This window comes from Camellia sinensis, chromosome 12 (genome assembly GCF_055761805.1).
Source record: "Camellia sinensis isolate YWXY chromosome 12, ASM5576180v1, whole genome shotgun sequence".
In the NCBI taxonomy this organism is placed as follows: domain Eukaryota; kingdom Viridiplantae; phylum Streptophyta; class Magnoliopsida; order Ericales; family Theaceae; genus Camellia; species Camellia sinensis.
Genome location: NC_138972.1, coordinates 155,418,887 through 155,490,975, shown reverse-complemented (window position 1 = coordinate 155,490,975; position 72,089 = coordinate 155,418,887). Strand labels below are relative to the sequence as shown.

The window sequence follows — 72,089 nt, the reverse complement described above, 5'->3', positions numbered from 1 at the left end:
GTGATCTTTGCCTTGAAAATCAGGAGGCACTACCTTTATGGTGAGAAGTTCGAGGTGTTCTCGGACCACAAGAGTTTGAAGTATCTGTTTACACAGAGAGACTTGAATTTGAGGCAGAGGAGATGGATGGAGTTCATCGAGGATTATGATTTTGAGTTGCACTATCATCCGGGAAAGGCCAACGTTGTGGCCGATGCCCTTAGTAGAAAATCCATTAGTGATGTAGCTTGTATAGCCATCCGGGAATGGGAGATGTTGGGAGCACTTGGCGAGTTTGATTTGCTACTGGGCGAATCTGTTGAGGCTGCGACCTTGTTTTCTGTTGTTGCGCAGCCTACACTTGTGACTAGAGTGTTAGAGGCACAGGGAGGTGACCTTGAGGTAGAGTCCCTCCGAGAGAAGATCTCCAGTGGGAAAGTTGAGAAGGGTTTGACGGTGTATCCCGACCAGGGTGTGAGATACCGAGACCGTTTGTTTGTACCGGAGTCTTGCCGAGAGGAAGTACTCCGAGAGTTTCATCATTCGCGCCTTGCGGTGCATCCGGGAGGTACTAAGATGTATCAGGATTTGGGTCGCCAGTTTTGGTGGCGGGGTATGAAGAGAGATGTGGCTGTTTTCGTATCGAAGTGCCTTACTTGCCAGCAAGTGAAGGCCGAGCATCAGAGGCCAACGGGTTTGTTGCAACCCTTGCCTATTGTCGAGTGGAAGTGGGAGCACGTCACTATGGACTTCGTTGTAGGTCTTCCGAGGACTCAGCGGGGTAGTGATGCTATTTGGATGGTTGTAGACCGATTGACTAAGTCGGCGCACTTTATTCCTATGCGCGTGAGAGATTCGGTAGATCATCTTGCCGACTTGTATATTCGGGACGTAGTGAGATTGCACGGGGTCCCAGTGACGATCGTCTCAGATAGAGACCCTCGTTTTACTGCTAGGTTGTGGCAGAGTTTGCAGAGTGCCTTGGGCACTAAGTTGACCTTTAGTACGGCCTATCATCCTCAGACTGACGGGCAGTCCGAGCGTACTATTCAGATCCTTGAGGATATGCTTCGGGGTTGTGTCCTGGACTTCAGTGGGACGTGGGAGAGGCACTTGCCATTGGTAGCGTTTGCCTACAACAACAGTTTTCAGTCTAGCATCGGTATGGCACCGTTTGAGGCCTTGTATGGCCGACCGTGTAGGTCTCCAGTTTGTTGGGCCAAGGTGGGTGATGCACCTTTGTTGGGTCCGGAGTTGGTTAGGGAGACGACGGAGAAAGTTGAGCTTATCCGTAGGAGGCTTGTTACAGCCTAGAGTCGGCAGAAATCTTATGCTGACCGCAGGAGGAGACCTTTGGTGTTTGAGGTAGGTAATCATGTCTTTCTGAAGATATCACCTAGGCGAGGCTTGATGAGACTTGGGAAGAGTGGGAAGTTATCCCCTCGGTTTATTGGTCCTTTTGAGATCCTTGAGAGGATTGGCGAGGTTGCTTATCGGTTAGCCTTACCGCCGCAGTTGTCCGGAGTGCATGATGTGTTTCATGTGAGTATGCTTCGGAAGTATGAGCCAGATCCATCACATGTGTTGGATTGGACCGATTTAGAGGTAGATGAGGATGCCTCGTATGAGGAGAGACCGGTTCGGGTCTTGGATAGGCGGGATCAGGTCCTGCGTGGCAAGACCATTCCTTTGGTGAAAGTCTTGTGGAAACATCACGGAGTGGAGGAGGCCACTTGGGAACGTGAGTTGGAAGTCCGCGAGAAATATCCGGACTTGTTTGTTGATTTGTAATCTTGTATTTACATTTTGAACTGTTGTTAAACTTAAGAGCTTTTATATTTGTCTTAAGTTGTGAAACATTGAAAATGTTTTGGTTTATTGGAAGTATGTTTTGGAACTTGCCTCATATGGAAGTTGAATGTGACACTATATGTGTTGAATGTATTGTTGAAATTGGAAAGATAATGCGTAATGTTAATGCATGTTGAAGGTACATATGTTGTTTGCATATTGTGAGATGCCTCTTGTTAAATGGAGGGGATGACCGGTAATGGGTCGAATTGTTGAATGTTATAGTATAACATTGTTTAAAATGGAGGAAAACTTGTTTTGAAAACTTGTGTTTAATTTCGGGGACGAAATTCTTTAAGGGGGGGAGGTTATAGCGATCCCAGGTTTACCCTTGTTGTACAGTGATCCGGACATGTGTCCGTGGATGTTGGTAGTTGTTTATTATCTTGTTTGCATCCTCCTTACTTTGTATATTGAGTTATAGGATGTGCTGGGCAAGTTTGTTTCAGGTTGGTTGTGTTTGGGAGCCTAGTGTTGCTGCCCAGATTTTTGCACCTTCGCTCGAGCCAGGAGTTGGTCGCTCGAGCGAGAGTTGAGTTCGTGTCTGGTGGGTCGAGCCAGAGTGGCTTCGCTCGAGCGAGCGCTTGCACCTGGTTCTGGACCTGAGAGTTGTATTTCTTGGCTCGAGCGAGCTTTTCTTGGCTCGAGCGGTCTGGTTTGTTCTTCGCTCGAGCGAGGAGTTGGTCGCTCGAGCGTGCTTCTGGTTGCAGACCTGTAGGGTTGAGTTGTTGGCTCGAGCGAGCATTCTTTCGCTCGAGCGCACTTTTGAGTTTTTTGGCTCGAGCGAGGGATTCTTGGCTCGAGCGAGAGTTTTCTGTGTCTGGTCGCTCGAGCGACCAAGGCTTCGCTCGAGCGAGCGTGTTTTATATCAGCGGACAGTAGCGTTTTAAACATCACTTTTTCACTTCTTTTTTTTTATCAAACCCTAGATCCGAGACCCTCTCCCTCTACACTTATATTCTCTCTAAGAATTGATCTCCCTAGAGTGTGAATCTAGCCTAGGGCCTTTGTTAAAAAGATAGAGGGCGTTGAGGGCTTTGTTTTAATCTAAAAAAGTTGGGATTTGGAGCACGTTGGTCTTCGAGTCTTCATCTCCTTTTTGGCTCAAACTTCGAGGTAGGGATATCCTACTCCTCTCTGTGGATTTTGTCTTTAAATTTTGGCATTTTGAGATGTTGGGGTTGGTTTGGTAATTTTGTGAAAGTTTGGGGGCTTTTGTGTAATTTTATAAAAGTTGGGGTTTTATTCATAATAAACCTGAATGCATGTTTGGCATAGAGAAATGGAATAAATGTTAAGTCATTGATGAAAATGGGACCTAAGGGTTGAAATGTTAATTATGGGAATTGACCTAATTACATTGTTTAATTAATTGGGATAATTAATTGTGAGGAATGAGGAAAATGAAATGTTGATTGAATATCCATTGTGCAATTATTTTCTGTTTAGAAATAACTGCTTTGGGCTATCGGTGGAGGATAGTCGTGATTGTTGTAGACAATGCATGATGATTAGGCAAACTGAAACTAATCAATGGAACGTGTCATGGAATTTGACGGTTGATAGAATACATTAACTATATGTATTGTGTGAATGTATATAGAACCAATGTGTTTGTATACGTTATGTGTAGAGGAGGAGATGGGGGATGTACTCCGCGGTTTAGGGGAAGATAGGGGATGTACCTCTAAACCGGATAGTGTTGGGAGAAAATAGGGGATGAACTCCGTAGATACAGCTCATATGCTTGTCTAGAGAAGTGAAGATAGAGCTCATATGCTTATCTTTGTGAAGTGTGAATATAGCTTATATGCTTATCTGTGGATATTGTGGTTATACATATCTGTTGTAGAATGTGGATATAGCTTTTATGCTTATCTGTGGATATTGTTGTTATACATATCTGTTGAGAATGTGGGTAGTGCTTATATGCCTATCCGTTGAAAAAGGGAAAATGAAAAGTAATTTGGACTCATAAGTCGTATGACATAAATATGTGATTTATGTGATTATATCAGTGTTGGCCGTCTATCAATTGCTAATCTTTTAGTCATTGTTCATGGTTGGTTTAGTATATTTCTACTGGGCTGTGGCTCACCCTATATGGGAATATCAATTTCAGGTACAGGTAGCATGCGACCTCCAAGGACGTAGCTTGGGAGGCTAGAGGCAGGCGGACTTTTGTTATTTTGTTCTTTTGATGTATTACATGTAAATTCAAGCCAAGGGCTTAAGGTGTATGAGTTAGTACTCTTTTTGTTGTAACCAAGTGTTAACTTAGAAAGCTGTAAGCCCGTAGGGCATTTCGCTTTTGTTGTTAACATGTAATACTTATGTAATGGAACTCTCATGAATGAAAGAATGTGGAACTTTTGTATATCAAGGCATGTCTTAATTGTTGGTTTAATGTTATTATTTTAAGGGCGTTACATAAAAAAAGGGACTTCTGTAGCTTGTATTAGATGACAAAAGGGGATTAACCAATTGGTACACCACATTTTGGGTAGAGCTTGAATGACAGAAGGAACCAACCGATACCATTCTATCAAGATTAAACACAGTGATAATCACACATAGAGGTGGAAAATGAAGACAACCTTACATGGTTATTTGCTGCTCACACATCAGTGGATAACCTTGTGTTAATCAAAATTAACAAAAACTCTATAAAACCAAGTTTGCTAAAAAGAATACCTACTTGGTAACTTGGTAAGATGCTAGGGATTCTACTAATTATTAATAAACTGAATTTCCTTAGAATTGGTCAGAAATTGAAACCTAAGACTTAAAAAAGAAAAAGCAAAGGAAAATGATATGTGATTTTTCCCCCTATTAATTGGTCAAAATCGAGGAAAGAATACACCTTATTGAAAATTTCAAATGAAACTGGTATTTAAAGTATACGTAGCTTGGTAAACGAAATTTTAGGAATGTAATTTTTTATAGTAATTTTCTATTTATATATAGAAAACTAACTTAATTAATATTCTGTAAAGTGATGGATATTATTATAACGCCCTCAAAATAATAACATTAAACCCATCAAATAAGACATGCATTTACATATAAACTAACCACATTCCTTTATTCCTTAGAGTTCCATTACATAAGTATTACATGTTAACATCATAACAAAATGCCCTACGGGCTTACAGCTTTCCAAGTTAACACTTGGTTACAACAAAAGAGTACTAACTCGTTTACACATTAAGCCCTTGGCTTGAAGTTACATGTAATACATCAAAAGTAAAACGACAAGACATGTCCGTCTCTAGCCTCCCAAGCTATGTCCTTGGAGGTGGCATGCTTCCTGCACCTGAAAATGATATTCCCATATAGGGTGAGCCACAGCCCAGTAGAAATACACTAAACCAACCATGGACAATGACTAAAACATTGGCAATTGATAGATGGCTAACACTGATACAATCACATAAATCACATATTTATGTCATACGACTTATGAGTCCAAGTTTCCTTTCATTTTCCCCTTTTCTACGGATAGGCATATAAGTACTAACCACATGCTCAACAGATATGTATAACAACAATATCCACATTCTCAGATAAGCAAATAAGCTATATCCACATTCTACAACAGATATGTATAACCACAATATCCACCGATAAGCATATGAGCTATATCCACACATCACAAAGATAAGCATATAAGCTCTATCTTCACTTCTAGACAAGCATATGAGCTGTATCTACGGAGTTCATCCCCTATCTTCTCCCAACACTAACCGGTTTAGAGGTACATTCCCTATCTTCCCCTAAACCGCGGAGAACATCCCCTATCTCCTCCTCTACACATAACGTATATAAACACATTGGTTCTATATACAATCACCCAATACATACAATTAATGTATTCTATCAACCGTCAAGTTCCACGACACATTTCATTGATTAGTTTCAGTTTGCCTAATCATCATGCATTGTCTACAACAATCACGACTATCCTCCACCGATAGCCCAAAGCAATTATTTCTAAACAGGAAATAAATGCACAATGGATATTCAATCAACATTTCATTTCTTCATTCTTCTCAATTAATTATCCCAATTAATTAAACAATGTAATTAGGCCATTTTCCATAATTACCATTTCAACCCTTAGGTCCCATTTTCATCAATGATTCAACATTAATTCCATTTTTCTATGCCAAACATGCATCTAGGTTTATTATGAATAAAACCCCAACTTTTGTAAAATTACACAAAAGCCCCAAACTTTCACAAAATTACCAAACCAAGCCCAACATCTCAAAATACCAAAATTTAAAGACAAAACCCATAGAGAGGAGTAGGATATCCCTACCTTGAAGTTTTAGCCAAAAAGGAGATAAAGACTCGAAGATCAACGTGCTCCAAATCCAAACTTTTTCAGATTAAATCGAAGCTCTCAACACCCTCTATCTTTTTAACAAAGGCCCTAGGCTAGATTCACACCCTAGGGAGATCAAATCATAGAGAGAGTGCAAGTTTAGAGAGAGAGAGTGTCGGATTAAGGGTTTTGGATCAAAAAGAAAGTGAAAAAGTGATGTTTTAGACGCTGCTGCACGCTGATATAAAACACGCTCGCTCGAGCGAAGACTTGGTCGCTCGAGCGACCAGACACAGAAAACTCTCGCTCGAGCCAAAGAGTTCTCGATCGAGCGAAGAAAAATCCAGACCGCTCGAGCGAAGGAAGCTCGCTCAAGCCAAGAAAGACAGCTCTCAGGTCCAGAACCAGGTACAACCGCTCGCTCGAGCGAGCCACTCTGGCTCGACCCACCAAACACGAACCCCACTCTCGCTCGAGCGACCAACTCCTCGCTCGAGCGAAGGTCCAAAATTCTGGGCAGCAACACTAGGCTCCCAAACACAACCAACCTGCAACAAATCTGCCCAACACATCCTATAACTCAATAAGAAGCAAAATGATGCAAACAAGATAATAAACAACTACCAACATCCACGGACACATGTCCGGATCACTGTACAACAAGGGTAAACCCGGGATCGCTATAACCTCCCCTCCTTAAAGAATTTCGCCCCCGAAATTAAACACAAGTTTGCAAAAACAAGTTTTTCTCCATTTAAACAATGTTATACTAACATTCAACAATTCGACCCATTACCGGTCATCCCATCCCTTTAACCAGAGACATTTCACAATATGTAAACAAAATATGTACTTTCAACATGCATCAACATTATGCACTATCTTTCCAATTTCAACAATATATTCAACATATATAGTGTTACATTCAACTTCCATATGAGGCAAGTTCCAAAACATACTTCCAATAATCAAAACATTTTCAATGTTTCACAACTTAAGACATATATAAAAGCTCTTAAGTTCAACAAAATGTAAAATTTAAATACAAGATCACACATCAACAAACAAGTCCGGATATTTCTCACGGACTCCCAACTCACGTTCCCAAGTGGCTTCCTCCACTCCGTGATGTTTCCACAAGACTTTCACCAAAGGAATGGTCTTGCCACGCAGGACCTGATCCCGCCTATCCAAGACCCGAACCGGTCTCTCCTCATACGAGGCATCCTCATCTACCTCTAAATCGGTCCAATCCAGCACATGTGATGGATCTGGCTCATACTTCCGAAGCATACTCACATGAAACACGTCATGCACTCCGGACAACTGCGGCGGTAAGGCTAACCGATAAGCAACCTCACCTATCCTCTCAAGGATCTCAAAAGGACCAATAAACCGAGGGGATAACTTCCCACTCTTCCCAAATCTCATCAAACCTCGCCTAGGTGATATCTTCAGAAAGACATGGTCACCTACCTCAAACGCCAAAGGCCTCCTCCTACGGTCGGCATAACTCTTTTGACGACTCTAGGCTGTAACAAGCCTCCTACGGATAAGCTCAACTTTCTCCGTCGTCTCCCTAACCAACTCCGGACCCAACAAAGGTGCGTCACCCACCTCGGCCCAACACACTGGAGACCTACACGGTCGGCCATACAAGGCCTCAAACGGTGCCATACCGATGCTAGACTGAAAACTGTTGTTGTAGGCAAACTCTACCAATGGCAAGTGCCTCTCCCACGTCCCACTGAAATCCAGGACACAACCCCGAAGCATATCGTCAAGGGTCTGAATAGTACGCTCGGACTGCCCGTCAGTCTGAGGATGATAAGCCGTACTAAAGGTCAACTTAGTGCCCGAGGCACTCTGCAAACTCTGCCACAACCTAGCAGTAAAACGAGGATCTCTATCTGAGACGATCGTCACTGGGACCCCGTGCAATCTCACTACGTCCCGAATATACAAATCGGCAAGATGATCTACCGAATCTATCACGCGCATAGGAATAAAGTGCGCCGACTTAGTCAACCGGTCTACAACCACCCAAATAGCATCACTACCCCGCTGAGTCCTCGGAAGACCTACAACGAAGTCCATAGTGACATGCTCCCACTTCCACTCGGCAATAGGCAAGGGTTGCAACAAACCCGCTGGCCTCTGATGCTCGGCCTTCACTTGCTGGCAAGTAAGGCATTTCGATACGAAAACAGCCACATCTTTTTTCAAACCCCGCCACCAAAACTGGCGACCCAAATCCTGATACATCTTAGTACCTCCCGGATGCACCGCAAGGCGCGAATGGTGAAACTCCTGGAGTACTTCCTCTCGGCAAGACTCCGGTACAAACAAACGGTCTCGGTATCTCACACTCAGGTCGGGATACACCGTCAAACCCTTCTCAACTTTCCCACTGGAGATCTTCTCTCGGAGGGATTCTACCTCAAGGTCACCTCTCTGTGCCTCTAACACTCTAATCACAAGAGTAGGCTGCGCAACAACAGAAAACAAGGTCGCAGCCTCAACAGATTCGCCCAGTAGCAAATCAAACTCGCCAAGTGCTCCCAACATCTCCCATTCCCGGATGGCTATACAAGCTACATCACTAATGGATTTCCTACTAAGGGCATCGGCCACAACATTGGCCTTTCCCGGATGATAATGCAACTCAAAATCATAATCCTCGATGAACTCCATCCACCTCCTCTGCCTCAAATTCAAGTCTCTCTGTGTAAACAGATACTTCAAACTCTTATGATCCGAGAATACCTCGAACCTCTCACCATAAAGGTAGTGCCTCCAGATTTTCAAGGCAAAGATCACTGCTGCCAACTCTAGGTCGTGTGTGGGGTAATTCTTCTCGTGTATTTTCAACTGACGTGAGCCATAAGCTACCACTTTCCCCTCTTGCATCAACACACAACCCAAACCCTCTCGTGAGGCATCACAATAAACTGCATAATCCAACCCTCTCTCCGGAATAGTCAACACCGGAGCGGTTGTCAATCTAACTTTCATCTCATGGAACGACTTTTCACAAGTCTCACTCCACACAAACTTGACTCCCTTCCGAGTCAGTCTAGTCAACGGTGACGCTAACCTGGAGAAATCTTTCACAAACCGACGGTAATACCCAGCTAATCCCAGAAAACTGCGGATCTCAAACACACTCTTAGGCTGTGCCCAATCTTGCACTGCCTCAACCTTGGATGTATCAACAGACACCCCTTCCCCGGATACCACGTGGCCTAAGAATTTGACTTCCCTCAGCCAGAACTCACACTTCCCAAACTTGGCATACAGCCTATGGGCTCTAAGCAACTCAAGCACCACTCTCAAGTGTGCCTCGTGCTCCTCCTCAGAAGACGAATAGATAAGGATATCGTCCACGAAAACAACCACAGATCGGTCTAAGAACTCCCGAAAAATCCGGTTCATCAAGTCCATAAAGACTGCCGGTGCATTGGTAAGCCCGAATGGCATCACCAGAAACTCATAATGGCCATACCGCGTACAGAATGCCGTCTTAGGAATATCTTCCTCCCTGACCCTCAACTGATGGTAACCCGATCTCAAGTCTATCTTAGAGAAACAACGGGAACCCTTCAACTGGTCAAACAAATCATCTATACGGGGCATAGGGTACTTATTCTTAACCGTAGCCCGATTCAACTTCCGGTAGTCTATACACAATCTCAAGGCACCATCTTTCTTTTTAACAAAGAGGGCCGGCGCTCCCCACGGTGAAACACTAGGGCGAACAAAGCCCTTATCGAGCAATTCCTGGAGCTGAACTTTCAACTCAACCAACTCTGCTGGAGCAAAATGGTAAGGTGCCATAGAAATCGGCGCCGTACCAGGCACTAAATCGATAGAGAACTCTATCTCTCTGTGAGGTGGTAAACTAACAAGGTCTTCGGGAAAGACATCCGAATACTCACAAACCACCCTCGGCAATACATGCTGGGTCTCACCACTCTCACCACTCTCAAAGCTAGCAAGTAGACTACTAAGCTCACTTCGCCCTCGCGAATCAAACCCCGGTGGCAAAACACTACCAACCCGGTCTCCCAAGAAATGGAACCACTCCCCGCTCAAGGTACATAACGTGACCCTCTGGCGGTAACAATCAATAACAGCCCGGTATGACGATAGCCAGTCCATACCCAAAATAACATCAAAACCCTTCATGGGCATGACAACAAATGGAAAAGGAAGTCTATAGTCGACGACCTCTATATCACATCCTCTAACACCCTGTTTCAGAATCAACTCACCACCCAAAGGCGATACCACACAAATAGGAGATGCTAACTGTGCTAACTCCAATTCCAAAACAGATGCAAATGCAGCAGATACAAAAGAATGAGATGCACCCGTGTCTATCAACACACTAGGAACCGAGTTGCAAAACAGAAAAGTACCTCTCACTACTGATGGAGTCGGTACTAAATCCTGCGCGGTAACAGCATACACGCGCCCCGTAGGCCCCTGGTCTACCTGCTCACCTCTCGGAGCAAAAGACTGCTGCACAGACTGGGATGACGAAGCTCCTGGATTGGCCCTCGAGGCCTGCACAAACTGAGCTGGCTGAAAACCCTGCGTCTGCCTAGAACCAGACGCTCCCGATGTGGCACTCAACTGTGGGCAAAACCTCTTCAGGTGCCCAGGCTGTCCACACTGATAACAAGTCAAGGGCTGCCCCCTGTCCAAACTCTGACTCTGCGGTCTAGCTGAAGAAGAAGCAGCTTTCTGACCCCCACCCTTCTGCGGGCAAACTGAAACCTTGTGACCCAGCTGGCCACACTTGTAACAAGTGAATTCCCCCTGACTGCCTCTCCCCGAGCCTACACTCGGTACTAGAAAGGTCGATCTAGAGACTGCACCCTGAGACTGCTGAGGGTTATAACCCTTCTGTCTCCTGCCATCACTCTGACTATCCTGGCTCCTCTTGGAGCCCCTCTGTTCTTCCTCCTCCTCCTGCATCATAATCTCCATATGAGCAGCAGCATCAACTAGGTGTCTATACTCTCGGATGTAAGACCCACCAACTCTCAACTTGAGGCCCCGCCTCAACTTCCGCTCAAACTCATAACAACGGCGTTCCTCAGACGCCACCAGTTCCGGTGCAAACCTGGACAGACTGGTAAAAGTAGCCTCAAACTCGACCACTGATAAGCCCTGCTGTTTCAGCCGGCTAAACTGATCCCTCAGCTTCTCCCTAGCTGCTGCAGACAAAAACCTCTCCAGAAAAGCATTTATAAACGCCTCCCAAGTACCACCAACACGAGCCTTCTCGTACTTCCACCATTGACCCGCATCTCCCTTCAGTTGGAAGGATGCCAAGGTCACTTTCAGTGCTCCGTCCTCAATGCCAAGCATCTCGAACGTCTTACTCATCTGTTCTAGCCACTCATCAGCCTTCAGTCGCTCCTTCGGATCCCCGACAAACTCACCCGGATTAGACCGGAAGAACTCCCTCTTCAAGAAGGAAGGCCCTGTCTCAGCTGCCTGAGTCCCAGCTCTAAGAATACCCAAAGCTCCTGCTATCTCTCTGGCCAAGGCACCCATAGCCTGCTGACCTACTGGCTCGGCCACATTGGCCTGCCCTACTCCCTCCTGCACTGCCGGAATCTCACCCGGTAACGGTACTTCCTGCCTCGCAGGTCTACCACGCCTAGCTCCTCTTCCTCGTCCTGACATCCTAATAAAGACAACATAGAACGTTAGCACATTCATAAATGTGCCGAAACTAAACACTTACGTGCTAATACATGGACAACTGTAATTCACTCCACATAAGCACATAAACACATAAGCACTTACGAATTTCATTTCCGGATAATGATAGTCCCGAGGCGTTACTAGAGTTCCGGTTAGAAACAGCATTGATCAAGTGCTTTTCCAACAAGACTCCCAGAAACTCAAGGATCCAATCGACATCCTAGAAATTAAATCCCATACCCACATAGTCACATAAGCATGTTAGCATTTAAGCACATAGCATATGATACTACATCTAAGTCTCTATCAAGCGAGACAAACCCATTGTGATCCTAATCACTTCCCACGTACCCAAAGTATTCGAACCCGGTACGCTCTGATACCAAGTTATAACGCCCTCAAAATAATAACATTAAACCCATCAAATAAGACATGCATTTACATATAAACTAACCACATTCCTTTATTCCTTAGAGTTCCATTACATAAGTATTACATGTTAACATCATAACAAAATGCCCTACGGGCTTACAGCTTTCCAAGTTAACACTTGGTTACAACAAAAGAGTACTAACTCGTTTACACATTAAGCCCTTGGCTTGAAGTTACATGTAATACATCAAAAGTAAAATGACAAGACATGTCCGTCTCTAGCCTCCCAAGCTATGTCCTTGGAGGTGGCATGCTTCCTGCACCTGAAAATGATATTCCCATATAGGGTGAGCCACAGCCCAGTAGAAATACACTAAACCAACCATGGACAATGACTAAAACATTGGCAATTGATAGATGGCTAACACTGATACAATCACATAAATCACATATTTATGTCATACGACTTATGAGTCCAAGTTTCCTTTCATTTTCCCCTTTTCTACGGATAGGCATATAAGCACTAACCACATGCTCAACAGATATGTATAACAACAATATCCACATTCTCAGATAAGCAAATAAGCTATATCCACATTCTACAACAGATATGTATAACCACAATATCCACCGATAAGCATATGAGCTATATCCACACATCACAAAGATAAGCATATAAGCTCTATCTTCACTTCTAGACAAGCATATGAGCTGTATCTACGGAGTTCATCCCCTATCTTCTCCCAACACTAACCGGTTTAGAGGTACATCCCCTATCTTCCCCTAAACCGCGGAGTACATCCCCTATCTCCTCCTCTACACATAACGTATATAAACACATTGGTTCTATATACAATCACCTAATACATACAATTAATGTATTCTATCAACCGTCAAGTTCCACGACACATTTCATTGATTAGTTTCAGTTTGCCTAATCATCATGCATTGTCTACAACAATCACGACTATCCTCCACCGATAGCCCAAAGCAGTTATTTCTAAACAGGAAATAAATGCACAATGGATATTCAATCAACATTTCATTTCTTCATTCTTCTCAATTAATTATCCCAATTAATTAAACAATGTAATTAGGCCATTTTCCATAATTACCATTTCAACCCTTAGGTCCCATTTTCATCAATGATTCAACATTAATTCCATTTTTCTATGCCAAACATGCATCTAGGTTTATTATGAATAAAACCCCAACTTTTGTAAAATTACACAAAAGCCCCAAACTTTCACAAAATTACCAAACCAAGCCCAACATCTCAAAATACCAAAATTTAAAGACAAAACCCATAGAGAGGAGTAGGATATCCCTACCTTGAAGTTTTAGCCAAAAAGGAGATGAAGACTCGAAGATCAACGTGCTCCAAATCCAAACTTTTTCAGATTAAATCGAAGCTCTCAACACCCTCTATCTTTTTAACAAAGGCCCTAGGCTTGATTCACACCCTAGGGAGATCAAATCATAGAGAGAGTGCAAGTTTAGAGAGAGAGTGTGTCGGATTAAGGGTTTTGGATCAAAAAGAAAGTGAAAAAGTGATGTTTTAGACACTGCTGCACGCTGATATAAAACACGCTCGCTCGAGCGAAGACTTGGTCGCTTGAGCGACCAGACACAGAAAACTCTCGCTCGAGCCAATAAGTTCTCGATCGAGCGAAGAAAAATCCAGACCGCTCGAGCGAAGGAAGCTCGCTCGAGCCAAGAAAGACAGCTCTCAAGTCCAGAACCAGGTGCAACCGTTCGCTCGAGCGAGCCACTCTGGCTCGACCCACCAAACACGAACCCCACTCTCGCTCGAGCGACCAGCTCCTCGCTCGAGCGAAGGTCCAAAATTCTGGGCAGCAACACTAGGCTCCCAAACACAACCAACCTGCAACAAACCTGCCCAACACATCCTATAACTCAATAAGAAGCAAAAGGATGCAAACAAGATAATAAACAACTACCAACATCCACGGACACATGTCCGGATCACTGTACAACAAGGGTAAACCCGGGATCGCTATAATTATAATCCTTCCAAATGTCATTTATTGAAATGTAAATCAATCGATTTTGTAATGAACTAGTTACTTTTTGAATAACTAACTATTAACTAGTTAATTAGTTTATCTACTAACAAAATGCAATAAATAAAAAATAATATCCAATAATCTCTATTTTTCTTTGCCTTTTTTTTTAAAAAAAAAAATTCAATCTTTTCAGCAAGAAGAATGCTTAGGTTGTCTCTGTGATATGAGAGTACCTTGATTGAAGGCTGTACTTTAGTAAAGTGTGGTGCAGATATCAAATTTGAACCAAGGGTATTGCGTAGACAAAGTGACATCTCTCTCTTTCTCTGTCATGATCTTATCCTACCCTCTCGTGCAATTTCAAGTTGCTTGAGATGACCAAGAAGTGGCTGAAATGACCCGAATTTGTGAATTTTTTTTCCTAGGATACCTCTTATTGTTTTACCTTTTGATGTTGGATTCTACATAGCTGCTCATAAAGGTCCATACATTCAGGTTCAAGGTTTTTGGGATAGAAGTGATGTTTTATACAATTTTGATGGTCAACAAATATATTTAGCTTATGCTTTCTAGAACACAATCATTCTCATGTTAAGTATTGTTTTTGGCTCCATGAAAGAAACATCTTGATATATATGTATGAGTTTTTATCTGCATACTTGCATGTCTATTACTTTTGTAGACCTTGGACTCTATATACTTTACATTCTCATCAGTTTCTGGTCATCACATCTTCATATACTTGGTAGTTCTATGAAGTATAACTTCATTTTTTTGCAACTGGAATGTTTTGATATCAATGCCTGTTGGGAAAGTTGTGGATCCACCCCATGCTCTGAAACCTGTGGAAGACATTTCCCTTGATCAGGTAGTGATTTTAGCTATTTTCAACACGTCTTGTTTCTCAGTCGTCTGCTTTTGCAAGACAACCTTTCTATTTTTTATTTTTTAACTATCCTTGTGCTGCATGAAGTTCTCTCTTAGTACATCTTAGTTTAGTTGGACTGCAGCTCATCTTTTCATGTTGCTGTGACGGCCATGAATGCCTATTATGTGTGCATTATTCTTTTGTTCCTACTTCTGCTTTACATTAGTTACACCGATATGTTAATATCATCCTAGGCTAGCAAATTACTTTTCTCTGATTTGTCTTCCTAAAAATAATCTTTAATGCTCTAGATGAGATTTTCAGAGAATATTGTCTTAAGAAAGTAAATCATCAATACTAAGAAAGTAAATAGGCCAAACAGATGTGTCTCCTCTTTTAATACAAATTTGAGAAGGTACAAAGCCCCCTTCATAGGAACAGTTAAGTAACATATAATGAAACTCAACCCTCAGACTCCACCCTGGGTATAACCTGATAGCTGGTAAAGAGGCTTGTGGGTCTGTGACTCTGAAGTCCATAATGGAGATGAATCGTTCCATTACTTGGATTAAGCAATAATGTAGCATTCATGTTTCGGTTTACAATGCCACTAAAATGATATAGACATTCATAATGTCCTCCTTCACACTTGCTGGACAAACAACCATAGTGAAACCATCCTTCCTAGGATCTTGGGAATAGACTAACCGACTACCCTTATTTCCTGCCTTCTATACACAGAGTTTTAAAAGGCTTTCCTAAGGCTCGCCTTGCCTTGAGGCTAAGGTAAAACGCATCAACATTTTGATTTTTAGGCATTACTCCACAAAGGCTTGTGCATCGTAGTTTGAGAAATGGGCCTTAGGTGCGCTTTGTATGCTTTTTTGCGCATAAGCATGTGAGGAATATGCACATGCAGAGTTTGTCTTGAGCTTTTGTTAAACTTAGTCTATTAGATTGTTTAAACATAAAAAAATAAAAAGAATCCCTTTTTGCAACTATATTCTATTGGAAAAATTAAGTAAATGATCAATCAAGAAAAAACACAGTTAATGGTCAAGTGAGAAGGTCAATCACTGAAGTTAAGAATATCAATTTCACTTTCAGTGAAGGAAAACTTCTTTCTATGCAGTAAAATGTTCAACAGATTAAAGCGAAAAGCATTTACACCTTTATATTTAATTTTGTTTTCATTTTTTTACTATTTAAAAATATTTAATTTATTCACTAAAGATTAAAATTTGAAATTTGAAATGCTTATGCCTCAACGTCCTAAGACTTACGCCTCGCCTCATGAGGGGTAAAATGACTCAAGGTACGCATTCACCTTTAAAAACTTTGTCTATACATAGTCCTTGTTTATAGCCTAAATTAGTTTGCATCACTTGGTAATTCTTCCTTCACAATTACAAAATGTTTGTAGATGCTAGATTCTTTAAGCTAGTAGTTAAGAATCACCGATACCTCTAAGAAGGTAACGTGTTGTGTCTGACACCGTGTGACACTCGTCGAACACTTTCCTATTTGATAGTTTGATATACATTGTTGGGCTTATTTCCCAACACTTAAGCTATTGGGATAATTGGTGAATTAACATGGTATCAGAACTCGGGTTGACAGAGGTCTTGAGTTGAAGTCTCTCCGTTGGCATTTGGTATTCTGCCCTTGTTTGGTTTTTTCTTCTTTATTTGGTTGTTTGCTTTTCTTTTTGTTTGGTTTCTCTATTTGTCTCTCCAAATATATAACATATAATAATTATTTATCCTTGCATATGCCATATAATAAATATATAAAATTATATATTTTGCACATGTCCCTTGAGTGTCATGTCCTACACTTTTTAAAAATTTACATGTTGGCGTGTTCGTATCATATTACGTGTAAGTGTCCGTGATTCTTACGCTACCAGCAGTGTAGCTTTAACAATTAAAACTTTGCCACATTGTCAAGTCTTTTTGAACAACAAATAAATTTGGAAGATATATGGAGATATATGCACATTAACTTGCTTATTTATCCTGATAATAATGGCAATAATTGTTATCATTACACTTAATAATTATAGAAAAGAATGCATGGAAATCAAATGGCAAAATAAGGTTCAGTCATCTTACTTTTTGTTGAATTGACTTCTTAGTATTGTTATAATCCATTTGAAAGGAAAGATGTTGTGCACTCTAAAAGTGTGCTTTTTGAAAATGGAAATCATATAAAGTACACTTTTCAAAACTTAAAGGTTTGTTTGATAAGGGAAAATGCCTCATCTTTTGGTTGGAAGAAGAAACAGGAAATCCATGTTGAACTTCTAGGTTCTCTGTTTCATCTTGATCCCAAACTTTCTAGTATGATTCATTTCTTTGTGTAGGGCTTTCTTTTTTATTTTCTTCCAGTCTCTATCATTCTTTTTGATGCAGCAGCAGTACAAGGAGGAAGAGTCTGATCCTCTTGCTCTTTTCTTTGCATCATTGTTTCCCCTAAGCTTTTTCTTTTGATTCAGTTTTTGTTTTTAAATTATTCCATGAACAGTTTAGGTCTTTGAAGTTATTATGGTAATTTACTCGCGGCAGGGAATTTTTTGCCTAATACATTGAACTTTGATTATCCATTATAATTCACCCAATAGAATAACCAGAAAATCATGATTCCCTCAATAGTGTTTCCTTCCAATATGTTGTGTGTTCAATTTCATTTCCTGTGCATGCGGCATAGTGTTTGCGTACCCCATCTGCTAGTATGATGACAGCATCAATAGGCAGTCTGGAAAAAGTTGAAATAAAGAATACATGTGGGGGACAGAAATATTGGATTGGATATTTAAATGCCTTTTCGTCTTTAGTTGAAATCATTCTTAATCTAAATATTATGTGATTCAGCAAATTTATCTACTTTTTATTTTTATTTTTTTTCTTTTATTGGTTTTGAATCTTGATGGATTCAACAGGAATTGAAAATAGAAGGGGAATTGCCTGAGAAAGTGTCTTGCTATGAAGGCATGTTTTATAATTATTTCAGCATAGGTATGACATTTTGGCCTTAAGAAACAATAAATGATTCATATTTCAGCTGTTTTTATTTTTTTTATTTTTTGACCCATTATAGATTTGTTACATCAAACTCGCAGCCTTTGAGCTTTTCATTTTAATTTGTCATGAAAGTTTGAACTTTCCTTCCAAAATGTAGCTTTGACTCAATTTTTATGGGGTTAAGCAAAGTCAGAGTTGTCCTTGCCAAATCAATATGTATTGCAAGGAGTTTGGATTTTATGTTTTTTTACTTATCATCTTCTTGAACTCATACCTAACATTTTCGTAGAAAAGCTGTCTATGAAATTAAATTGCTCATCTGATGAAATTATTATTGTTATTTTTTTTTTGGTGTGAAATGATCCCAAATTAAGTAGTAACAGAAGATCCTTACATTTACCCAGAAAACGTTACCCAACTGGCAAGGGTTTGCTAGCTTAACCTTCTTCCACCATTCAGCTAGAAGGAGCTTTTGTTATCCCCCCGCGAAAAAAATAAAAATAAAAATAAAAATAAATATGAAACACCCCGATAAAAAGAGTTGGACAACTTAAGTTGATGAATAATAGAAAGTATGCCATTGTAAGATTTGTTTGAAATTTTGATGCAACCTCTTATTCAGTTGCTTTTGATGAATTTGTTATCCTTGATGTTTTTTTCAGTTGCTTACCTTATATATATGGATGCAGGAATGGATGCACGAATTGCTTATGGCTTTCATCATTTACGCAATGAAAAGCCTTACCTTGCACAAGGTCCTTTTGCAAATAAGGTCTGACTGTATTTCTGTTTCTCCTGTTTTTGGTTACGAGGTGCTAATGCACCTGAATCTGTGAAGCTTGAACATACCAAGAGTTCCTTAATTTTAATCTCCATTTCCTTCATAGAAACCATATTGATTGAATAAAGTGAAAAAGATAGAGATTATGCATCAGCAAAAGATGGTTGGAAGGCAATATTAAGAAAAAAGAATCCAATTATGTCGAGGATTGTAATATTTAGGGAGCTGACAGGCAGAGAAAGAGAAGGAAAATATTTGGTGGGGGGTGTAACAAATAGAAGACAAACTCTAAAACTTCTTGTGCTTGCTCCATGCAATTTAGGCCTACGTCCACGGGTGAGAGAGGATAATCCACTATAAATAATAGAGTACAATGGTGAGATAAAAATAAACAAAACCCGACATCAATCCCAAGACCCCTGCTCGAGGGTAATTGAATCCCTGAGTCCTCATAGGTTTCATGCTCATTGATATTTTTGTAACTCACCCCTCACCTCTTTATCACGCAGCCCCTTTTACAGCACTTCGGGCTATCCTTGTAGCACCTTTGATTATCTTCCCTCTCACACTCACACTTCTCATATATCCATATATACACATGAGAAGGTTGAAGAGATACAAATCCACACCTTTTCCTCTTTCTTAGAGTTGCCAGCCCGTAAAAACTGTATACCAGACAATGATGACCTGCAATGCTTTTTCATTGCTCTTGATATTTGGCTTCCCAATTCAAAGACTTCCCTTTTACTTACACTATGTTTGGGAACCTAGGAGAGAAAAGAAAAGAAATGATTACTTAAGTAATAATAGAAAAGAAAAGAAAAGAAATGATTGTGATTTCTCTCATTTTTGTTTGGATAAGGAAGAAATAAAAGAAAAGAAATGATTGTGATTTCTCTCATTCTTGTTTGGTTAGGTTTCATTAAGAGAAAAGAAAATAAATTATTTTATGTTATATTACCAAAATAACCTTTTTATATTTTCAATCATTTTATTTCTTTTATTTTTATAGGGACAAAATAGGTATTATGAAAATAATGGTTTCTTTTCTCTCCCAATCTCTCCACTTTTGGGAAGATTGAAAATGAGGCTCATAAGAGAAATGAGTTTCTCTCTATTTCTTTCCATTTCTTCCCATTTCTCTCTACTTAGGTTATCTAAACAAATAAGAGAAATACATATCACTCCATTTCTTTTCTTTTCTCCCAAAATCACTCAATCCAAACATAGTGTTAATGGTCCTTACATACAACAGACAAAAACCTTAAATGTGGCTTGTCAACTTTCCAACACATTTTCTCAATGCAGTATTCCTTTTACAGCTTTTTGTTATCTTCTTTCAGTTGCTTTGTTGAAATGTTGGAGCATTAATTGCATGCATCAAACCTTTTGATATTCATAGATCCACATGAAAACTCTAAGGCCCCGTTTGTTTTGGGGTTAAATAGATGGGAGGGGATTAAGATGGAGGTGGGGTTATTTAGTGTTGTGTCTGTTTGTAGAGTTGGGAAGGGGATTAGGATGGAGGAGGTGATATAGATGGAGGTTGGAATGGGGATTGAGATGGAGGAGGTAGAGATGGTATTAGAAAAATAGTGAAGGGATTAGAAATTTTTTTATTTTTTTATTTTTTATATATTGGAAATTTTTTTTTAAATATTAATGTTTAATTTTTTATATTTTTTATTTGTTTTATTATTTTATCTAAAAATAATTTAACAATTCCCACACTAACAACTATCATCAAAACAAACACAATTTTATTTAATCCCCTCATTATGAATCCCTTCCATTCTACCCCTGAAAACAAACGGGGCCAGTTAGTAGCAATATACATCACAACTTGACCAATATCATCTCATGCGGTTTATGAATCAAAGCTCTTTACTCGGCCTGTGCTTTTGACCTAGCCATATGTTTCACTTTTTAAGCTTCTTGTGACTAGGAGGGTTAGGTGAGCCATAGGGGAGAGCTTTGAACTTCCCATCATCTGTTTGTACCGTGTTGAGCCCCATGCTCAATGGTGGTTCCAGAGGGGGCCAGAGCCCCAAATTCAATTCCACCTTGGTAAACTATTTTTCTGTGAGAAAGCTAGACCGTTATATATCCATGAGGCAATCACACGACAAAGACATTATTACCAAGGTGGAATTGGATGCTCCAAAATGCCCTGATTTATAGATTGTTAGGGAACATCTCAGAGGATTAATGGAAATGACTTTAATCAATGAAGCACAAAGGGTACCAATTATACTTATGTCCTTGGGTTAGTTCACACTGTTATTCTTGGTTAGGATTTCAATAACCAAAAACTATTGCAAATTTTCTTTTGATTCATGTATATTTGTACTGATGCAATTGCTTTGCTTTGTACTGTTTATGATATTTGCAAATTTGGATTCTCTGCATTTTTTCTAGATTGATTGAAATTCAACTGCTCTATGTTGTTTAGATGTGCGAATTACAACATAGATATTGATTGTTGAATTTTTTTAGTAATTAAATTTTGTTGATATGCTTAATGTATAACACATACTGGGCATAAACATGCAAGTTTTAAAGTGATTCTTCCATTTTTCACAGTTGATCTACTCTGGCTACGGTTGCAAACAGGGATGGTTCTTCACACCATGCATAAGTGCTCCAAGTTTAAGGTCAGAACACTCCCACCGAATGGCATTGTCAATGTTGATTATCTCAATGGTACAACATTCCATGTTATTGGCTTCATAGTAGTCAACTTTAGTATGCTTGCGATAAGTTGCATGTTTATCAAAGTGTTCATCAGACAAGTGCATGAACTGCAAGCTATGATTATGCTAATGCTCAAATACAAAGTCAAGCATCCATGATTTGTTAATTGTGGGAACCACTGGATACTGGTAATAAAGCGACTGAATTATGGCAACCATTTGCTTTACCTTGCCTAATAATTTACTTAGTGAACTCTTTAGATTTTGCTCATTGAAGGTTCCACTAGTGCATTACCAACAGTACTTTTCACTTTGTTTCATGTCCCAACTTTCACTTTGAAGAAATCATATGGTAACTATTGTAGCGATCCGGAATTTTTCCCTCCGCTCGAGCGGGGGAGTTGACGCCCGAACGGACTTGAGACGTTCTCAGTATTTTTGCAGATGGTCCGAAATTCTGAGAGTTGTGAATTTCCGCTCGAGCGTAGGGGTGGTCGCACGAGCGGACAGCTTTGTTGGTCCACGCGCTCGAGCGTGGAAAGCAACGCTCGAGCATGGAAAGTGAGATTGCCCTTGATATTTTTATTAGTGTATTTGAAACCTCCTTATTTTATTTTGGGGTATTGATCGAAGTGGTAGCATGATGGTAAAGTAAGAGTGAACCAATAATTTAATTCGGATAACTTTTCCTACGAACAGCCATCAGTCTTTTTTCCTTTTCTTTTTCCACACTTTGAATTTGGATGTGAGGCTAGAACCATTGGAAAGCTTATTTCCAGGGCTTCGATTTGGACACAAGAACGACCTAGAACGAAGTCTGGATGAGAGAGTTATGCTCGTTTGAAGTTTTGGAATCTGTGCTGGAAGCAGGTCCGCTCGATCGGGAAAAGCGGCGCTCAAGCGGATTGCGCAAATTCAGCAACTTAAAATGCGATTTTTTTAGCTCATTCTTTGCATTTTCCTTTTCCTTCTTCATTCCTCTCACCCTAGGTCCGAAAACTTTAGGTTTTTTACCCCAAATACCTTCCATTCCTCTAAGATTTGGCCAAGATCCCTTGCCAAAAAGTGAAGAAGGCTTGAAGCTCAACATTTTCTACCGATTGGAATTCGGATTTGTAAAGGAATCTCATCAAACCTTTGCTTTTTGCTTGATTCTTGAGGTAGGGGTCCTAGTTCTTCTTCAATACTTGCATTAATAGATAGATTTGTGGTATTTTGATTATATAAATACAAACTCTCAATTTTTGAGCATATAGTGTTATATCATGGAATTTGGGGCTTTAGGGTTTGAAATGTTGGGGGTTCAATTGTTGGGTTAATATGGCAGATTATGAACCTTAGGTGTGCAATCAAGGGAAAAATTAGAATTAAAAGTAATGGTGAGAGAAGTTTTAATTTTTCTTGAAAGTCTTTGATTTTTCTTGAAAACCCTAGGTTGATTTATGATGATAATTAATGATTTTGCCCAAATTGAAAGTAGAATCATGAAATTAAAAAGTTGAATTGTATATATACAAGTTTAATTGGATTTTGGATGTGTTTGAAAATTATGTTAAAAATTAGCGATTGAACATTTGTTATGGATATTGTAAATTATGCTATAATGTGAAATGAAGATTGGGGAAATGATTTATTAATGATATGGATGACATGAGCCTTTGGGTGAAATGATGAAATAAAGGTTTAAGAGTTCATATTGAATTATGTTAAATAGCGTTGATTATGTTGAATTGTGTTGATTATGTTGAACCGAATTGTGTTGGACTATGATGAATTATGTTTGAATTATGTTGAATTGTGTTGGGTGTGTTGAGTTTGAGTTGTGTTGTGTTGTGTTGGGTTATGTTGAGTTTGAGATGAGTTGTGTTGGGTGGTGTTGTGTTGGTACCCTCGGGGGGAGTTGAAAGATGATACGAAATTTGTGATAAGATGATGAAGTGAAAATTTAAGAATTTTATTGTGTAATTAGAAAGTGATTTTATACCTCAAAACTAAAAGTCCAACTTTATACTTAACTCTAGTTATGAAGCTTTATTTTGGAAAATGAGGATACGTCAATCAACATTAAATTTATGAAATTAAGTCTATGTTGAGTTTAAGATGAGTGTGAATAATGATAAATGGGACATTGTGAAATGACGATGTTGTATGAAGGAATTGTATCAAAGAAATTAAATGTTAGAGATAATTGATAACCGTAGGTAGTAATTGATAACCAATGTGTTTTAAAAATTAAATTTGAAGACTTGATAATAATCTGGAAAAGTAAAGAAATAGTTTGAATCCAAGAATTGTGAACACTTTAAAGATGAATCTTTGCCCCTATGGATGTGTTGTTATATTTGTGTGTGACAAAACAATGAATGATTTAATGGATAATGATGAAGGTCATGGAACATATTTGTACTTGTTATGTGAATGAAATTTTAATATATTGTGGATGCATATTGAATGAATGTGTTACGGAAATAATGGAAAATGTGTTAGCATTGTCCACTAATTGTAATGATGGATTGTGATGTTATCTTGGGGTCCGTTTCCCGCCGTATTTTGAGCCGGCAAAGCGTGGCGCTTGAGATAGGTTCCGCCTTCCTTCTGGAGTAGCGCCCGGTAAAGTGTGTGGTATGTTGAGGTTCCGCCTTCCTTCCGACTTGTGACCGGTAAAGCGTGAAGTTCCGCATTCCTCCCGGCTTGTGACCGGTAAAGCGTGTTTCTCATGGAGATAACTTGTTATTGGATCCGGTGTTTGATATGAAATTAATTGAAAGAATAGAAAATGAAATGGTAATTGAATTAGGGATTGGTGTTGATACACTCAATGGATTGCTTGTGATTATAATGGAGATTATGAATTTTGTTTTGTAAATAATAGAGAAATTGAATTAAAGAGAGATTGTTATTCTTGTGTTATGCTTGTATTTTATTTGGTAATGCAACCGTTAATGTGAGGTAATTGTTGGGTAAGTTGGAGTTGAGTGTCTGAGGATTGTCTCCTTTTTTAACATAAAGGGAATTGGATCTTGACATTATTGAGTTATAGTTATTGGAAATAGTATAAGGGGAAAATGGAAATGAAATAGGGAATATTTTGAGAATTGGTTAATAATCTTTTTAAATGAGGTTGTTTCTTAAACATATTTGTTTCACAAGGATCTATGGTGTTTTGAAATTATAAAATGTCATCCTACTATATCGTATCACTTTACATGCATGATCATTCTATCTGTATGTTAGTTATTGATTTAGAATTATGAGATTCTTACTGGACATTAATGCTCACCCCTTGTTGTTTTACCTTTTTACAGGAAGAAAGTTTGGATTCCTTGATTGAAGAGTTAAGAAGTCCGTGTCTTTTATATGTAATTTCATTGTAGATGTGATGGATCATGTATTTGTATTTTATTCATTTGTAGCTTCACAGTAGGAGATTGGCATGTATTGTTATCATTGTAATGTTCATTGAGAGAGAGAAAACATATATCATTTATTTCTATTACTCAAGGGTAATGGATGTTTAAAAAAAAAAAAAAATTGGACCTAATTTTAAGGTTTTGGTAATATTTCCGAGTAATTAAAATTGGGGCGTGACAATTATATTGTTTAATTTAGTAAATTCATGTAGGCATTTATGGCCATGACTCTATGCCAACCTAGTTGGGGTGAGTAAGATCCACTATGATGCTATTAGCACTGCTTTTGTCAATCTTTATTGATGTAAGATGTATAGATTTATCCTTGGTTCTAATTCAATAAAATTTATTTTTGCTGATTAAAAAATATAGCGATCCCGGGTTTACCCTTGTTGTACAGTGATCCGGACATGTGTCCGTGGATGTTGGTAGTTGTTTATTATCTTGTTTGCATCCTCTTTACTTTGTATATTGAGCTATAGGATGTGTTGGGCAGGTTTGTTTCAGGTTGGTTGTGTTTGGGAGCCTAGTGTTGCTGCCCAGATTTTTAGACCTTCGCTCGAGCGAGGTGTTGGTAGCTCGAGCGAGAGTTGAGTTCGTGTCTGGTGGGTCGAGCCAGAGTGGCTTCGCTCGAGCGAGGGCTTGCATCTGGTTCTGGACCTGAGAGTTGTGTTTCTTGGCTCGAGCGAGCTTTTCTTGGCTCGAGCGGTCTGGTTTGTTCTTCGCTCGAGCGAGGAGTTGGTCGCTCGAGCGTGCTTCTGGTTGCAGACCTGTAGGGTTGAGTTGTTGGCTCGAGCGAGCATTCTTTCGCTCGAGCGCACTTTTGAGTTTTTGGCTCGAGCGAGGGCTTCTTGGCTCGAGCGAGAGTTTTCTGTGTCTGGTCGCTCGAGCGACCAAGGCTTCGCTCGAGCGAGCGTGTTTTATATCAGCGGACAGTAGCGATTTTGAACATCACTTTTTCACCTTTTCTTTTTATCAAACCCTAGATCCGAGACCCTCTCTCTCTACACTTATATTCTCTCTAAGAATTGATCTCCCTAGAGTGTGAATCTAGCCTAGGGCCTTTGTTAAAAAGATAGAGGGCGTTGAGGGCTTTGATTTAATCTGAAAAAGTTGAGATTTGGAGTACGTTGATCTTCGAGTCTTCATCTCCTTTTTGGCTCAAACTTCGAGGTAGGGATATCCTACTCCTCTCTATGGATTTTGTCTTTAAATTTTGGTATTTTGAGATGTTGGGGTTGGTTTGGTAATTTTGTGAAAGTTTGGGACTTTTGTGCAATTTTACAAAAGTTGGGGTTTTATTCATAATAAACCTAGATGCATGTTTGGAATAGAGGAATGGCATAAATGTCAAATCATTGATGAAAATGGGACCTAAGGGTTGAAATGTTAATTATGGGAATTGACCTAATTACATTGTTTAATTAATTGGGATAATTAATTGTGAGAAATGAGGAAATGAAATGTTGATTGAATATCCATTTGTGCATTTATTTTCTGTTTAGAAATAACTGCTTTGGGCTATCGGTGGAGGATAGTCGTGATTGTTGTAGACATTGCATGATGATTAGGCAAACTGAAACTAATCAATGAAGTGTGTCATGGAATTTGACGGTTGTTAGAATACATTAACTATATGTATTGTGTGAATGTATATAGAACCAATGTGTTTGTATACGATATGTGTAGAGGAGGAGATGGGGGATGTACTCCGCGGTTTAGGGGAAGATAGGGGATGTACCTCTAAACCGGATAGTGTTGGGAGAAGATAGGGGATGAACTCCGTAGATACAGCTCATATTGTAACGCCCTCAAAATAATAACAATAAACCCATCAGATAAGACATGCATTTACATTTAAACTAACTGCATTCCTTTCATTCATTAGAATTCCAAGACATAAGTATTACATGTTAACCTCATAACAAAATGCCCTACGGGCTTACAGCTTTCCAAGTTAACACTTGGTTACAACAAAGAGTTCTAACTCGTTTACACATTAAGCCCTTGGCTTGAAATTACATGTAATACATCAACAGTAAAACGACAAAACTATGCCCGCCACTAGCCTCCCAGCTATGTCCTTGGAGGTGGCATGCTTCCTGCACCTGAAAATGATATTCCCATATAGGGTGAGCCACAGCCCAGTAGAAATACACTAAACCAACCATGGACAATGACTAAAACATTAGCAATTGATAGTTGGTCAACACTGATTCAATCACATAAATTACATATTTATGTCAACGACTTACAAGTCCCAATTACTTTTCATTTTCCCTTTTTCAACAGATAAGCATGCTAGCTCTATCATCATTTCCACAGATATGTATAAAAACTATATCTCACATTCAGATAAGCATAAAAGCTATATCCACATTCTCAACAGATATGTATATCAACAATATCCACAGATAAGCATACAAGTTGTATCCACACTTCACAAAGATAAGCATATGAGCTCTATCTTCACTTCTCTAGACAAGCATATGAGCTCTGTCTACGGAGTACATCCCCTATCTCCTCCAAATACCTATCCGGTTTAGTGGTCCATCCCCTATCTTCCCCTAAACCGCGGAGTACATCCCCTATCTCCTCCTCTACACATAACGTATATAAACACATTGGTTCTATATACAATCACACAATACAAACAATTAATGTATTCTAGCAACTGTCAAGTTCCATAACACATTCCATTGATTAGTTTCAGTTTGCCTAATCAACATACATTGTCTACAACAATCACGACTATCCTCCACCGATAGCCCAAAGCAGTTATTTCTAAAACAGAAAATAAATGCACAAATGGATATTCAATCAACATTTCATTTCCTCATTTCTCATCAATTAATTATCCCAATTAATTAAACAATGCAATTAGACCATTTTCCATAATTACCATTTCAACCCTTAGGTCCCATTTTCTTCAATGATTCAGCAATCATTCCATTTTTTTCATGCTAAACATGCATCTAGGTTTATTATGAATAAAACCCCAACTTTTGTATAATTGCACAAAAGCCCCAAACTTTCACAAAATTACCAAACCAAGCCCAACATCTCAAAATACCAAAATTTAAAGACAAAACCCATAGAGAGGAGTAGGTTATCCCTACCTTGAAGTTTTAGCCCAAAAGGAGATGAAGACTCCAAGATCAACTTGCTCCAAATCCAAACTTTTTCAGATTAAATCGAAGCTCTCAACGCCCTCTATCTTTTTAACAAAGGCCCTAGGCTAGATTCACACCCTAGGGAGATCAAATCTTAGAGAGAGTGCAAGTTTAGAGAGAGAGGGTGTCGGATTTAGGGTTTAATCAAAGAAAAGGACTGAAAAAGTGATGTTTTAGACGCTGCTGTCCGCTGATATAAAACACCCTCGCTCGAGCGAAGGATTGGTCGCTCGAGCGACCAGACACAGAAAACTCTCGCTCGAGCCAAGAAGTTCTCGATCGAGCGAAGAAAAACCCAGACCGCTCGAGCCACGAAAAGCTCGCTCGAGCCAGAAACTACAACTCTCAGGTCCAGAACCGGGGCAACACTACTCTCGCTCGAGCGACAAACTCCTCGCTCGAGCGAAGGACCAAAAATCTGGGCAGCAACACTAGGCTCCCAAACGCAACCAGCCTGTAACAAACCTGCCCAACACATCCCATAACTCAAAATACAAAGTAAAGAGGATGCAAACTAGGAAATAAACAACTACCAACATTCACGGACACATGTCCGGATCATTGTACAACAAGGGTAAACCCGGGATCGCTATAACCTCCCCCCCTTAAAGAATTTCGCCCCCGAAATTAAGCACAAGTTTTCAAAAACAGGTTTTCCTCCATTTTAAACAATGTTACAATTTAACATTCAACAATTCGACCCATTACTGGTCATCCCATCCCTTTAACAAGAGACATAACACAAACATATGTATTATTAACATGCATTAACATTATGCACTAACTTTCCAATGTCAACAATATACTTAACACCTATAATGTTACATTCAACTTCCATATGAGGCAAGTTCCAAAACATACTTCCAATAACCAAAACATTTTCAATGTTTCACAACTTAAGACATATATAAAAGCTCTTAAGTTCAACAAAATGTAAAATTTAAATACAAGATTACATATCAACAAACAAGTCCGGATATTTCTCTCGGACTTCCAACTCACGTTCCCAAGTGGCTTCCTCCACTCCGTGATGTTTCCACAAGACTTTCACCAAAGGAATGGTCTTGCCACGCAGGACCTGATCCCGCCTATCCAAGACCCGAACCGGTCTCTCCTCATACGAGGCATCCTCATCTACCTCTAAATCAGTCCAATCCAACACATGTGATGGATCTGGCTCATACTTCCGAAGCATACTCACATGAAACACATCATGCACTCCGGACAACTGCGGCGGTAAGGCTAACCGATAAGCAACCTCACCTATCCTCTCAAGGATCTCAAAAGGACCAATAAACCGAGGGGACAACTTCCCACTCTTCCCAAACCTCATCAGGCCTCGCCTAGGTGATATCTTCAGAAAGACATGATCACCTACCTCAAACGCCAAAGGCCTCCTCCTACGGTCGGCATAACTCTTTTGTCGACTCTGGGCTGTAACAAGCCTCCTACGGATAAGCTCAACTTTCTCCGTCGTCTCCCTAACCAACTCCGGACCCAACAAAGGTGCATCACCCACCTCGGCCCAACAAACTGGAGACCTACACGGTTGGCCATACAAGGCCTCAAACGGTGCCATACCGATGCTAGACTGAAAATTGTTGTTGTAGGCAAACTCTACCAATGGCAAGTGCCTCTCCCACGTCCCACTGAAGTCCAGGACACAACCCCGAAGCATATCCTCGAGGATCTGAATAGTACGCTCAGACTGCCCGTCAGTCTGAGGATGATAGGCCGTACTAAAGGTCAACTTAGTGCCCAAGGCACTCTGCAAACTCTGCCACAACCTAGCCGTAAAACGAGGATCTCTATCTGAGACGATCGTCACTGGGACCCCGTGCAATCTCACTACGTCCCGAATATACAAGTCGGCAAGATGATCTACCGAATCTCTCACGCGCATAGGAATAAAGTGCGCCGACTTAGTCAACCGGTCTACAACCACCCAAATAGCATCACTACCCCGTTGAGTCCTCGGAAGACCTACAACGAAGTCCATAGTGACATGCTCCCACTTCCACTCGGCAATAGGCAAGGGTTGCAACAAACCCGCTGGCCTCTGATGCTCGGCCTTCACTTGCTGGCAAGTAAGGCATTTCGATACGAAAACAGCCACATCTCTTTTCATACCCCGCCACCAAAATTGGCGACCCAAATCCTGATACATCTTAGTACCTCCCGGATGCACCGCAAGGCGCGAATGGTGAAACTCTCGGAGTACTTCCTCACGGCAAGCCTCCGGTACAAACAAACGGTCTCGGTATCTCACACTCAGGTCGGGATACACCGTCAAACCCTTCTCAACTTTCCCACTGGAGATCTTCTCTCGGAGGGATTCTACCTCAAGGTCACCTCTCTGTGCCTCTAACACTCTAATCATAAGTGTAGGCTGCGCAACAACAGAAAACAAGGCCGCAGCCTCAACGGATTCGCCTAGTAGCAAATCAAACTCGCCAAGTGCTCCCAACATTTCCCATTCCCGGATGGCTATACAAGCTACATCACTAATGGTCTTCCTACTAAGGGCATCGGCCACAACATTGGCCTTTCCCGGATGATAATGCAACTCAAAATCATAATCCTCGATGAACTCCATCCACCTTCTCTGCCTCAAATTCAAGTCTCTCTGTGTAAACAGATACTTCAAACTCTTATGATCCGAGAATACCTCGAACCTCTCACCATAAAGGTAGTGCCTCCAGATTTTCAAGGCAAAGATCACAGCTGCTAACTCTAGGTCATGTGTGGGGTAATTCTTCTCGTGTATTTTCAACTGACGTGAGCCATAAGCTACCACTTTCCCCTCTTGCATCAACACACAACCCAAACCCTCTCGTGAGGCATCACAATAAACCGCATAACCCAACCCTCTCTCCGGAATAATCAACACCGGAGCGGTGGTCAATCTAACTTTCAGCTCTTGGAACGACTTTTCACAAGTCTCACTCCACACAAACTTGACTCCCTTCCGAGTCAGTCTAGTCAACGGTGACGCTAACCTGGAGAAATCCTTCACAAACCGACGGTAATACCCAGCTAATCCCAGAAAACTGCGGATCTCAAACACACTCTTAGGCTGTGCCCAATCTTGCACTGCCTCAACCTTGGATGTATCAACAGACACCCCTTCCCCGGATACCACGTGGCCTAAGAACTTGACTTCCCCCAGCCAGAACTCACACTTCCCAAACTTGGCATACAGCCTATGGGCTCTAAGTAACTCAAGCACCACTCTCAAGTGTTCCTCGTGCTCCTCCTTAGATGACGAATAGATAAGGATATCGTCCACAAAAATAACCACAAAGCGGTCTAAGAACTCCCGGAAAATCCGGTTCATCAAGTCCATAAAGACTGCCGGTGCATTGGTAAGCCCGAATGGCATCACCAGAAACTCGTAATGGCCATACCGCGTACGGAATGCCGTCTTCGGAATATCTTCCTCCCTGACCCTCAACTGATGGTAACCCGATCTCAAGTCTATCTTAGAGAAACAACGGGAACCCTTCAATTGGTCAAACAAATCATCTATACGGGGCATAGGATACTTATTCTTAACCGTAGCCCGATTCAACTTCCGGTAGTCAATACACAATCTCAAGGCACCATCTTTCTTTTTAACAAAGAGGGCCGGCGCTCCCCACGGTGAAACACTAGGGCGAACAAAGCCCTTATCGAGCAATTCCTGGAGCTGAACTTTCAACTCAACCAACTCTGCTGGAGCAAAACGGTAAGGTGCCATAGAAATCGGCGTCGTACCAGGCACTAAATCAATAGAGAACTCTATCTCTCGGTGAGGTGGCAAACTAACAAGATCTTCGGGAAAAACATCCGAATACTCACAAACCACCCTCGGTAACACAATCTGTGTCTCATCACACTCACTACTCTCAAAGCTAGCAAGTAGACCACTAAGCTCACTTCGCCCTCGCGAATCAAACCCCGGTGGCAAAACACTACCAACCCGGTCTCCCAAGAAATGGAACCACTCCCCGCTCAAGGTACATAACGTGACCCTCTGGCGGTAGCAATCAATAACAGCCCGGTATGATGATAACCAGTCCATACCCAAAATAACATCAAAACCCTTCATGGGCATGACAACAAACGGAAAAGGAAGCCTATAGTCGGCGACCTCAATATCACATCCTCTAACACCCTGTTTCAGAATCAACTCACCGCCCAAAGGCGATACCACACAAATAGGAGATGCTAACTGTGCTAACTCCAATTCCAAAACAGATGCAAATGCAGCAGATACAAAAGAATGAGATGCACCCGTGTCTATCAACACATTAGCAACCGAGTTGCAAAACAAAAAAGTACCTCTCACTACTGATGGAGCTGGTACTAAATCCTGCGCGGTAACAGCATACACGCGCCCCGTAGGCCCCTGGTCTACCTGCTCACCTCTCGGAGCAAAAGACTGCTGCACAGACTGGGATGACGAAGCTCCCGGATTGGCCCTCGAGGCCTGCACAGACTGAGCTGGCTGAAAACCCTGCGTCTGCCTAGAACCAGACGCTCCCGAAGTGGCACTCAACTGTGGGCAAAACCTCTTCATGTGCCCAGGTTGTCCACACTGATAACAAATCAAGAGCTGCCCCCTGCCCAAACTCTGACTCGGCGGTCTAGCTGAAGAAGAAGCAGCTTTCTGACCCCCACCCTTCTGCGGGCAAACAGAAACCTTGTGACCCAGCTGGCCACACTTGTAACAAGTGAATTCTCCCTGACTGCCTCTCCCCGAGCCTACACTAGGCACTGGAAAGGTCGATCTAGAGACTGCACCCTGAGACTGCTGAGGGTTAGAACCCCTCTGCCTCCTGCCATCACTCTGACTATCCTGGCTCCTCTTGGAGCCTCTCTGACCCTCATCCTCCTCCTGCATCATAAGCTCCATATGAGCTGCAGCATCCACTAGGTGTCTATACTCTCGAATATAAGACCCACCAACTCTCAACTTGAGGCCCCGCCTCAACTTCCGCTCAAACTCATAGCAACGGCGTTCCTCAGACGCCACCAGTTCAGGTGCAAACCTAGACAGACTGGTAAAAGTAGCCTCAAACTCGGCCACTGACAAGCCCTGCTGATTAAGCCGGCTAAACTGATCTCTCAGCTTCTCCCTTGCTACTGCAGACAAAAACCTCTCCTGAAAAGCATTTATAAACGCCTCCCAAGTACCACCAACACGAGCTTTCTCGTACTTCCACCATTGACCCGCATCTCCCTTCAGTTGGAAGGATGCCAAGGTCACTTTCAGTGCTCCGTCCTCGATGCCAAGCATCTCAAACGTCTTCGTTGTCTGTTCGAGCCATTCATCTGCCTTAAGCGGCTCTTTAGGATCCCCGATAAACTCATCCGGATTACACCGGAAGAACTCCCTCTTCAAGAAAGAAGGCCCTGCCTCAGCTGCCTGATTCCCAGCTCTAAGAATACCCAAAGCTCCTACTATCTCTCTGGCTAAGGCACCCATAGCCTGCTGACCCACTGGCTCGGCCACATTGGCCTGCCCAACTCCCTCCTGCACTGCCGGAATCTCACCCTGTAACGGTACTTCCTGCCTCGCAGGTCTACCACGCCTAGCACCTCTTCCTCGTCCTGACATCCTAATAAAGGTAGCACAGAACGTTAGCACATTCATAGGTGTGTCGAAACTAAACACTCACGTCCTAATGCATGGACAAGTGTAATTCACTCCACATAAGCACATAAACACATAAGCACTTACGAATTTCATTTCCGGATAATGATAGTCCCAAGGCGTTACTAGAGTTCCGGTTAGAAACAGCATTGATCAAGTGCTTTTCCAGCAAGACTCCCAGAAACTCAAGGATCCAATCAACATCCCAGAAATTAAATCCCATACCCACATAGTCACATAAGCATGTTATCAATTGAGCACATAGCATATGATACTACATCTAAGTCCCTATCAAGCGAGACAAACCCATTGTGATCCTAATCACTTCCCACGTACCCAAAGTATTCGAACCCGGTACGCTCTGATACCAAGTTGTAACGCCCTCAAAATAATAACAATAAACCCATCAGATAAGACATGCATTTACATTTAAACTAACTGCATTCCTTTCATTCATTAGAATTCCAAGACATAAGTATTACATGTTAACCTCATAACAAAATGCCCTACGGGCTTACAGCTTTCCAAGTTAACACTTGGTTACAACAAAGAGTTCTAACTCGTTTACACATTAAGCCCTTGGCTTGAAATTACATGTAATACATCAACAGTAAAACGACAAAACTATGCCCGCCACTAGCCTCCCAGCTATGTCCTTGGAGGTGGCATGCTTCCTGCACCTGAAAATGATATTCCCATATAGGGTGAGCCACAGCCCAGTAGAAATACACTAAACCAACCATGGACAATGACTAAAACATTAGCAATTGATAGTTGGTCAACACTGATTCAATCACATAAATTACATATTTATGTCAACGACTTACAAGTCCCAATTACTTTTCATTTTCCCTTTTTCAACAGATAAGCATGCTAGCTCTATCATCATTTCCACAGATATGTATAAAAACTATATCTCACATTCAGATAAGCATAAAAGCTATATCCACATTCTCAACAGATATGTATATCAACAATATCCACAGATAAGCATACAAGTTGTATCCACACTTCACAAAGATAAGCATATGAGCTCTATCTTCACTTCTCTAGACAAGCATATGAGCTCTGTCTACGGAGTACATCCCCTATCTCCTCCAAATACCTATCCGGTTTAGTGGTCCATCCCCTATCTTCCCCTAAACCGCGGAGTACATCCCCTATCTCCTCCTCTACACATAACGTATATAAACACATTGGTTCTATATACAATCACACAATACAAACAATTAATGTATTCTAGCAACTGTCAAGTTCCATAACACATTCCATTGATTAGTTTCAGTTTGCCTAATCAACATACATTGTCTACAACAATCACGACTATCCTCCACCGATAGCCCAAAGCAGTTATTTCTAAAACAGAAAATAAATGCACAAATGGATATTCAATCAACATTTCATTTCCTCATTTCTCATCAATTAATTATCCCAATTAATTAAACAATGCAATTAGACCATTTTCCATAATTACCATTTCAACCCTTAGGTCCCATTTTCTTCAATGATTCAGCAATCATTCCATTTTTTTCATGCTAAACATGCATCTAGGTTTATTATGAATAAAACCCCAACTTTTGTATAATTGCACAAAAGCCCCAAACTTTCACAAAATTACCAAACCAAGCCCAACATCTCAAAATACCAAAATTTAAAGACAAAACCCATAGAGAGGAGTAGGTTATCCCTACCTTGAAGTTTTAGCCCAAAAGGAGATGAAGACTCCAAGATCAACTTGCTCCAAATCCAAACTTTTTCAGATTAAATCGAAGCTCTCAACGCCCTCTATCTTTTTAACAAAGGCCCTAGGCTAGATTCACACCCTAGGGAGATCAAATCTTAGAGAGAGTGCAAGTTTAGAGAGAGAGGGTGTCGGATTTAGGGTTTAATCAAAGAAAAGGACTGAAAAAGTGATGTTTTAGACGCTGCTGTCCGCTGATATAAAACACCCTCGCTCGAGCGAAGGATTGGTCGCTCGAGCGACCAGACACAGAAAACTCTCGCTCGAGCCAAGAAGTTCTCGATCGAGCGAAGAAAAACCCAGACCGCTCGAGCCACGAAAAGCTCGCTCGAGCCAGAAACTACAACTCTCAGGTCCAGAACCGGGGCAACACTACTCTCGCTCGAGCGACAAACTCCTCGCTCGAGCGAAGGACCAAAAATCTGGGCAGCAACACTAGGCTCCCAAACGCAACCAACCTGTAACAAACCTGCCCAACACATCCCATAACTCAAAATACAAAGTAAAGAGGATGCAAACTAGGAAATAAACAACTACCAACATTCACGGACACATGTCCGGATCATTGTACAACAAGGGTAAACCCGGGATCGCTATACATATGCTTGTCTAGAGAAGTGAAGATAGAGCTCATATGCTTATCTTTGTGAAGTGTGGATATAGCTTATATGCTTATCTGAGGATATTGTGGTTATACATATCTGTTGTAGAATGTGGATATAGCTTATATGCTTATCTGTGGATATTGTTGTTATACATATCTGTTGAGAATGTGGGTAGTGCTTATATGCCTATCTGTTGAAAAGGGGAAAATGAAAAGTAATTTGGACTCATAAGTCGTATGACATAAATATGTGATTTATGTGATTGTATCAGTGTTGGCCATCTATCAATTGCTAATATTTTAGTCATTGTTCATGGTTGGTTTAGTGTATTTCTACTGGGCTGTGGCTCACCCTATATGGGAATATCATTTTCAGGTGCAGGAAGCATGCCACCTCCAAGGACATAGCTTGGGAGGCTAGAGGCGGACATACTTTTTGTCATTTACTTTTGATGTATTACATGTAAATTTAAGCCAAGGGCTTAACGTGTATGAGTTAGTACTCTTTTGTTGTAACCAAGTGTTAACTTGGAAAGCTGTAAGCCTGTAAGGCATTTTGCTTTTGTTGTTAACATGTAATACTTTTTGTAATGAAACTCTGATAAATGAAAGAATGCGGAACGATTGAATATCAATGTCTGTCTTATTTGTTGGGTTTAATGTTATTATTTTGAGGGCGTTACAACTTGGTATCAGAGCGTACCGGGTTCGAATACTTTGGGTACGTGGGAAGTGATTAGTATCACAATGGGTTTGTCTCGCTTGATAGAGACTTAGATGTAGTATCATATGCTATGTGCTTAATTGATAACATGCTTATGTGACTATGTGGGTATGGGATTTAATTTCTAGGATGTTGATTGGATCCTTGGGTTTCTGGGAGTCTTGTTGGAAAAGCACTTGATCAATGCTGTTTCTAACCGGAATTCTAGTAACGCCTCGGGACTATCATTATCCGGAAATGAAATTCGTAAGTGCTTATGTGTTTATGTGCTTATGTGGAGTGAATTACAGTTGTCCATGCATTAGGACGTGAGTGTTTAGTTTTGGCACATTTGTGAATGTGCTAATGTTCTGTGTTACCTTTATTAGGATGTCAGGACGAGGAAGAGGTGCTAGGCGTGGTAGACCTGCGAGGCAGGAAGTACCGTTACCGGGTGAGATTCCGGCAGTGCAGGAGGGTGTTGGTCAGGCCAATGTGGCCGAGCCAGTGGGTCAGCAGGCCATAGGTGCCTTGGCCAGAGAGATAGCAGGAGCTTTGGGTATTCTTAGAGCTGGCAATCAGGCAGCTGAGGTAGGGCCTTCTTTCTTGAAGAGAGAGTTTTTCCGGTCTAATCCGGATGAGTTTGTCCGGGATCCGAAGGAGCCACTGAAGGCTGATGAGTGGCTAGAGCAAATGAGTAAGACGTTCGAGATGCTTGGCATTGAGGACGGAGCACTGAAAGTGACCTTGGCATCCTTCCAACTGAAGGGAGATGCGGGTCAATGGTGGAAGTACGAGAAGGCTCGTGTTGGTAGTACTTGGGAGGTGTTTATAAATGCTTTTCAGGAGAGGTTTTTGTCTGCAGCAGCTAGGGAGAAGCTGAGGGACCAGTTTAGCCGGCTTAATCAGCAGGGCTTGTCAGTGGCCGAGTTTGAGGTTACTTTTACCAGTCTGTCCAGGTTCGCACCTGAACTGGTGGAGTCTGAGGAACGCCGTTGCTTTGAGTTTGAGCGGAAGTTGAGGCGGGGCCTCAAGTTGAGGGTTGGTGGGTCTTACATCCGGGAGTATAGACACCTAGTGGACGCTGCAGCTCATATGGAGCTCATGATGCAGGAGGAGGATGAGGGGCAGAGAGGCTCCAAGAGGAGCCAAGATGGCCAGGGTGATGGCAGGAGGCAGAGGGGTTCTAACCCTCAGCAGTCGCAGGGTGGTGTTGCTAGATCGACCTTCCCAGTGCCGAGTGTAGGCTCCGGGAGAGGTGGTCAGGGAGAATTCACCTGTTACAAGTGTGGCCAGCTGGGTCACAAGGTTTCTGTTTGCCCGCAGAAGGGTGGGGATCAGAGAGCTGCTTCTTCTTCAGCTAGACCGCAGAGTCTGAGTATGGGCAGGGGGCAGCCCTTGTCTTGTTATCAGTGTGGACAGCCTGGGCACCTGAAGAGGTTTTGCCCGCAGTTGAGTGCCACTTCGGGAGCGTCTGGTTCTCGGCAGACGCAGGATTTTCAGCCAGCTCAGTCTGTGCAGGCCTCGAGGGCCAATCCGGGAGCTTCGTCATCCCAGTCTGTGCAGCAGTCTTTTGCTCCGAGAGGTGAGCAGGTAGACCAGGGGCCTACAGGGCGCGTGTATGCTGTTACCGCGCAGGATTTAGTACCGGCTCCATCAGTAGTGAGAGGTACTTTTCTGTTTTGCAACTCGGTTGCTAGTGTGTTGATAGACACGGGTGCATCTCATTCTTTTGTATCTGCTGCATTTGCATCTGTTTTGGAATTGGAGTTAGCACAGTTAGCATCTCCTATTTGTATGGTATCGCCTTTGGGTGGTGAGTTGATCCTGAAACAGGTGTTAGAGGGTGTGATATTGAGGTCGCCGACTATAGGCTTCCTTTTCCGTTTGTTGTCATGCCCATGAAGGGTTTTGATGTTATTTTGGGTATGGACTGGCTATCGTCATACCGGGCTGTTATCGATTGCTACCGCCAGAGGGTCACGTTATGTACCTTGAGCGGGGAGTGGTTCCATTTCTTGGGAGACCGGGTTGGTAGTGTTTTGCCACCAGGGTATGATTCGCGAGGGCGAAGTGAGCTTAGTGGTCTACTTGCTAGCTTTGAGAGTAGTGAGTATGATGAGTCTCAGATTGTGTTGCCGAGGGTGGTTTGTGAGTATTCGGATGTCTTTCCCGAAGATCTTGTTAGTTTGCCACCTCACCGAGAGATAGAGTTCTCTATTGATTTAGTGCCCGGCACGGCGCCGATTTTTATGGCACCTTACCGTTTTGCTCCAGCAGAGTTGGTTGAGTTGAAAGTTCAGCTCCAGGAATTGTTAGATAAGGGCTTTGTTCGCCCTAGTGTTTCGCCGTGGGGAGCACCGGCCCTCTTTGTTAAAAAGAAAGATGGTGCCTTGAGATTGTGTATTGACTACCGGAAGTTGAATCGGGCTACGGTTAAGAATAAGTATCCTATGCCCCGTATAGATGATTTGTTTGACCAGTTGAAGGGTTCCCGTTGTTTCTCTAAGATAGACTTGAGATCGGGTTACCACCAGTTGAGGGTCAGGGAAGAGGATATTCCGAAAACGGCATTCCGTACACGGTATGGCCATTATGAGTTTCTGGTGATGCCATTTGGGCTTACCAATGCACCGGCACTCTTTATGGACTTGATGAACCGGATTTTCCGGGAGTTCTTAGACCGATTTGTGGTCGTCTTCGTGGACGACATCCTTATCTATTCGCCTTCAGAGGAGGAGCACGAAGAACACTTGAGAGTGGTGCTTGAGTTGCTTAGAGCCCATAGGCTGTATGCCAAGTTTGGGAAGTGTGAGTTCTGGCTGAGGGAAGTCAAATTCTTAGGCCACGTGGTATCCGGGGAAGGGGTGTCTGTTGATACATCCAAGGTTGAGGCAGTGCAAGATTGGGCACAGCCTAAGAGTGTGTTTGAGATCCGCAGTTTTCTGGGATTGGCTGGGTATTACCGTCGGTTTGTGAAAGATTTCTCCAGGTTAGCGTCACCGTTGACTAGACTGACTTGGAAGGGGGTCAAGTTTGTGTGGAGTGAGACTTGTGAAAAGTCGTTCCAAGAGCTGAAAATTAGATTGACCACCGCTCCGGTGTTGATTATTCCGGAGAGAGGGTTGGGTTATGCGGTTTATTGTGATGCCTCACGAGAGGGTTTGGGTTGTGTGCTGATGCAGGAGGGGAAAGTGGTAGCTTATGGCTCACGTCAGTTGAAAATACACGAGAAGAATTACCCCACACACGACCTAGAGTTAGCGGCTGTGATCTTTGCCTTGAAAATCTAGAGGCACTACCTTTATGGTGAGAGGTTCGAGGTGTTCTCGGACCACAAGAGTTTGAAGTATCTGTTTACACAGAGAGACTTGAATTTGAGGCAGAGGAGGTGGATGGAGTTCATCGAGGATTATGATTTTGAGTTGCACTATCATCCGGGAAACGCCAATGTTGTGGCCGATGCCCTTAGTAGGAATACCATTAGTGATGTAGCTTGTATAGCCATCCGGGAATGGGAGATGTTGGGAGCACTTGGTGAGTTTGATTTGCTACTGGGCGAATCTGTTGAGGCTGCGGCCTTGTTTTCTGTTGTTGCGCAACCTACACTTGTGACTAGAGTATTAGAGGCACAGAGAGGTGACCTTGAGGTAGAGTCCCTCCGAGAGAAGATCTCCAGTGGGAAAGTTGAGAAGGGTTTGACGGTGTATCCCGACCAGAGTGTGAGATACCGAGACCGTTGGTTTGTACCGGAGTCCTGCCGAGAGGAAGTACTCCGAGAGTTTTACCATTCGCGCCTTGCGGTGCATCCGGGAGGTACTAAGATGTACCAGGATTTGGGTCGCCAATTTTGGTGGCGAGGTATGAAGAGAGATGTGGCTGTTTTCGTATCGAAGTGCCTTACTTGCCATCAAGTGAAGGCCGAGCATCAGAGGCCAGCGGGTTTGTTGCAACCCTTGCCTATTGCCGAGTGGAAGTGGGAGCATGTCACTATGGACTTCGTTGTAGGTCTTCCGAGGACTCAGCGGGGTAGTGATGCTATTTGGGTGGTTGTAGACCGGTTGACTAAGTCGGCGCACTTTATTCCTATGCGCGTGAGAGATTCTGTGGATCATCTTGCCGACTTGTATATTCGGGACGTAGTGAGATTGCACGGGGTCCCAGTGACGATCGTCTCAGATAGAGATCCTCGTTTTACGGCTAGGTTGTGGCAGAGTTTGCAGAGTGCCTTGGGCACTAAGTTGACCTTTAGTACGGCCTATCATCCTCAGACTGACGGGCAGTCCGAGCGTACTATTCAGATCCTCGAGGATATGCTTCGGGGTTGTGTCCTGGACTTCAGTGGGACGTGGGAGAGGCACTTGCCATTGGTAGAGTTTGCCTACAACAACAGTTTTCAGTCTAGTATCGGTATGGCACCGTTTGAGGCCTTGTATGGCCGACCGTGTAGGTCTCCAGTTTGTTGGGCCGAGGTGGGTGATGCACCTTTGTTGGGTCCGGAGTTGGTTAGGGAGACGACGGAGAAAGTTGAGCTTATCCGTAGGAGGCTTGTTACAGCCCAGAGTCGGCAGAAATCTTATGCTGACCGTAGGAGGAGACCTTTGGCGTTTGAGGTAGGTGATCATGTCTTTCTGAAGATATCACCTAGGCGAGGCTTGATGAGGTTTGGGAAGAGTGGGAAGTTATCCCCTCATTTTATTGGTCCTTTTGAGATCCTTGAGAGGATTGGTGAGGTTGAAGTATGAGCCAGATCCATCACATGTGTTGGATTGGACCGATTTAGAGGTAGATGAGGATGCCTCGTATGAGGAGAGACCGGTTCGGGTCTTGGATAGGCGGGATCAGGTCCTGCGTGGCAAGACCATTCCTTTGGTGAAAGTCTTGTGGAAACATCACGGAGTGGAGGAGGCCACTTGGGAACGTGAGTTGGAAGTCCGCGAGAAATATCCGGACTTGTTTGTTGATATGTAATCTTGTATTTACATTTTGAACTGTTGTTAAACTTAAGAGCTTTTATATATGTCTTAAGTTGTGAAACATTGAAAATGTTTGGTTTATTGGAAGTATGTTTTGGGAACTTGCCTCATATGGAAGTTGAATGTAACATTATATATGTTGATTATATTGTTGAAATTGGAAAGTTAATGCATAATGCTAATGCATGTTGAAAGTACATATGTTGTATACATATTGTGAAATGCCTCTTGTTAAAGGGATGGGATGACCGGTAATGGGTCGAATTGTTGAATGTTATGGTATAACATTGTTTAAAATGGAGGAAAACTTGTTTTGAAAACTTGTGTTTAATTTCGGGGACGAAATTCTTTAAGGGGGGGAGGTTATAGCGATCCCGGGTTTACCCTTGTTGTACAGTGATCCGGACATGTGTCCGTGGATGTTGGTAGTTGTTTATTATCTTGTTTGCATCCTCTTTACTTTGTATATTGAGTTATAGGATGTGTTGGGCAGGTTTGTTTCAGGTTGGTTGTGTTTGGGAGCCTAGTGTTGCTGCCCAGATTTTTAGACCTTCGCTCGAGCGAGGTGTTGGTAGCTCGAGCGAGAGTTGAGTTCGTGTCTGGTGGGTCGAGCCAGAGTGGCTTCGCTCGAGCGAGGGCTTGCATCTGGTTCTGGACCTGAGAGTTGTGTTTCTTGGCTCGAGCGAGCTTTTCTTGGCTCGAGCGGTCTGGTTTGTTCTTCGCTCGAGCGAGGAGTTGGTCGCTCGAGCGTGCTTCTGGTTGCAGACCTGTAAGGTTGAGTTGTTGGCTCGAGCGAGCATTCTTTCGCTCGAGCGCACTTTTGAGTTTTTGGCTCGAGCGAGGGCTTCTTGGCTCGAGCGAGAGTTTTCTGTGTCTGGTCGCTCGAGCGACCAAGGCTTCGCTCGAGCGAGCGTGTTTTATATCAGCGGACAGTAGCGATTTTGAACATCACTTTTTCACCTTTTCTTTTTATCAAACCCTAGATCCGAGACCCTCTCTCTCTACACTTATGTTCTCTCTAAGAATTGATCTCCCTAGAGTGTGAATCTAGCCTAGGGCCTTTGTTAAAAAGATAGAGGGCGTTGAGGGCTTTGATTTAATCTGAAAAAGTTGAGATTTGGAGTACGTTGATCTTCGAGTCTTCATCTCCTTTTTGGCTCAAACTTCGAGGTAGGGATATCCTACTCCTCTCTATGGATTTTGTCTTTAAATTTTGGTATTTTGAGATGTTGGGGTTGGTTTGGTAATTTTGTGAAAGTTTGGGACTTTTGTGCAATTTTACAAAAGTTGGGGTTTTATTTATAATAAACCTAGATGCATGTTTGGAATAGAGGAATGGCATAAATGTCAAATCATTGATGAAAATGGGACCTAAGGGTTGAAATGTTAATTATGGGAATTGACCTAATTACATTGTTTAATTAATTGGGATAATTAATTGTGAGAAATGAGGAAATCAAATGTTGATTGAATATCCATTTGTGCATTTATTTTCTGTTTAGAAATAACTGCTTTGGGCTATCGGTGGAGGATAGTCGTGATTGTTGTAGACATTGCATGATGATTAGGCAAACTGAAACTAATCAATGAAGTGTGTCATGGAATTTGACGGTTGTTAGAATACATTAACTATATGTATTGTGTGAATGTATATAGAACCAATGTGTTTGTATACAATATGTGTAGAGGAGGAGATGGGGGATGTACTCCGCGGTTTAGGGGAAGATAGGGGATGTACCTCTAAACCGGATAGTGTTTGGAGAAGATAGGGGATGAACTCCGTAGATACAGCTCATATGCTTGTCTAGAGAAGTGAAGATAGATCTCATATGCTTATCTTTGTGAAGTGTGGATATAGCTTATATGCTTATCTGAGGATATTGTGGTTATACATATCTGTTGTAGAATGTGGATATAGCTTATATGCTTATCTGTGGATATTGTTGTTATACATATCTGTTGAGAATGTGGGTAGTGCTTATATGCCTATCTGTTGAAAAGGGGAAAATGAAAAGTAATTTGGACTCATAAGTCGTATGACATAAATATGTGATTTATGTGATTGTATCAGTGTTGGCCATCTATCAATTGCTAATATTTTAGTCATTGTTCATGGTTGGTTTAGTGTATTTCTACTGGGCTGTGGCTCACCCTATATGGGAATATCATTTTCAGGTGCAGGAAGCAAGCCACCTCCAAGGACATAGCTTGGGAGGCTAGAGGCGGACATACTTTTTGTCATTTACTTTTGATGTATTACATGTAAATTTAAGCCAAGGGCTTAACGTGTATGAGTTAGTACTCTTTTGTTGTAACCAAGTGTTAACTTGGAAAGCTGTAAGCCTGTAAGGCATTTTGCTTTTGTTGTTAACATGTAATACTTTTTGTAATGAAACTCTGATAAATGAAAGAATGCGGAACGATTGACTATCAATGTCTGTCTTATTTGTTGGGTTTAATGTTATTATTTTGAGGGCGTTACAAAAAAAAAGTTAAAAATTGATAATTAGAAAATAGAAATAAAAAATACTCCTCTCCTAAGTTTTATATAATCAGACTTTTTCAATTTATTTAACTTATTTCTGCCTAAAAAGTTATAAGCAAAAACAATACCAAATAATTTGGTACAAATTTTTAAATTAAAATAAGTTATAATCAACTCTTATAAATTGTGACAAACAAACCCTGTGAATCACATGGATGGAAGACTTGGTATTGAGATTATCTTGAAGAAAAAAAAAACTAGTTTGCCCTCCTCTTGTCCTACCTAATTTAGTGCAGTACTTTAAATAGTATGATATTTCCTTCACCATTAATTTTTCTTATTCTTCACCATTCGCTTTCACCCACAATTCTTTTATATAAAAATAATTTAATATTAAAATATTATAGTATAATAATATATTTATACAAAAAATACACATATCTAGTAAGGTTAATAGTTAGTTGGTGGCCAAAGGACCACACTGGCTGGAAACCCTCAAGGCCTACCCAATACTTGTAGAAAATACTACATATAAATAGATGTTTTAATATTATTTTCTTATTATTAGACACAATGAGTTTATGTGAGTTTCATTAACTTTGTGTTTAGAAATTACAAAAACAAGAAATTTATTTGTATATAACATTATTTTTTTGATTAGTAAATGCAATTATCCATCTTACTCATCCATAGGAAATTATATATACTCTATGAAGCAGAAAACCAAACACATCTGTAAATAATTTTTTCTAAAAACTACATAATGGTAATTGCCCAAAAAGATAAATGGTATAGAAAAGATAAGAAATGTTCACAACCCTAAAAAAATACTAAATATTTCACCATTCAATTAATTGTTGTCCCCATAACTTCAACAAAAAAGAGAGCTTCTTTTTCATCCCAAACACTTCATAAACATGTTTATTCAATAACTCTGCAGATTGTTGCATTGGCGCATAATAGAGCGAATTCAAGATTGGCCACTTGGCTGGTATGTGCACCATCAAAGAAGAGATATTCATCTCTGTTGCTACACGGAGTGGCGTTGGGGGGGCACTCTAATTCCCCATTTACATCCTGTCCGCAACATGGGTGTTTTACATCTTTAAACCCTACAACAACAACAGAAGAAAAAGATAATGAACAAACTGTGTACATTTTTCTGACTCCAAAACCGTAACAAATTAAATATATAAATAAATTATATTACCAAATTCTTGAGGGTGGTAGACCATATGATTAAGAAGACCATAGCTATCTGCCAAGACAAAGGTAATACCACTACCACTGTAATCATAATGAGTCCAAGTTTTAAGCCACTTAGGAAGCCGATAGTTGTATGGCATGATAAGATTGTTCATGTCTTCATTGCACTGCCCAGAAGTAGTCTTGTATCTAAGAGATGGCAAACACCCAAGAGGACCTATGTTGTTCACGATGAATTGTCTGGCTCCGATCTCATATAATATCTGCCAAAAAAAAGAAAAAATTGAAGAAGGGATTTAATTTGTTTGGGAACAAATAAATAAAAAGGTGACATCTTTTTTCGAGTATTTTTACTTTTAGTGACTTTTTTTTTTTATGTAAATTATGTCAATGTAGACGAATTTAAAAAGTAAAACATTTTTGAAAAATTCCAAATAAAGATTAAAATGCCAAGATAAGCTTAAAAACTCGCTTTTAACTTTTATGAATTGCTTTCAATTTTTTTTCTTTTTAATTTTTGGATTCGTCTCATTTGAGTAGAATCAGAAGCCTAAATACTTTTGAAAAATTTTAAAACAAGTTCACACGAAAATAAGTCAACAAAAAATATTTCAAAAAAATAAAATAAAATAATTCCAAACACCCTACACACATTGTAAACAGCAGTCTTAGGTACATCGATCGCTCTAATAGAAGATCACTTACGTCTAAGTAGATCTTCAACTCAAAGATGAGAGAGATTGCAAACTCATTAGGGTCCTACAAATAAATGAAATTCTAGTCGTTAAGACTCCGTACGGTAATAGTACAGAAGAAGAAAAAAAGAAAAGAAAAAGAAGAAGAAAGGAGGAAAGATTGAGGACCTTTGTGTTTGATTTAGGATAAGTGAAAAAGTAGTCATTGGCTCCCATGGAAATGAAAAAGATAGATTTGGCAAGATACTGTTTGCGAGCATCAGGGTCTGGAATCAAATATGGCAAGTCTTCTTGTACAGTCTCCTTAAAGAAGTCGATCTGTTGTTCTAAATTGAAGCATTCACTCTGAGAAAAGAAAAGAAAAGGAACCAAAATAGGTCACGGATTAAAAAGGAGTGGAAGGAAGAAAAGAATAACTACATATATTTTTTTTTCATTCACCTCACGGGGTCTGGTGGTGGTAAAGATACCACGTCCAGAAGACCCATAATTGATCCCAGCCATGGCGATGGTAGTTCTTTTTCTGTCACTCTCTGTCAAGTTGTGGTAAGCAGGACACGGTGGCACATCTACAAGAGAGAAAGCTGCAAAGAAACCATAATAATAAGATCAACAAATGTATGAGGGAGAATCAAGAAAAAACTATAATCAGAGAATATAGTACTAGTACTAATAATAAGTTACCCTTTTTTTTTTGGTTTGGAAAAAGGAAATTTTATTAACTGGAAATGTAAAAATATAGCCAGATAATGAAGAGGGAGAGAGAGAACCACCCAAAAAAAAAAAAAACCTCAACAGAAAGACACCAATATTTGGCAAGGTTCCAACAGAAACAAACACCTAAGAAAAATCACACCTAAAACACCAATACACAATAACCTTCACTGCAAAACAAAACTCAAGGAAACTTGAAAATAATGTTAGGTAGGTAAGTAAGGTACCCATGAAATCAGCGGCAGAGCGGCCGATGGATTGATTGTTGTAGTAGTAAGTAGGTAAGTAAGGTACCCATGAAATCAGCGGCAGTTAATCCATTTGTAAAGCGGCCGGTGGATTGATTGTTGTAGTCGACACCATAAGGGTAAAAGTTTGCCGTGATACCCCTTTCAATCTTGTTGTTGTTTCCTGCGTCAACAGTTGAATGTCCGAACACAAACAGCGCAGGAAACGACGTGGATGCTTGAGTCATGAACGGAAGAGAAGAAGAGGAAGAAGAAAGCAAAAGTAAAACAAGAATTAGTGTACCCGTGATGAATATGGGTGGTTTTTTGCCAGAAGAGATGGTCTGTATGTATGTATGTATGTATTTATAGATAAATTCTAACATTCTATACCAGCTCGGCGACTGACTATTAAAAGAGATTTTAAAACAAAAAAACAAAAAAAATTAATGAGATAGATAGACATACAAGAGCAGAGTTGATAAAAGAAGTCTGGCATGTAATATCCACCATAACACCATATGTAACTTTACAAAAAATTACGTAAATTTTCATGAACTTATATAAGTGATCTTACAAATCACAAATTTGTGAAATTTCTGAATGACAAACTAAAATTTCTCTAATAATATTATTGAGAAACCTTAACTAATAAGAAAAATCATATTGGATCCCTCTTACTACCAGAAATTAGAGAGTAATGTTTCACTAATTTTTCCATATAGTAAAATTGATTTTTACTACTTTAAAATAAAATTTAAAAAAATAAAATAAAATAGTAAAAGGTTCCACTGATTGATTTTATGCCATATAAAGTGCCTTGGAAGGTGTTGACTAGTTTTGCCTTCCATAATAAATTTAATTCGATATGTAATCTTAGTTTTTAAAAATATTTCCTACTATTTTTTATGTTGATTTTAACCCTATATATTTCATTTACAACTATTGACATATTTCAACAGATTTTACAACTGATTGGGTAATCTTTTTATTTTTTTTTATAGAAAAAATGAAATTATTATTGGTAAAACAAAAAGTGAATATCTATACTATATATTAACCAAAAGTGATCATTTGGGAACTCCAATATTTTTAACTAAATATCTAAATTTTTCAATTGAAAATTAATTTTTTTTTAAAAAGCTACTGACTAACCCATCAAACCAATAATTATAAAAAAATATTAATTATCTCATTAGTTTTGATTTTTAAAATAAAAAATAAAAAATTCCTTTCTTGATTTTCCTAAATCTATTCTCTCTAAAAAAAATTAAAAGGAAAATTTAAGATATCTCCAAAATATTAATTCAAAACTTTTAATTTTACGATTTTTGAAAATTGAGAAATATACATATAACAAAACATTACAACTATAGATAATGGTTTCCATATATTCTTACAGATTTTACAATCGAATTGGTCAGTGTAATCTTTTCCTCTTTTTTTTTCAATTTTTTTTTTTATATGGAAAATGAAATCTTTACTGGCAACAGGTCCAATTTGAAAAGAGTATAGCCAGATAATGAAAAGGGAGAGAAAGAACCACCCAAAAAAAAAAAAAAAAAAAAAAAAACTTCAACAGAAAGACACCAATATTTGGCAAGGTTGCAACAGAAACAAACACTCATGAAAAATAACACCTAAAACACCAATACACAATAACCTTCACAGCAAAAACAAAACTCAAGGAAACTTGAAAATAATGTTAGGTAAGTAAGTAAGTAAGGTACCCATGAAATCGGCAGTTAATCCATTTGTAAAGCGGCCGGTGTATTGATTGTTGTAGTCGACACCGTAAGGGTAAAAGTGTTCCGTGATACAACTTTCAATCTTGTTGTCTCCTGCGTCAATAGTTGAATCTCCGAACACAAACAACGCGGATGCTTGAGTCATGAACGGAAGAGAACAAGAAGAAGAAGAAAGCAAAAGTAAAAAAAGAATTAGCGTACCCATAATGAATACGGGTGGTTTTTTACCAGAAGAGATGGTCTGTATGTATGTATGTATTTATAGATAAATTCTAACATTCTATACCAGCTAGACGACTGACTGTTAAAAGAGATTTTAAAAGACGAAAAAAAAATTAATGAGATGACATACAAGAGCAGAGCTGAAAGAAGAAGTCATTGTCAAGAATATACTGTAATTCTGATATGTAAAAGTGAATGAGAGATCATTTAAAGTGCTATACTGCTAATTGATACTTGCAGGGGATCAAGATAGGTATATGGGAGTGTTTAATCGCTTGCTTGCTTGCTTCTCAGTTTTCTTAGAACACAGAGCAGCTGGACTAGTGATTAGTGACTAATTAGGTGTTTCAGCACCACTATGTACTGAGAAAAATTATTCAACAAATTAAATTTATAGACCACATTCATTATGGAGTAATTCATATTCCACAAATTTATGAGAGAGACAGAGAGAGAGACTAACCAGACACAGACACAAGGAGGATGGCAAAGAAAAGCGTCTTTAAAAAAACCTTCTCCATAGCCTTTGAAACAAGTTGGGCAGTGCAGTGGAATAACTTGCACTTTAGTATTGGGAGAGACTTGGCTCCAAGCAAATATATATAGAGATTGAGTGGGTGTTTGGCTCCAAGTCAAATTTTTCACGAATAATTTTTTTTAGCAACTTTTCAAATATAACAATAATTTTTCTTTAGCAACTTTTCAAATATGGCAATAATTTTTCAGTTTCTAAAAAACATAAAAAAAAAGTTACCAAAAAAGTCAATCTCAAACAATGATTAATATAATTCTATAAGCACAAATTGTATATACATGGTCAGTCCCGCTAGGTCATGTCGTCTTGGCTTCTTTTTTCTTTTTCTTTTTTTTTTTCTTTTCTTCTTCCTTTCCATGACTCGCAAAAGAAGAAGGAAGAAGAAAGAAGAGAGAAGAAGAGAGGAGAGGAAAGAGATAGGGGAGAAGCCAAATCTGGAATGAAAATCAAAGCCAAATCCATGAAACAAATCAAACCCACAAATCCATGAAACACACACACATATACAGATCTGGAAAATCAACATGAAACACACACACACATATGCATATAGAAAAGAGAAGAGGAGAAGAGAGAGGGCGGCGACGGAGGTGGTGTAGCGGCGTCAGTGGTGGTCGCAGCAGTGACGGAAGAGGAGGAGGAGGAGGGGCGGCGATGGCGATGGCGATGGCGATGGCGACGGCGACGGCTACGGCTACGGCGACGGCGTGAGAAGATCGGCTCCCCTTTCTTCTCTCTCCCTTTCTTCGCTCTCTTACTCTCTTCCTCGGTTTGACAAATAAAAGAGAGAAAAAATAAATAAAAAATAAATAAATCAAAACCACGTCGTATTGAATTCGGGCTCGGAATCTACCTCTGCTTGACAGATAAAAGAGAGAAAAAGAAACAAAAAAAAAAAAAAAAAATCAAAACCACATCGTTTTGAATTCGGCCTATTTGGACCTCAGGAATTTCGAGTGCTCAAATATTTTTCTAATATAAATTTCATTCAAAATAAATTGGATAAATTATAGTGACATATCCTAAAATTTGGTTTAATTATATTTCACCCTTGAAGTACTGAAAGTTATTACCATATTTTCAATATGAATATGATGAATATGAGTATGTGATAGATTCCCGGTCTTAGTATTTTATTATTATGAATATGATGTATGTGATAGATTGCATTGTCTTAGTATTTTATTTATTTGATTAAATCATTTTCAATATTTACAATTTTATTATTTTTTATTTTATTAAAATTCAAGAATTTATTCAACTGGATTAGATAATTTATTTTAAAATTAATTGATTATTCCACTGTCTTAGAATTTGTTCGACCTTATTTTTACTTGTCTATATTCCAATAGATTCGTGCACGTATGAATAATTAAAATCAGTACAACCTATTTTGGGAAGTGAGTTAAAAGCCACTTCTCAATTTTTAATTCACTTTCCTCTCTCACAAAAAAGTCAAAAAAAAAAAAAAAAAATTAACCATCTTCCCAAAACACTCTTACATCACTGTGAGAAACTATCAACGAGGTTTAAAGCGAAATTTTAATAGGATGTTTCTTATTTTTAAATGGTAATTATTTTAATATAAATTTCATACAAAATAAATTTGATAAATTATATTGACATCCCCTGAGATTTGGTCCAATTATATTTCACCCCCTTGAAGTTCTGAAAGTTATTACCGCATTTTCAATATGAATATGATGAATATGATGTATGTGATAGATTCCACTGTCCTAGTATTTTATTATTACGAATATGATGTATATGATAGATTGCATTGTCTTAGTATTTTATTTATTTGATTAAATCATTTTCAATATCTTACAATTTTATAATTTTTTATTTTATTAAAATTCAAGAATTATTCAACTGGATTAGATAATTTATTTTAAAATTAATTGATTATTCTCCAGTCCTAAAATTTGTTCGACCTTATTCTTACCTTTCTATTTTCTAATAGATTCGTGCACATATGAATAATTAAAATTAGTACAATCTATTTTGGGAAGTGGGTTAAAAATCACTTCTTAACTTTTAACCCACTTCCCTCTCTCATAAAAAATTCAAAAAAATAACTAAAAAATAACTTTTAAATATCTTCCCAAAACACTCCTACATCCCTCAAATAAATATAACATTAGAAATTGAGGGATGATAATACCGTAGGCATCGAATAATTCCAATGATGACCAAAACCAAATGGTGCAACATCGCTTTCCAAAGCACATCAACAAACAAATAAAGATATACTATTTATGTTTCGTTTGGCATGTCAAATTTTTTAATTTTTTGACTATTTTAATTATATAAAGACAAAATATAATTTTTATCTCAATAAGACAAAATATCACATTCAAATCATAATCATTTCATTTTTTCTCCCATAAAAATCAAAAAAGCCAAAAAACGTATCGCAGACGAGACTTTTTAGCCCTAGACAAAAATAGTCAAAAAATCAAAATGTCAAAAAATCAACCCACATCCCAAATGAACACTTACTGGTCTTTTGGAATTTCACATCTTTAATGATTTTTTTCATTTTTTATAAAATAAATTTTTTAATGTATTTAAAAATGATTTTTTTAATTATATTGAAAAAACGTGAATAACTGACTTATTTGATTTACTTTTCAAATATTTTTTTGACTTTTTATATTTATTTTTATTTTTTTAGCCTAAAAATCAAGTTACTATGATTCGTTTAAGAAATAATTTTTGTGATTTTAATTAAAATATAATAAGATGAAAAAAATTGAACTTCTTAGTAATAAGATTTTGAACTTTTACAAAAAGATGGATAAAAAGTAAAAAAAATAATAATTTTTTTAATTTATTAATTTTTAAGTTTTTAGTATTTTTTTTTTCTTTCGTTTGGATCTTTTTAAACCAAAGCTGTGAAGCCCTCAAAATAAGACTCAAATCATTCATTCATTAAGTCTATAAGCATAATAGAAATAATATATTTTTATTCATCAGAGTCTTCTTTACAAAGTGTATTACGTACATTACACATTCATAATTGTTTCTAACTGATAACAACAAAATAATGTCCTACGGGCTTATAGATTTCCAAGTTATCATTTGGTTACAACAAAAGAAGAGTTCTAACTCTTTTACAATTAGAGCTCTTGGCTTGAAAAGAAAACATATATACACAAGATGTAACAACAAAACGGAGCCTTCAACTCCTAAACCTCCCAAGCTAAGACCTTGGAGGCGGCATGTCACCTATACCTGAAAATGGTGTCCCAAGTAGGTTGAGCCAAAACACAATAAAGATATGCTAAACCAAATATGAGAATTAACTAAAATATGAGCATCAGATCAATGAGGGATATTCTTAACAGACACATTTCTTTCAATTTCATTCAATATAGTTAACCACCGTTTCAACTCATTTCCATTCTTCCGTTTCGGATAAAATCAATTAACCAAATTCGTTATTATAAAAACAACCAAGATAAGACTACAACTCAATGGTTCACAATTTAATACATCCATCATTTCAACACTTCTATTTCTTGCCATTTTACGGAACTACGTCCGAGGGAACCGGCATCCATAATATATAAGATTTCAGGACTTTCACCCTGGACACTCTGGCCAACTTAATTATCAATGGAGTCCATCCCCTATCTCCTCCCATACAATGGAGTACATCCCCTATCTCCTCCCAAACAAAGATACACATACAATGTATTTAAACACGTTGTCATATACAATGACGAATCAGATCACATATTCAATGGTTTAATCCAACCGTCATATTCAATGACATAATCTGATTGATTAGTTTCAATTTTCCTAATCCTCATGCATTTTTTACAACAATTATAGCTATCCTCCACCGATAGCCCAAAACAGATATTTCTAAACAGATAATTAAATCTATCAACAGATAATTTATCAACTTTTCCATAGGTGTGTGATTTATCAATCCAACTATACTTTTTAATCACATTTTCCCCCAATTTCATAATTCCCAAACCAATTTCTTATTTCCACATTGATTTCATTATTTATACTAATAATTTCTTTAATTCACATTAGAGCATTTTCCCCCAATTCCAAAACATTGACCCAACGGTCTAAATCTCACCATTTCAACAATTATTCCCCAATAACCCAATTTTTAAGACCCCACATACACATATGGAGTTCAAATTGAAAACCCCTCTTTCACAAATCAACACCCAAACTCTAACTTCACCCAAACTTCCTACATCCAACCATTTATACAAAATGACACATCTCTAGGTTAAAACTCATAATAAAGAGTAGTTTATCCTTACCTCAAATGGAAAAGCTCAAAGGAGAAGAAGAGAGAAACCCAAAGATGCTTCAAATCCCACATTTTTCAGATCAAAGGGAAGCCCACGCAATGCTCAAGCTTTTTAACAAAAGGAGTAGGGTAGAATAACCCTAGAACAAGGAGTATTTGTAGAAAGAGGGAGAGTTTTAGAGAGAGAGGCAGCCAGATTAGGGTTTTTAGGGAAGAAGAAAGTAAAAAGTGATATAAAATCACGTTGCTGCAAACTGATATATGCGAGGCTCGCTCGAGTGAAGGAGTTGTCGCTAGAGCGACCAGACACAACAAAAGGCCTCGCTCGAGCGCACAATGCAAAGCTTTAGGTCTGCCACCAACGCAAACGCATGCTTGAGCGCAAAAGTGCTCGCTCGAGTGAAGGATCAAATAACACACGTCTTGCTCAAACGAAAGCTACGTCTAAGGAAAAAACCTAAGGACTCTCAATCCTCGCTCAAACGCAAGAACCTTCGCTCAACCAAAGAAGCAAAAACCCAAGGCTCGCTTGAGCGCAAAAAGCCTCGCTCAAGCGAAGAAGCCAAAACCTGGGCAACAACCATTTGAATCAACTCACAACCAACCTGTTCCAAACTCACCCAACACGACCCAAAACTCAAATACAAAGAGTAAAAGGAAGGAAACAAGACATAGACAACAGTATACAACCACGGAACCCGAGTCCAGAACACAATAAAGGTCGGGATAAAACCTGGATCGCTATAATCTCCCCCCCATAAAGAATTTCGCCCCCGAAATTTTATACAAGTTTCAAAATCATGTTTATTCAACTTTCAAAACGATTATCATTCAACCTTTATCACCATGACCCATCCACTGGTCAATTCATCTTTTCTCAAGAGAACAATTTCACAAAATGTAATTCAACACACATTACCAACATGCATTCTTTCGAAATTCAATTAATTCCAACACATACATCTTCATGTTTTCCAAAACATCTTCAATGTTTATAACATATTTGTATTTCCAAAACACATTCAACATATGCAATGTTTTACAAACCAAAACATATACAATGCTTTTATAGCTCATCAACAAAACAAAATTTTTAACACGTACTCAAATATCAATGAATAGGTCCGGATATTTCTCTCGGACCTCTAATTCGCGTTCCCAAGTTGCTTCCTCAACCTTGTGATGTTTCCACAATATTTGACCAAGGGAATCGTCATGCCTCACAAGACTTAGTCCCGTCTATCCAAGACCCTTACCGGTCTCTCCTCATACGAGGCATCCTCGTCTACCTCTAAGTCGGTCCAATCCAGCACGTGCGATGGATCCGGCTCATATTTCCGAAGCATATTAACATGAAACACATCATGCACTCCAGAAAGTTACGGCGGCAATGCTAAACGGTATGCAACCTCCCAATCCGCTCAAGGATCTCAAAAGGGCCAATAAACCGAGGGGAACTCTTTCCAAATCTCATCAAATTCCGTCTAGGTAATATTTTCAAAAAGACATGATCACCCACCTCAAATGACAAAGGTCTCCTCCTACGGTCGGCATAACTCTTTTGGCGACTATGGGCTGTAGCCAACCTCTTACGGATAAGTTCCACCTTCTCCATCGTTTCCCGAACCAACTCTAGACCTAACAAAGGTGCATCACCCACCTCGGCCCAACACACTAGCGATCTACACGGTCAGCCATACAAGGCCTCAAACGGTGCCATGTCAATACTCGATTGGAAGCTATTGTTGTAAGCAAACTCCACTAAGGGTATATGTCTCTCCCACGACCCCTTAAAGTCAAGGACACAGCCTCTAAGCATATCCTCAAGTATCTGAATAGTATGCTCGGACTGCCCATCAATCTGAGGATGGTAAGCCTTACTAAAAGTTAATCTAGTGCCCAAGGCATTCTGCAAACTCTGCCACAACTAGGCAGTGAAACATGGGTCTCTATCTGAGACAATCGACACTAGGACCCCATGCAACCTCACTATGTCCCGAATATACAAGTCAGCAAGGTAATCTACCGAATCTCTTACGCGCATAGGAATAAAGTGCGCTGACTTGGTCAACCGGTCAACTACCACCCATATGGCATCACTACCTCGTTGAGTCCTCGGAAGATCCACAACGAAATCCATCGTGATATGCTCCCATTTCCACTCGGCTATAGGCAAGGGTTGTAACAAACCCGCTGGCCTTTGCTGTTTGGCCTTCACTTGCTGACAAGTAAGGCACCTCGATGCAAATATTGCCACATCCTTTTTCATAGCCCTCTACCAAAATTGGCGACTCAGATCGTGATGCATTTTTGTGCCTCCCAAATGCACCGCAAGGCGTGAATGGTGAAACTCTCGGAGTACTTCTGTAGACACCCCATTTTTTACCACCCTTAAGACTTGGGCGCCATTACTAATGGTTTACTTGGTGTTGAAAGTTGTGCAGTGCAAAGGTTCGATTCCTTCTGCAAGAAGAGAGTCAAATCCTAACCTCACACCCCATTTTGGACCAAAGCTGTTTTGAATGGTTTTTAGACCTTAAAACCCTCTCTTTCAAAACATTTTTGAAACAAAGTTCCTACGATGTTCCAATGCTCGCATTTTGTTAAATGTTGCGCCTTTCGGTAAACCAAGCGAGAACAAAGTGGAAATGAATGAAAGAGAGATGAAATCTTTGAAAAATCTTTCAAAACACCTTGTTTAGGGGTTTGGAGTTGAAGAAAATGAGAAAGGAGAGAAGAAAACTAGTTTGGGAGAAGTTTGGCATGAATCCGAGAAGGATCGAAACTGAGTGGCTTCATAAAAATAGGCATAACTTTTTGCACAGTTGGAATTTTGATGCAAGGCTGCCACCATTGGAAATCTTACTTCTGGGGCTTCAATTTGGATATAAGAATAACCTGAAAAGGAGTCCAGATGAAGGAGTTATGCCTATTTGAAGTTAGACCTGGAAAGCAGAAAAGTGATCAGTTGACCAGAAAAAGTAGCTGGCCAACCAGAAAAGTGGTCGGCCGACCAGAAAAAGTGGTTGGCCGACCAGAAAAGTGGCTGGCAGGTCCCAAACTCAGATTTTTTGAAAATATTTTCCCTCCAGCTATTTTCTACAACCTCCAGCTGTTCCATAAACAGATATTTCGAACTAACTCTTGCTTTTTGCTATATATGAGCCATATCTCCCATTTTGCAAAGGGAGAACTTCTTGAGCAAGTTTTGGGGCCTCTCTCTCTCTAAAAACTCCTCTCTCTATAGAATTTTTAGACCTAAATCTCTGCCTCTCTTTCTATAGTTCACTCTCTCTTACCCTTTTGTGCATAGAAGGGCATAGAAGTAGAGAAATATAACTAGTTGGCCTAGGCATTCTTTATCAAAGTTGCATATCCATGGGATGAGGTCTTTTGGAACTGATTTTTGGGCTGATTGAAGGTTGTTTGGCTCAGAAAAGTAGTTGTTTTGCAGCTGTGCTTCAAGGGTAAGCATCTCCATCTTTTAAGCTCATTTTTGTACACTATCTTGGCCATTCTTGCATGCTTGTTTTGCCACCCTTTTAAACTATTTTTGGCTTGGTTTTGAACTGAAGAAAACTCTGTTTTTCAGTCCTCAAAGTGTTGGTTTGTGCCTTGTTTGGCTAGGAGGTGTTTCCTCCCTTTTGCTCCTTGACTTGTATAGCTTTTGAGCCATCTTCTAAGGCCCTTCAAAACAACTTTTCGTGGCCTTAGAACCACTGAAATCCAAAGGATTTTCAGTGGTAAAAAGCTTTTTTTGAGGTCCCAAATGGGAGGGGATAGCCTCCCCTCCTTGTCTCTCCATGCCATACCTTGTTAGCTCTATAATGTAGTATCTTTTTGTGGCTTATGTTAGCTCTTTTCAAGCATGTTTTTGTGACTTTCTAGACTTGCCATAACTCTGTTTTGGTCTATCTTGGTCACCTCTTGCATGCTTCTTATACTTGTAGTGTAAACCTACTTATAGCCTTGCAAAGTAGCATGTCTTTCTAGCATGTATTGGCTCCATTTCAGTAGGTTTTTGGCCATCATTTGACATGCCATAACTTTGATTTTTGTTGGTTAAGTCATCACACACTTGGCTTTGGTAGGTGTAGTGTAAACCTCCTTATTGGCCTTACATACTCCATGTTTTGACCCTTCATGCTAGCTTGTTTTGGCTTTGCTCCATGCATGTTTTGTCATTGTTTTGGCATGCTCTAAGACTGTTTTGGGTTGTATTGGCCATATGCTTCATGCATTGCATAGCTATAGTGCAAATGCCTTGACTAGTCTTGAGTTTTGAGGCCTCTACCATACTATACTTGTGATGTTTGCATGCCTTGGCATCATTTTAACTGATATTTCAGAGCTTATATCTTTGTCATACTCTCATGTTTATCGCTCCTTCAATGTGTTTGAGAGTTGCCCCTTTATGCCTTGTTTGTGAGCCATTGTATGAGCCTCATTTTCTTGCCTTTCAAGCCATCATCTCAATCCATTTTGGCTACTGTTTTGGCATGTATAAGGTCTGTTTGGGGCTAGTTTGGCCATTTGAGCATTGTCTTGCATGCCTCTAGTGTAATACACTTCACTAGCTTTGATGCTTAAGCCTTGCAACATGCATCACGTGAGTTGTTTGCATGATTTGACGTCATTTAGCATGACATTTCATTGCTGGAACATATGTCATTGTACTCCATGTTTCATCCTTTTAATGCCTTTTGAGAGTTGTGTTCTTATGCCTAATTGGTGAGCCAATACACGTGCATGCATTTCTCTTACTTCCATGTCTTTATTTTATCACCAATGGCCTCTATTTGGGCATGGCTGAGGTCTGTCCGTTTTAATTTAAGTCCATTGAGCATGATTGATTGCATGTTGTTGGCATGCTATGTTGTCCGTTGCATTGCGTATGCCATATACTTTGCATTGTGTATGCTTAGGTCATATTGCATCGAGTATGCCACCTGACCTTGCATTGAGTATGCTAGGTTGTCATTCGCATTGTGTATGCCATTTTGTTGCTTAGCATTGAGTGTGCATGTTCCTTGCATTGAGTATGCTATGTTCCATGCCACTTGTTGCATTGTGTTTGGAATAGGTGTTTAGTCCAAACACGAGAAACGAGGAAAGTTTCATACTTGAAGTGATGAAACGTGCCTCAATTCTCGATCGCCGATGCTCTTGATCGTACATGATAGAGGTTTAGGCCTTATGTGTTTACTTGTGCATTCATTTTCATATTGAATCGTGCAACTTTACCTCTCGGCCATCATGCATCGAGATGCGTGATTGGTGGCCCGAGAGTCGAGAACCAAACTCCCTTGAGCTTATGAAATGATAGGGGGGGTGGTTGTGCACACATATCTTGCAAATACATTACCATGCCCTTTCTTACTCTCTGTTGCAGCAAACTGGAAGAAGTGCAGCAAAACTGGTTGGCCGACCAGTATTACTAGCTGGTCGACCACTTTTTTTGGTTTTTCAGCAAGAAAAGTGGTCGGCAGGTGGTCTCCCTTCCCAACAACTGGTCGGCAGCATCCCTAGAGGTCTCCTAGGTGGAGTTGAAGCTTTGTGGAACTTGGTGAAGTGTTCTGAAAACAGTTGCAAATAGAGGCAAGTTGGGGCATCGTGATGGATTTCCAAGCGAGGCGATTCGAGCATGCATGCATCCCTCGTCATGAGGCCATTTCAGTGCTTTGTTAACTTAGAATAGTTATTTGTTTCAACTTGTTTTGTGATAATTAATTAGCTAGAATAGTTAGTTAATTAGTCAGTTCTATATTATTTATTCGGACCTTCCGTCGAGAGGGCACATTTGTAGTAATAAGTGAGCGTGTGTGTGATGTATGTCTTCTAACCCCACGTCTTTCTCCCTTTTATTTACTAACTTACGATGGTTAGTATTAGGGCATATTTTGTTTAGCATACCTTATGCTTGCATGCGTGCATTCATTCATCTGTATTGCATGCACCGGGCTCAGCGCATCATACTAACTGCAATTTATTTCAATCCCAATTTGAATACATGTATCAAGTGTTGCATTTCACATGACATCTTAGGATAGCCGAGCCTATTTCTAGTTACATTTTGCATGTGTTGCATTAGCCATCTTAACATAACTAGGATCATGCATTGATTACTAACTAGTTTCTGTTTTGGCTCGGAGTACTCGGTGAGTGTTTATGCTTTAGCATCTTGCATGAGTGCGAGTGTTGCCATGATAGCATACTTGCCATGAGGCTAACTGCTTAAGTGATATAACTACCTGAATGCCTGTGGGTGAAGGTTGGATTACTTGAATTGGAACAATTTATCGAAATGAGAGTTTTAAGCCCACTTGAGGTGGCAAAATCCTATTTTCTTAAGCCCACTTGAGGGTGGCAAAATCCACGTCTTAGCCTACTTGCGAGTAGCACATTCAAACCCTTATGCGATGCTTTGTTCCAAATTAGGCGATCTAGTCTATACTTGTGTGTTGTGCGCATCACATAGTAATTCTAGCTAATTAACCGGAATAAGAACACATGTGTTTTCAAACACAAGATATCATGCTTAGTACAGGCCGATCTTTGATCGGGCGAGTGGGGGTGCTCATAGATGACCTTCCCCTCTCGTACCCAAGTTCCCTAGCCGAGGCAACTTTGGTGATAACAGACACGTGGCTTTAGGCAATGAGTCAGGGTTTCCTAAATTTTCCAAAATAAATATTTAGGTGGCGACTCTGTATCTAGTAAAGCAGTCCATGTTTGGCACTTTTTTATAAAAATCAGTTTTTCAAAAACGATTTGCCAGATTTGGACTCTTTGGTGATTTATCAATCTCACATCGCACATTGTGAGATCAGATTAAGAACCGTAACACTTGAGTCCGAACTGTAGCATGAAGCCCTAGGGTGCGTCTACAACTTCCTCTCGGCCGGACTCCGGCACTAACAAGCGGTCTCGGTATCTCACACTCAGGTCGAGATACACAGTTAAACCCTTCTCTACCTTTCCACTAGAGATCTTCTCCCGAAGGGATTTTACCTCAAAGTCACCATTTTGTGCGTCCAACACTAAGTTCACAAGTGTAGGTTGTACAACTACAAAAAACAAGGCGGCAGACTCAACAGACTTGCCCAGATGCAAGCCAAACTCACTGAGAGCACCCAACATCTCCCATTCCCAAACAGCTATACAAGCTACACTACTGATGGACTTCCTACTTAGGGCATCATCCACAACATTGGCCTTTCCCGGATGATAATGCAACTTGAAGTCATAATGTTCTATGAACTCCATCCACATTCTCTGCCTCAAATTTAAGTCCTTTTGTGTAAACAGATACTTCTGACTCTTATGATCAGAAAATACTTCAAATCTCTCACCATACAAATAGTGCCTCCAAATCTTCAAGGCAAAGATCGCAGCTGCTAACTCTAGGTTGTGAGTAGGGTAATTTCCCTCGTGTGTTTTCAACTGCCGTGAGCCATAGGCTACTACATTCTCCTCTTGTATCAAGACACAATCCAAACCCTCTCGTGAGGTATCACAATATACTAAATAGCCCGAACCCCTCTCCGAAATAATCAAGACTGGAGCGGTGGTAAGTCCAACCTTAAGCTCTTGGAATGACTTTTCACAAGTCTCACTCCACACAAATTTGACCCATTTCCGCGTCAATCTAGTCAAAGGCAAAGCTAGTCTGGGGAAATCTTTTACAAACTGACGATAATACCCGGCCAATTCCAAGAAACTACGGATCTCAAAGACATTCTTAGGCTGTGCCCAATCTTGCACCGCCTTAATTTTGGATGAATCCACAGTCACCCCTTCTCCGGATACTACATGGCCTAAGAACTTAACCTCTCTTAGCCAGAACTCACACTTCCCAAACTTAGCATACAGCTTATGGGCTCTAAACAACTCCAGCACCACTCGCAAGTGTTCCTCGTACTCCTTTTCAGAAGGTGAATAAATCAGAATGTCATCCACAAAGACGACTACGGAGCAATCTAAGAACTCTTGGAAAATTCGGTTCATCAAGTCTATGAACATAGCCGGTGCATTAGTAAGCCTAAAAAGCATCACCAGAAACTCATAATGGCCATACTGCATACGGAATGCCGTCTTCGGGATATCCTCCTCCCTGACCCTCAACTGATGGTAACCCGATCTCAAGTCTATGTTAGAAAAACAACGGGATCCTTTCAACTGATCAAACAAATCATCTATACGAGGCATAAGATACTTATTCTTAACCATAACCCAGTTCAATTTTCGGTAATCAATGCAAAGTCTCAAAACCCCATCTTTTTTTAGCAAAGAGGGTCTGTGCTCTCCAAGGCGAAGTACTAGGGCGAATAAAACCTTTATCTAGTAACTCTTCGAGTTGAATCTTCAACTCACTCAACTCAACTGGGGGCAAAACGATACGGTGCCATGGAAATTGGTGCCATGTCAAGCACTAAGTCAATAGAGAACTCGATCTCTCGGTGAGGTGGTAAACTAACAAGATCCTTGGAAAAAACATCCGAGTACTCACAAACCACTCTTGGCAACTCAATCCGGGTCTCATCACACTCACTACTCATAAAGCTAACGAGAAGGCAACTAAGCTCACTCCGCCCACGCGGATCATACACCGGTGGTAAAACTCTACCAACCCGATCTCCCAAGAAATGAAAACAATCGTCGTTCAAGGTACATACAGTAACCCTCGGGCGGTAGCAATCTATAACAGTGTGGTATGATGATAACCAGTCCATACCCAAAATGACATTAAAACTAGACATGTCCATCAACACAAAAGAAAATGGAAGTCGACGGTCGGCGACCTCTATATCACAGCCCCGACACCCCTGCTTCAAAATCAAGTCTCCCCCAATAGGTGACACAACACAAATAGGAGATGCAAACTTGTAGACACCCCATTTTTAACCGCCCTTAAGACTTGGGAGCAGCTAATTGTTTACTTGGTGGAAAGTTGTGCAGTGCAAATGTTTGATTTCTTCAGCAAGAGAAGCTTCAAATCCCAACCTCACACCCCTTTTTGGACCAAATCCTTTTGACTAAAATGATTTTTAGACCTTAAAACCCTCTCTTTCAAAATATTTTTGAAACAAAGTTTCTATGATGTTCTGACGCTCGCATTTTGTTAAATATTGCGCTTTTCGGTAAACCGAGCAAGGACAAAGTGGAAATGCATGAAAGATAGGTGAACTCTTTGAAAAAATCTTTAAAACACCTTATTTAGAGGTCCGGATTTGAAGAAGATTGGAGGAGAGGGAAGAAACCATGTTGGGGAAGAAGTTGAGCATGAACCGTTGAGAGAGAGAGTCGAGCGGCCCTCGCTAAATTAGGCCCACCCTTTTGTACACTTGGATTTCAGATATGAGGCCACCACTGTTGGAAGGAGTACTTCTGGGGCTTCATTTTACACTCAAGAATCTCCTAAAGCCCAATCCGGATGAGGGAGATATGGTTGGTTGAAGTTGGGCATCGATCCGGTTGGACCAAAGCTGAGCAGTCTTCACTAAAAGAGGGATATCTCTTAGCACACTTAGAATTTTGATGTGAGGCTGCTTCCATTGGAAAGCTTACTTCCGGGGATACAATTTTCACACAAGAATGACCTGAAAAAGAGTCCAGATGAAGGAATTATGCCTGGTTAAAGTCAGGGGACAGGGACTAGTTTTTGTTGTCAGCCACTGGGGGAGGGTGCCGGCCACAAATGGAGCTTGCCGCCCATATGTCGGTCAGAAGGGGTTCTTGTTAGCTAGAAAAGTGGCCGGTCAGCCACTAAAAGTAGCTGGTCGGCGACCACAAGTAGCCAGTCAGCCAGTTGTGTCCCAAACTCAGATTTTTTGTAGATATTTCTCCTCCAGCTGTTTTCACAATGTACCAGCTGTCCTAGCTCAAATATTTCGACCAAGGCTCTCATTTTGCTATATATTGAAGCCATATCTCTCATTTTGGAAGGTTAGCAAGTTTGGAGGCTCTCTCTCTTAAATCCCTCTTTCTCTACAAAATTTTGTGAGCAAAATTTCAGCCTCTCTCTCTAGGAGCATCTCTCTCTTCTTGTTTTGTGCCTTAAGCTTAGAATTCTCTACACTTTTGCAAAGAGACCCTTAATAAAACATCCTCATCTTGGAGCTGAGGTTCTTTGAGGCTTATTTGGAGCTCCTAAGGTTGGTTTGAGCTCAGATTTATATCTGTTTTGCAGCTATGCTTCAAGAGTAAGAATTTGTCCCTTTTAAGCTTTGTTTTAGCTAAGTGCTTGGCCATCTTTTTACACTACTTTGAGGCTGGTTTTGACCTCTAAAAACTCTGATTTTAAGGTTTTAAAATTGAGGTTTGAACCTTGTTTGGTTAGGGGATGGTTCCCTCCCTTTTGCTCTTTGGCTTGCAAAGCCTTTTGAGCCACCCTTTCAAAGCCTTTTGAAGCATCTTGTTTTGGCCTTTAAACCATTGAATTCCAAGGGAATTTCAATGGTAGAAAGTTTGTTTTGAGGCCCAAAATGGGAGGGGGTGGCCTCCCCACCTTGTCTCTCTATGCCATGCCTTGGTAGCACTACAAAGTAGCATCTTTTTATGGCTTATGTTAGCTTAGTTCAAGCATGTTTTTGGCCATATTTCAGCATGTTTCAACTCTGTTTTGGGTTGGTTAGAGCACTTGTTGCTTGCTTTTTGCACTTGTAGTGTAATTATGCTTACTAGCCTAGCATGCCTAATGAGTTAGCCTATCGTTCTAGCTTGTGTTAGCTTAATTCCAGCACATTTTTGCTAATTTTTTGACATGATTTAACTTTGTTTTGAGTGGTTTCGGTCATGTGAGCCATGTATTGTATAGCTATGGTGCAAGTGGCTTTACTAGCCTTATGTTTTAGGGCCTCTAGCATGCTTTGTTTGTGATGTTTGCATGATATAGCATCATTTTACATATGATTTCAAAGCATATATCACTGTTACACTCTCACATATTCCACTCTTTTATTGCCTTTTGAGGGTTGTGCTTTTTGACTTGCTTACAAGCCAATATACGAGCATGTTTTTCTTGTCACTTATGCTTCAATTTCAACATGTTTTAGCTACTGATTTGGCATGATTAAGCTTTGTTTTGAGCTGGTTTGATCATATGAGCTTTGCTTTGTATGCTTGTAATGCAATTGTGCTAAATTGCCTAGCACGTGCTATTGTTTTGGCCTCTTAACATAGCTATCTTTGGCTTATTTCAAGCATGTTTTAGAACTCCATTCAGGGTGTTTTAGAACTGTTTTGGATTGTTAGTCCCTTTTAAGCTTGTCATTGCATGCCCCTAGTGTAATGCACTTCATTGGCTTTGATGCTTTTAGCCCTAACATGTTGTGCATGTGTTGCTTGCATGTTGTTACGTTATTTCTCATGCCATTCCAGCACTGAAATTCTACAACCTCCCTCATTTCTTCATTTTTCCATTTAATTTGAGAGTTGGTTGGCCTTGAGATTGTGTTTAAGCTTGGGATTTAGGCTTGTGCTTAAATGGCTTTAACCCTCTTTTGAGGGTTCCTCCTAGTCAAAGGCATGGTCTCTCATATGCCTTAAACCATTCTTTTGGTAGACCTCCTTTTCTTAGAGGACACATTGGACTTAACCAATTAAGGAATGGATTGGTAACTTAAAATGTGTAAACAAGAATTTAGCAAAGTAAAACATGCCAAGATAACATATGTGTTTTGCATTGCATGTGTTTGGATCGGATGTTAATCCAAACACAAGAAATGTGACACGTTTCATACTCAAAGTGATGAAACGTGTCGCATTTCTTGGTCGTTGTCACCTTTGATCATGCATGATAGGGTGCGCGACCCTTTGAGTCTTATGTACATATTCATTAAGCTTGTACAAACTTAATTCTCAAACCATCATGCATTGAGAATGCTTGGTTGGTGGCTTGAGAGCCAAGTACCACACTCTTTTGAGCTTGAGACATGATAAGGAGGGTGACAGTACATACATTTCCTTGCAAATGCATTGTCTTGGCTCTGTTGTTCTCTGTTGCAGCAAAACTAGGAGTTTGGCAAATGAGGTAGCCGACCAGCCACTTGCACTAGCCGACCGGCCAGTTGGAGTGGCTGGCAGCCACTTTTGGTGGCCGGCAGCCACTTTTGGTGGCCGACCGGCCACCAGCCTATTTTGGTGCAAAAGTGTTTCTGTTTTGAGGCAAAAGCAGTCTGGAGATTGGCCCAATTTTCAGAGATCAAGGCAAGTGCAAACAGAGACAACCGACGGCAAGGCGATGGATTTTCGGGAGGACGTAACCAAGCATACATGTCTTCCTCGCCCGCGAGGCCACTTTATCGCTTTAATAGTTAGTTGTAGCTAATTTATTACATGTGATGTAATTAATTCGTTTAATTTGTGTTGTAATATTTTAATTAGCTTAGATTAGCTAGTTATTCAATTCGGTTTGTAATATTTAATTTGCTAGAATAGTTAGTTAAATATTGGTTTGTAATAAGTAGCTTAGCTTAGCATAGCTTAGCTTATTTATTCAAACCCTCATTCGAGAGGGCATAATGCTGTACTAAGGGCGCGTGCGTGTGTGCATGTCTTCCAACCCCACATCTTTCTCCCTTTTATTTACCTGCTTTTGGTGGTTAGATTATGGCACGTTTTGATTAGCATGCCTTATACTTGCATGTTGCATCATTCATTTGTATTGCATGCACCGGGCTCGGTGTATTATTTAAACTGCATCGTATTTTAATACCTCTTTGAATACGTGTACGAAATCGTTGCATTCACATGCCATCTTAGATAGCTGAACCTATTTAGTTGCATTATTGCATGTGTTGCATTAGGCATCTTGTATAGTTAGGATCATGCATGATTTTCTAACTAGTTTTTGTTTTGGCTCGGAGTACACTATAAGCTTTACGCTTTAGCATATTTGCATGAGTGTGAATGTTGCCATGACAACATGCTTGCCATGAGGCTATTTGCTTAAGTGATGAACTGCATGAATGCCTGTGGGTGGAGGCTTTGTTGCTTGAATTGGAACAATTCGACAAATGCGAGTTTTAAGCCCACTTTGCGAAGTGGCAAATCATCATGTTTTAAAGCCCACTTGAGGGTGGCAAATCCGCGCTTTAGCCTACTTGCGAGTGACACTTTCAAACCATTTTCGAAAACCAACATGAGTCGATTTGTTCCAAATCTCGTGATTTAGTCTATACTTAGGTGTGCGTCACATAGTAAAGATAGCTAATAATCAGAACAAGAACACGTGTTTATCAAACAACATATCATGCTTAGTAGAGGCCGATCCTTTGATCGGGCGAACGGGGGTGATCGTTTAAGGACCTTCCCCTCTCGTACCCAAGTTCCCGAGCCGAGGCAACTTTGGTGATGACAGACACATGGCCTTTGGCACGAGTCAGGATTTCCTAAATTTTTCAAAAATAAAATATTTAGGTGGCGACTCTATAATCTGGCAAAGTAGTCCAGTTTTGGCATTATTTGATTCAAAATCTGATTTTCCAAAAAGATTTGACGGATTGGACTCTTTATCAGAATCACATTGCATTTTGTGAAATGAGAATCAGAGCGGTGATCGGAGTCCAAACTGTAGCAGGACCTAATTCGCGCCCTCTGCGAAAGGGAGGCTCGCGGAGGAAGTTTGGGCGAGCTACATAACTGCACCAACTCTAATCCCAGAACAGATACAAATGCAGAAGATATAAAGGAATGGGATGTACCTGTATCAATCAACACATTAGCAACTGAGTTACAAAACAAAAAGGTACCTCTCACAATAGATGGAGCCTGTACAAGATCCGGTGCTGTAACAGCATACACGCGCCCTGTAGGTCTCTAATCTACCTGCTTACCTCTCGGAGCATAAGACTGCTACACTGACTGAGTCGAAGAGGCTCCCTGATTGGCCCTCTAGGCCTGAACTGAATGTGCTGGTTGGTGACTCTATATCTGCCTCGAACCAGACGCACCAAGTGTACCACCCAACTGCGGGCAAAACCTCTTCAGGTGCCCCGCCTGCCCACACTGATAACAAGTGAGAAGCTGGCCTCTGCCATGAGAACGAGCCGAAGATGCTGCTGCTCGCTGCCCTCTTTTCCTCTGTAGGCAAGCTGGAGACTTGTGGTCCAACTGACCACATTTGTAACAAGTGATGTCTCCCTGACTACCTCTCCCAGAACTTGAACTCGACACTGGAAAGGTGGATCTCGAATGCGCTCCTTGAGACTGCTGAGTGTTAGAGCCCCTCTGCCTCTTACCGTTTCCCTGACCATCCTGACTCCTCCTAGAGCCCCTCATCCTCTCCTTCTTTACATGCATGATAGTCTCAAGATGGGTTGCAGCCTCCACAAGGCACCCACAGTCCCTAATCATGGACCCAGCAACTCTGAACATGAGTCCGGTCCTCAATCTCTTCTCAAACTCCAAACACCTACGCTCCTCGGTCACCATTAACTCTGGTGTAAACCTCGACAGGCTAGTAAAGGTGGCCTCGAACTCTGCCACTGGTGTATTCAGCTGCATCAATTTGGAGAACTGATCTTTAACTTCTTCCTCACTGTAGCAGGCATCAACTCTGGTGTAAACCTCGACAGGCTAGTAAAGGTGGCCTTGAACTCTGCCACTGGTGTATTCAGCTGCACCAATTTGGAGAACTGATCTTTAACTTCTTCCTCACTGTAGCAGGCAGGTACTTGTCCTGGAAAGCTTCAACAAAGGCCTCCTAAGTCCCTCCAATGCGCCCTCACGCATACTTCCATCACTGACCCGTGTCTCCCTTCAGCTGGAAGGACGCCAAGGTCACCCTCAAACCTCCGTCTTCGATGCCAAGCATCTCAAACGTTTTCATCATCTGCTCAAGCCACTCATCAGCCTTCAGTGGCTCCTTAGGATCACCCAAAAATTCATCTGGATTCGATCGGAAGAACTCCTTTTTCAGAAAAGATGGCCCTACCTCAGCTACTTGGGCCTGACTTGATTTTCAACCCTAAGAATGTCCATAGATTCCCTCAATGCTCCGGCCATTTCACGGGCTAAGGCACCCATGGCCTGCTGACCTACTGGCTTGGCCACGTTGGCCTGACTGACTCCCTTCTCCTGCGCCGAAATTTCATCCGGTATAGGCATCTCCTGCCTCCTAGGCCTACCACGCCTACCACCACGACCTCGTCATGACATCCTAATAAAGGTAACAAAGAGATTAGCACATTTTCAAATGTGCCGAAGCTATTTCACTTGCGTCCTAATACGATGGACAACTGTAATTCACTCCACATAAGCACATAAACACATACGAATTTCATTTCCGGATAACGACCGTCCCGTGGCGTCGCTAGAGTTCCGGTTAGAAACGGCAGTGATCAAGTGCCTTTCCAACAGGACTTCTAGAAACCCATGGACTCGATCAACATCCTAGAAACTAAATCCCTTACCCATATAGTCACATAAACACGTTATTATACAAGCACATAACACCATACTTAAGTCTCTAACAAGCGAGACAAACCTATTGTGGTACTAACCACTTTCCACGTCCCAAAGTATTCAAACCTGGTACGCTCTGATACCAAGTTATGAAGCCCTCAAAATAAGACTTAAATCATTCATTCATTAAGTTTATAAGTATAATAGAAATAATATATTTTCATTCATCAAAGTCTTTTTTACAAAGTGTATTACGTACATTACACATTTATAATTGTTCTTAATTGATAACAACAAAATAATGCCCTACGGGATTACAGCTTTCCAAGTTATCACTTAGTTACAACAAAAGAAGAGTTCTAACTCTTTTACAATTAGAGTCCTTGGCTTGAAAAGAAAACATATATACACAAGATGTAACAACAAAATAGAGCATTCAACTTCTAAACCTCCCAAGCAAAGACCTTGGAGGCGGCATGTCACCTGTACCTGAAAATGGTGTCCCAAGTAGGGTGAGCCAAAACCCAGTAGAGATATGCTAAATATGAGCATCAGATAAATAAGGGATATTCTTAACAGACACATTTCTTTCAATTTCATTCAATGTAGTTAACCAACATTTCAACTCATTTCCATTCTTCCATTTCGGATAAAATCAATTAACCAAATTCATTTTTATCAAAAACAACCAAGATGAGATTATAACTCAATGGTTCACAATTTAATACATCCATCATTTCAACACCTCTATTTCTTGCCATTTTACGGAACTGCGCACCCATAATATATAAGATTTGGGGACTTTCACCCTGGACACTCAGGCCAACTTAATTATCAATGGAGTCCATCCCCTATCTCCTTCCATACAATGGAGTACATCCCCTATCTCCTTCCAAACAAAGATACATATACAATGTATTTAAACACGTTGTCATATACAATGACCAATCAGATCACATATTCAATGGTTTAATCCAACCGTTATATTCAATGACATAATCCGATTGATTAGTTTCAATTTCCCTAATCCTCATGCATTTTCTACAACAATCATAGCTATCCTCCACTGATAGCCCAAAACAGATATTTCTAAACAGATAATTAAATCTATCAACAGATAATTTATCAACTTTTCCATAGGTGTGTGATATATCAATCCAACTACACTTTTTAATCACATTTTCCCCTAATTTTATAATTCCCAAACCAATTTCACATTTCCACATTGATTTCATTATTTATACTAATAATTTCTTTAATTCACATTAGAGCATTTTTCCCCAATTCCAAAACATTAACTCAAAGGTCTAAATCTCACCATTTCAACAATTATTCCCTAATAACCCCATTTTTAAGACCCCACATACACATATGGAGTTCAAAATTGAAAACCCCTCTTTCACAAATCAACACCCAAACCCTAACTTCACCCAAACTTTCCAAATCTAACCATTTATACAAAATGACACATATCTAGGTTAAAACTCATAATAAAGAGTAGTTTATCCCTACCTCAAATGGATAAGCTCAAAGGAGAAGAAGAGAGAAACATAAAGATGCTCCAAATCTCACTTTTTTCGGATCAAATGGAAGCCCACGCAATGCTCAAGCTTTTTAACAAAGGGAGTAGGGTAGAATGACCCTAGAACAAGGAGTATTTGTAGAGAGAGAGAGAGAGAGAGTTTTAGAGAGAGAGGCAGCCGGATTAGGCTTTTTAGAGAAGAAGAAAGCAAAAAGTGATATAAAATCACGTTGCTGCGAACTGATATATGCGAAGCTCGCTCGAATGAAGGAGGTGTCACTCGAGCAACCAGACACAACAAAAGGCCTCGATTGAGCGCAAGAAGCATCGCTCGAGTACACAATGCAAAGTTTTAGGTCTGACACCAACGCAGACGCATGCTCGAGCGTAAGAGTGCTTGCTCGAGCGAAGGATCAAATAACACACGTCTCGCTCGAGCGCAAGAGTGCTCGCTCAAGCAAAAGCTGCGTCTAAGGAAGAAACCTGAGGACTCTCAATCCTCGCTCGAGCACAAGAACCTTCACTCGAACGAAGAAGCAAAAACCCAAGGCTCGCTTGAGCGAAAAAAGCCTCGCTCGAGCGAAGAATCCAAAACCTGGGCAGCAACCATTTGAATCAACTCATAACCAACTTGTTCCAAACTCACCCAACACGACCCAAAACTCAAATACAAAGAGTAAAAGGAAGGAAACATGACATAAACAACAGTATACAACCACGGAACTCGAGTCCAGAACACAATAAAGGTCGGGGTAAAACCTGGATCGCTATAAAAGCCAACTATTTTGAAAGTTGTAATGACGTTCCGTACGGACCTGTGGTCAATAACAACGTGGGCCGATCTTCCGGCCGACGGTCATCATACACGTAATCTAGAAGTTAAGCACATGAATTACACTAATCTTCTCTTAGCAATCAAAAATTACTACAACATTATAATTTGAACACACTTAGTACGTGTTTGGCATGCATTAAAAAGATATAAATTTTTTATATATGTATATTTATTTAGGTCACATCTATCAATATTTCATCTCTAATTTTCTATTTATTTTGTAATTTTTTAACACATTTTTTATTTATTTATAAAAAATAAAAAATGCACTTATTTAAAATATTCCAAACCACCCCTTACACTGCTTTCTTAAAATACCT

The 72,089-nt window shown here is 40.3% G+C and overlaps 2 protein-coding genes across 6 annotated transcripts; one reads left to right on the top strand and one right to left on the bottom strand.

Moving 5' to 3' along the window:
- The first annotated feature begins 15,066 nt into the window (after positions 1-15,066).
- On the top strand, positions 15,067-25,163 carry LOC114289731 (diacylglycerol kinase 4). 4 transcript variants are annotated; one of them, XM_082897997.1, is made up of 5 exons: positions 15,067-15,148; positions 18,090-18,165; positions 18,861-18,943; positions 21,536-21,606; positions 24,951-25,163. In XM_082897997.1, the coding sequence occupies exons 1-5, from the start codon at positions 15,080-15,082 to the stop codon at positions 24,970-24,972; spliced, it is 321 nt and encodes a 106-aa protein (XP_082754123.1). In that variant the 5' UTR covers positions 15,067-15,079; the 3' UTR covers positions 24,973-25,163. The 4 variants fall into 4 exon arrangements, with proteins under 4 accessions (XP_082754123.1, XP_082754124.1, XP_028089300.2 ...); XM_082897998.1 differs by lacking the exon at positions 18,861-18,943; XM_028233499.2 differs by lacking the exon at positions 24,951-25,163 and having other exon boundaries at positions 21,536-22,123.
- A 19,982-nt stretch (positions 25,164-45,145) lies between these two features.
- On the bottom strand, positions 45,146-50,627 carry LOC114289730 (GDSL esterase/lipase At2g03980). Of its 2 annotated transcripts, XM_082900213.1 has the most exons (8): positions 49,651-50,564; positions 48,948-49,100; positions 47,218-47,455; positions 46,718-46,860; positions 46,445-46,621; positions 46,287-46,340; positions 45,586-45,844; positions 45,146-45,487 (listed from the first exon to the last, which is right to left on the bottom strand). In XM_082900213.1, the coding sequence occupies exons 3-8, from the start codon at positions 47,219-47,221 to the stop codon at positions 45,297-45,299; spliced, it is 828 nt and encodes a 275-aa protein (XP_082756339.1). In that variant the 5' UTR covers positions 47,222-47,455; positions 48,948-49,100; positions 49,651-50,564; the 3' UTR covers positions 45,146-45,296. The 2 variants fall into 2 exon arrangements, with proteins under 2 accessions (XP_082756339.1, XP_082756341.1); XM_082900215.1 differs by lacking the exon at positions 46,287-46,340 and having other exon boundaries at positions 48,948-50,627.
- Positions 50,628-72,089: the final 21,462 nt, after the last annotated feature.

Coding starts and splice junctions, on each gene's coding strand:
- LOC114289731 (XM_082897996.1), top strand. CDS start 15,080: ATGCCTGTTGGGAAAGTTGTGGATCCACCCCATGCTCTGAAACCTGTG. Junction 15,149..18,089: donor AAGACATTTCCCTTGATCAG/GTAGTGATTTTA, acceptor TGGATTCAACAG/GAATTGAAAATAGAAGGGGA. Junction 18,166..21,535: donor TTATAATTATTTCAGCATAG/GTATGACATTTT, acceptor CATTTTTCACAG/TTGATCTACTCTGGCTACGG.
- LOC114289730 (XM_082900213.1), bottom strand. Junction 46,622..46,717: donor CCACCACCAGACCCCGTGAG/GTGAATGAAAAA, acceptor TTCTTTTCTCAG/AGTGAATGCTTCAATTTAGA. Junction 45,845..46,286: donor AGTTGAAGATCTACTTAGAC/GTAAGTGATCTT, acceptor TTTTTTTGGCAG/ATATTATATGAGATCGGAGC.